Raw genomic sequence first — 72,089 nt, 5'->3', positions numbered from 1 at the left:
AGTAGCTGTGCTTCACAGAGCAAGAAACACATGAAAATCATTTTTTTTTTGCTGGGTTAGCTTTTGTCAGCTTGCATAATGATAAGTTTCAACTACATAGCTTAAGGAATCTTGTGGCACAGTGGTAATGTCCTTACCCCGGGCTAGAATATCCAGGTTCAGGCAGTGCTGAACAGGTTGATTAAAATGTTATTTTTAAATTAAATAACCTCAGTGCCCCTGGATTGGGAGGAGTGGGTGGAGATAGTATCTGCATATGTGTGAAAGTATACACAGTATCATGCAAACTTCTGCTCCAAACTGAACCACAATATCACAACCTCCATCTACTGCCTCCACCGGACAACCTCAATAGGTTGGCTGGCATACAATTGCCACTTGGGTGATATAGCAGAAGATTTCTATTTAAATGTTTTTACATTGTGCAAGAAGCTCCTTACTTCAGTTTTCCCTAAACACTTGTTTTAGGAGTCATGATTTATCACTGGACCACTTTCAGACCATTTACAAGAGCCTATGCTCAAGCTAGGCTGTTGATTTTAATAAGATCTGACAGTTTTACTTAGATTACAATGTCTAAGTTTACATTCAGAAACCCAGCAACATATACTATTTTGAATGTAATATCTGATTAACATTACTTTTGATAACCCACTGAATTCCCATGCCATTGCATTTTCTTACAGCCAAGTCTGATGACTGGTTTTAAGAAAAATATTTTTGCACAAGCCATATTTAATTTGGAAGTGAAATTCAGAAGTTATCTTAATCCACAGTCTGAAAGAGTGTAATGTTAGAAACTAAAATAGAAAATCTGAATGCATCACTTAAAGGGAATGTGTTATATCCCAACTTCACTTTGTTAGAAAAACTTTCAACTTAGTCTGCCAAATAGCTCTTGGAGTTGCCATCTGTCACTTACACTTCTAAAATGTGCTGTATATATTGAGCATTGGTTGAGATTTGGCCATAATATACCTCTCATAGGGTGAAACAGTTTACATACACCGATTTCACAACTCACAAATGAAGAATCACCATTTGCAACTTGTGCAGTTTACCTGCAGTTTGCCAGAATTTGTGGCCCAGCTGGTATCATCGCCATCATGAAAGGAAATGTGTACAAAGGAGAGCTGCTGGATTCAAACTCAATAAACATTCCTAATGGTGCAATGTCCCCTCCAACTAATGTATGGGAGTTAAAATTATCATTGGAGAAAATAAAATCTACAGGTGGCTCTTACATACACTCTGTCTTAATGTATGGGAAAGGCGTTAAAACTAATTAGTTTTTCTTGTGTCATGATCAAGTGGGCTCTGAATTTATATTAATTAAAATGTGGTTTTATTTTCTTGTTTTCTTAATTCTCTTGTGTCTAGTATTCAGTATTTAACCTGTTGTTGTTCTTTGATCCATGGCTGAACTATCACATCTGACACTCAACACTTCAACCATCACATTTTATATGATGTTGTTCAGCCCAGTTGTTTTGTCTATCCCTGATTATATGAAATGAGAAGCATTATATACAGTAATGCTTTCATAACTTCAGGACACTCCAAAGTTCTCATTGGGAAGTCAATGCCTTTTGACAGTTCCTCAGTACTGCACTGAAGCATCAGTCCAGGATTTGTGCTGATGTCTGGGAGAATAAGTAATTTACACAACGTTCTCTATTATGCATTATATTGAGAAAATATAGCAGTTTATTCTTGATTGCTATATGTCTGAAATAACTGGAAGCCACCTACTCCAGAGAGGTGCTTCCAGAGACTCCATTATAGCTGAACAAGTGGTATGTCAGAAATTTCATGGTTGAATTGTGTCACTTTTAGGAGGAGTTTCATTAGTGAGTTGGCTCTTCTGCAATCACTACACTGACTACAGTGGGGTTGAATCTGAATATCTTGCAATGCCATTATAAGACAGATGTGGATAGAAAAACTGATAAAACTAATTCTTGTCAACATTACAAAAACAGAGGCTAGGAGTACTGTGGTGAGTAACTCATCTCCTGACTTTCCAAAGCCTGACCAAAAGTCAGGAGCTTGATGGAATACTCCACACTTCGCTTGATAAATGCAGTTCCAACAATACTCTATAAGCTTGATACCATCCAGGACTAAGCAGGCCACTTGACTGGCACCACATCTACAAGCATCCACTCCCTCCATCACTGACACTCAGTTAGTAGCAGTGTGTACTACCTACAAGATGCACTGCAGAAATTCACCAAAGATCCTCAGACAGTACCTTCAAAAACCACAATCACTTGCATCTATAAGGACAAGGGCAGCAAATTTATAGGATCATCACCTCCTACAATTTCCCCTCCAAGCCATTCATCATCCTGACTTGGAAATATATTGCTGTTCCTTCACTGCCGCTGGATCAAAATCATGGAATTCCCTCCCTAAGGGCATTGTGGGTCAGGTGGACTGCAGCAGTTCACCACCACTTTCTCAAGGCAATGAGGGATGGGCAATAAATGCTGGCCTAGGCAGTGATGCCCACATCCCATAAATGAATTTTAAAAAGTGTCATTTGTGAAAACCAGATCATCTGCTCCCATCCTCCGTTCCTCTTCCTCTTTAACATATATGATAGGAGGCTGGGGAGACAAGGAAAAAAACCTGGAAAATCTCATAAAGAGGGAGAGATCAAGATGAGGGGTGTGGGGTATAGGGAAAGAGCTTGGGCATAAAGTTGAGAGGCATTTCTTCACATAGGAGATGGTGATGGTCCCCCCACTTCCCCACCATAACCCCTTCCCAAACATACATACATACAGACACACACACGCACGCGTGTAATCTTGATTAATAAAAAGCAGGTAATGTTGTAGTTCTACCATATAACTTGCATTTATACAAGGACTTTAACATAGTAAAATATCTTATGATATTCCAAAGGAGCATCATCAGACAAAATTTGACATTTTGACACATGAGACATACTAGGCCAGGTGCCAAACGTGTGGTCAAAGAGGAAGGTTTTTAAATATTTAATCCAACATTTCCACCAGGATTTATAGTGTGCAAAACATAACACCTTTTGTGTTACTTCACACAGCATTACTTGCCTGTTCAAACATCAAACTCCACAGTGGGAGAAAAATCAAGAGAACTTAGAGTGAGAAATTTCCTTTTCAATAAAAATTTACTGACACGTTTCTATTGTGCGTTGCATCAGATTACTGTACATCAATCTAAGATAGTAATTTCGACTTGAGTGTTTAGGGAGACAAAAAGCAATTTAAACTTCATTACAGTTTATCTCATCTGCATGCCTATACATTAGTGAGTGTTTTTAACAGTCATTATCAGAATCTCACTCACCCTGCTGTCACAGTAGCAAAATTGACATTTTTCTGCATCAAGTTCAGGAAAACCTGCATAATTAATTCAGTGAAGAGTCAAACTTATGCAAGATTTGTCAGCACATTCGGGACTAATCCAGAGTATGAAAATTCAGGTTGAAATTGTGAAATTCTTCCAAATTTGATGCAGTGCAGAAGAGAAGAATTTGCCAAAAGCAGTTGCAAGGATGAGATTACGAAAAATCATGCATTTTATACATTGACCAAATGACCTGTAGCAATTAAAGCAAAATATTGCAACTGCTTGAAATCTGAAATAAAAACAGAATGCATTGCAGAAAAACAGCAGGCCACGTAAAACCTGTCAAGAGAGAAACAGAGTTAACATTTCAAGTCCAGTCCAAAATTCATACTGTACCGAAAGCATTAACTTTGTATCTCAGAGAGAGATCTGCTGAGTTTCTCTAGAACTTTCCATTCAGATCTGTAGGGATGTTGTGCAAATAGAAAATATGAGATCTGGAACAAACTCTTCTTCTGACCAAATTTCTATTGTTTTTCACAGAAGAAATATAGGTTCTGTTTGAGATTTTTATTTAAGTACAGTTCGCAAGCAATTGCTTTGTTTCTCTTGATTCTCCCTTCACATTATGACTGAAGGCAGGCAGAGAATTTGTTCACACATTCCTATTGATCATGCTTTAAATCTAGCCAATACTACATGCTTCGAAGTATCTTGTATTGACTTCCATGTCCTCTGTGGAGAAACAAGTTTCATTTGCTTTTCTTCTCATTGACACTATATCTACCAAGTCACTAGCCTATTATTAACATGCTTACACTTTACACAAGATGCACATTTCCTATTATGATAATTTTAGAACACTTGTCCATGATTACCATTGTGAATTGATATGTCAATGTTTTCCATTTGATTTTGCAACATCAGCGGTCATGCTGTAATTGCTAGTATGCTGAAGAAGGTTTTAAGTCTGTCTTCTGACATTGGCAGTATCTTAGCTCACCTATAACCCCTCACACATAGACTCATAGAGTTGTAGAGTCATATAGTACAGAAACAGACCCTTCGGTCCAACCAGTCCATGCTGACCAAATCCCCAAACTAAACTAGCCCCACCAAACTAAACTAGTTGAATATGGCTATTTGCCCCATTGATTCTATCCACCATTCAATTAGACCATGGCTGATCTGATTAAACTGCCGTTTCCCCATTACCTTGCTAATTAAAAATCTATCTGTCTCAGCCTTGAATATACTTGATGACCCAGCCTCGAAAGCCCTCTGCAGTAAAGAATTCCAAGCATTCATGACTTCTAAGAAGAAATTTCCTCTCATTTCTGTCTTCAATGGTAACCTTTATTTTAAGTTTATGCCCTTTGGTCCCAAACTCTCATACGAGGGGAAACAACTTTTCTACATCTGGTCAAGCTCTTTAGGAATCACATCTGTTTCAACAAAGTAACTTTTCATTTACTGTATTTAAATCCGATGTGTACACGCCCAACCTACTCAATCTCTCCTCATAAGGGCATCCTCTCCTTTGCGCAGGAGCAACCAAGTGAACATTTTCTGGACTACATCCAATGCCAGTACATGTTTTCTCAGATGACCAGCCCAAAACCGATCATAGAATTTTAATTATGGTCTAGCTACTGCCTTGTATAGTTTTAGCAAAGTTCTCCTATTTTTATACCCTGTTCCATTTGAAATAAAGGCCAAATTTCCATTTGCCTTGCCTATAATCCACTAAACATGTATGTAGGCCAGCATTTATTGCTTATCCCTAGTTGCCTTCTTGAACTGCTGCAGTCCACATGATATCGGTGGACCCACAATACAGTTAAGAAGGGAGTTCCAGGATTTTGACTCAGCGACTGTTAAAGGAAGGATATTAATAAACTAGAGAAGATTCAGAAGAGATATAAGAGTATATTGCTGGGTTTTGAGGGTTTGAGTTATAAAGAAAGGCTGGAGAGGCTGGAACTTCCTTCACTAGAGTGTAGGAGGTTGAAAGGTGACCTTATATAGATTGGGCTGATGGTAGGTGTCTTTTCCCTAGGGCGGGGGATTTCAAGACAAAGGGGGATATTTTTAAGGTGAGAGGAAAGAGATTTTAAAAAGATATAATGGGTGAATCTTTTACACAGAGGGTGGTCTACTTGTGGAATGAACTTCCTGAGAAAGCAATGGATGTGGGTACAAATACATCATTTAAAAGACATTTAGATAAGTGCATGAATAGGAAAGGTTAGGAGGGATATGGGCCAGGAACAGGTAGGTGGGAGTAGTTTAGTTTGGGGTTATGTTCAGCATGGACTGGTTGGACCAAAGAGTCTGTTCCCCTGCTGTTTGACTCTATCACTGTGTCAGTGAAAGAATGGCAATAACTGTTTTTGCCATTGTTGTTTCTGGTCCCTCCATCGATGCCAGGTGATCTGTCCAGTTTCATTTCTTTGTTGAGCCTTCATTTTAATTGATAAAACTGAGTAGCTTTCTAGCCTATTAGAGGGCAGTTGAAAGTCAACCACACCTGAAGTTACACGTAGGCCAGACCAGGTGGGGAAGGCAGATTTCCTTCCCTGAAGACCATTAGTGAACCTGTTGGGTTTTTGCAACAATCAACAATGGTTTCCTGGTCATTAGTAGATTCTTGATTCAATTCAATGAATTAAAATTCCTCCATCTGCCGTAGCGGGATTTGAACCCAGATCCCCAGAGCATTAGCTTAGTTTCTGCATTAACAACCTAGCGATGTAGTCTTTTGGCCATTGCCTCCCCACAGACAGAGAGTCCTTTATGTTAACCTCAGCTGGTGTGGGAATTGAACCCATTCTGTTGGCGTTACTTTGTATGACAAATCAGCTGTCCAGTCAACTAAACTAACTGAGCCCCCGTTGTGACTCATGCACAAGGATACTTAAATCCCTCTCTGCTGCAGTTTTCTGTTATTTTTACCATTTAATTAATATTTACTTCTTTCTTCCTTCCAAAGTGTATAACCACTTTGGAAGGAAAGTTTGTGCCAAGTTTGTGCCCACTCACATTACCTGTCCACAAGCTCCTTATATCATCTTCACCATTCACTTTCTCACTAACTTTTGTATATTGCACAAACATCGTGATAATGCATTCACTTCCCTCATCCAAATCAATAATATATATTGTAAATAATTCTGGCCCAGCACTGAGCTCATGGCACTCCACCAGTCGTAAATTGCTATCCTGAAAATATCCCCTTTATCCCAATTCTGTCTTCTATTAGTTAGTCAATCCTCTGTCTATGCTAATCTCTGTCTTTCATCACCAGGGGGTTTTAACAAGTACATTGTTAAACACCTTTTACAAATTCAAATATATTACATCTATTGGTTCCTCGTTATCATGCTTGTTACTGCTGAAAGAATTTTAAAACATTTGTTAGGTACAAAAGGCTGTATTAGTGAGTACACTGGGTTCTTTCTTGATTATATGTTTTTGGAGATAAGTCTCTTGATTAAACTTAAAATATAAGCCATAACTATTAATTTAACCTGGGGCAGTGTTTTGTAGAGGAATAAGACGGTGTTATTTTCTGGGTCTGTAGATTGTGAAGGAGCAAAAATGGCCTTTGCAGTGATGTGTATTTCTTGTCAGATGTGGTAGTTTAAAGAGAGTTTAAGGCTTGCTGCAGATTATATCTGCCATAAATGCTGTTGGATGCGAATCTTATCAGATCGAGTGGATTGGTTGGAGAGACAGATAGAACCGATGAGGAATTTGCAACAGCAACAGTATGTGATGGATGGCAATTATAGGAAGAGGGGAAAGTCTCAGATACAGTTACATAGATGGGTTAACTCCAGGAAGAGTAAGAGAGGTAGGCACCTAGGACAGGAGTCTTTTGTGGATATACCCATTTCAAACAGATATGCTGTTTTGGAAAATGTAGGGGGTGATGGATTCTTAGGGGAACGTAGCACGAACAGCCAAGTTCCTGGTATAGAGATTGGCTCTAATGCAATAAGGGTTAAATTGGCTTCCAAGAGATCAGTTGTGTTAGGGGATTCTGTAGTTTGAGGTACAGACAGACGTTTCTGTGGCCAGCAGAGAAAAAGCAGAATGGTGTGTTGTTTCCCTGGTGCCAGGATCAAGGATGTCTCAGAGAGGGTGCAGAATGTTCTCACGGGGGAGAGGGGCCAGTAAGAGGTCATTGTCCACATTGGAACCAACAATATAGGAAGAGAAAAGGTTGAGATTCTGAAGGGAGATTACAGAGAGTTAGGCAGAAATTTAAAAAGGAGGTCCTCAAGGGCAGTAATATCTGGATTACTCCCAGTGCTATGAGCAGGAATGAGGGCAGGAATAGGAGGATAGAGCAGATGAATGCATGGTTGATGCTGGTGTATGGGAAAAGGATTCACATTTTTGGATCATTGGAATCTCTTTTGGGGTAGAAGAGTGACCTGTACAAGAAGGACAGATTGCACCTAAATTGGAAGGGGACTAATATATTGGCAGGGAAATTTGCTAGAACTGCTTGGTGGGGGGGGAGGAGGGGGAGGTGGGTGGGACCCAGGGAGATAGTGAGGAAAGCGATCGATCTGAGACTGGTACAGTTGAGAACAGAGGTGAATCAAACAGTCAGGGAAGGCAGGGAAAAGGTAGGACTAATATATTAAACTGCATTTATTTCAATGCAAGGGCCTAACAGGGAAGGCATGGTTAGGAACATGGGACTGGGATATCATAGCAATTACAGAAACATGGCTCAGGGATGGGCAGGACTGGCAGCTTAATGTTCCAGGATACAAATGCTCCAGGAAGGATTGAAAGGGAGGCAAGAGAGGAGGGGGAGTGGCATTTTTGATAAGGGATAGCATTACAGCTGTGCTGAGGGAGGATATTCCTGGAAATACATCCAGGGAAGTTATTTGGGTGGAACTGAGAAATAAGAAAGGGATGATCACCTTATTGGGATTTTATTATAGACCCCCTAATAGTCAGAGGGAAATTGAGAAACAAACTTGTAAGGAGATCTCAGCTATCTGTAAGAATAATAGGGTAGTTATGGTAGGGGATCTTAACTTTCCAAACATCAACTGGGACTGCCATAGTGTTAAAGATTTAGACGGAGAGGAATTTCTTAAGTGCGTACAAGACAATTTTCTGATTCAGTATGTGGATGTACCTACTAGAGAAAGTGCAAAACTTGACCTACTCTTAGGAAATAAGGCAGGGCAGGTGACTGTGGGGGCACTTTGGGGCAAGCGACCATAATTCTATTCGTTTTAAAATCGTGATGGAAAAGGATAGACCAGATCTAAAAGTTGAAGTTCTAAATTGGAGTAAGACCAATTTTGACGGTATTAGGCAAGAACTTTCGAAAGCTGATTGGAGGCAGATGTTCGCAGGTAAAGGGACGGCTAGAAAATGGGAAGCCTTCAGAAATGAGATAACAAGAATCCAGAGAAAGTATATTCCTGTCAGGGTGAAAGGGAAGGCTGGTAGATATAGGGAATGCTGGATGACTAAAGAAATTGAGGGTTTGGTTAAGAAAAAGAAGGAAGCATATGTCAGGTATAGACAGGATAGATCAAATGAATCCTTAGAAGAGTATAAAGGAAGTAGGAGTACACTTAAGAGGTAAATCAGGAGGGCAAAAAGGGGACATGAGATAGCATTGGCAAATAGAATTAAGGAGAATCCAAAGGGTTTTTACAAATATATTAAGGACAAAAGGGTAACTAGGGACAGAATAGGGCCCCTCAAAGATCAGCAAGGTGGCCTTTGTGTGGAGCCACAGAAAATGGGGGAGATACTAAATGAATATTTTGCATCAGCATTTACTGTGGAGAAGGTTATGGAAGATATAGGGAAATAGCTGGTGACATCTTGCAAAATGTTCAGATTACAAAGGAGGAAGTGCTGGATGTCTTGAAATGGTTAAAGGTGGATAAATCCCCAGGATCTGATCAGGTGTACCCGAGAACTCTGTGGGAAGCTAGAGAAGTGATTGCTGGGCCTCTTGCTGAGATATTTGTATCATCGATAGTCACAGGTGAGGTGCCGGAAGACTGGAGGTTGGCAAACATGGTGCCACTGTTTAAGAAGGGCGGTAAAGACAAGCCAGGGAATTATAGACCGGTGAGCCTGACCTCAGTGGTGGGCAAGTTGTTGGAAGGAATCCTAAGGGACAGGATGTACATGTATTTGGAAAGGCAAGGACTGATTAAGGATAGTCAACATGGCTTTGTGAGTGGGAAATCATGTCTCACAAACTTGATTGAGTTTTTTGAAGAAGTAACAAAGAAGATCGATGAGGGCAGAGCAGTAGATGTGATCTATGTGGACTTCCGTAAAGCGTTCAACAAGGTTCCCCATGGGAGACTGATTAGCAAGGTTAGATCTCATGGAATACAGGGAGAACTAGCCATTTGGATACAGAACTGGCTCAAAGGTAAAAGACAGAGGGTGGTGGTGGAGGGTTGTTTTTCAGACTGGAGGCCTGTGACCAGTGGAGTGCCACAAGGATCGGTGCTGGGTCCTCTACTTTTTGTCATTTACATAAATGATTTGGATGCAAGCATAAGAGGTACAGTCAGTAAGTTTGCAGATGACACCAAAATTGGAGGTGTAGTGGACAGTGAAGAGGGTTACCTCAGATTACAACAGGATCTGGACCAGATGGGCCAATGGGCTGAAAGGTGGCAGATGGAATTTAATTCAGATAAATGCGAGTGCTGCATTTAGGGAAAGCAAATCTTAGCAGGACTTATACACTTAATGGTAAGGTCCTGGGGCATGTTGCTGAACAAAGACCTTAGAGTACAGGTTCATAGCTCCTTGAAAGTGGAGTCACAGGTAAATAGGATAGTGAAGAAGGCATTTGGCATACTTTCCTTTATTGGTCAGAGTATTGAGTACAGGAGTTGGGAGGTCATGTTGCGGCTGTACAGGACATTGGTTAGGCCACTGTTGGAATATTGCATGCAATTCTGGTCTCCCTGCTATGGGAATGGATGTTGTGAAACTTGAAAGGGTTCAGAAAAGATTTACAAAGATGTTGCCAGGGTTGGAGGATTTGAGCTATAAGGAGAGGCTGAACAGGCTGGGGCTATTTTCCCTGGAGCATCGGAGGCTAAGGGGTGACCGTATAGAGGTTTACAAAATTATGAGGGGCATGGATATGATAAACAAAGTCTTTTCCCTGGGATTGGGAAGTCCAGAACTAGAGGGCATAGGTTTAGTGTGAGAGGGGAAAGATATAAAAGAGACCTAAGGGGCAACTGTGACACACAGAGGGTAGTACGTGTATGGAATGAGCTGCCAGGGGATGTGGTGGAGGCTGGTACAATTACAACATTTAAGAGGCATTTAGATGGGTATATGGATAGGAAGGGTTTGGAGGGATATGGGCCGGGTGCTGGCAGGTGGGTCTAGATTGGGTTGGGATATCTGGTCGGCATGGACGGGTTGGACCGAAGGGTCTGTTTCCATGCTGTACATCTCTATGACTCTATGACTCTATGAGGTATAGTTTGCCCTTCATGAAGCCATGTTGATTCTGTTTGAGCATATGTATTTCTAAGCTCATTCCTGGTGTTGTGTGATTTTTAACTTTGTACACCCCAGTCCAACACCGGCATCTCCAAATCATATCAGGTTCAGGGTTACTTATCAGCATTTAGCTCCATTAGATTACAGCCATGAAATCATACAGCATGGAAACAAACCTTTGGGTTCAACTCATCCAGATATCCCAATCTGACCTAGCTCCATTTGTCCATTTGGCCCATATCCCTCTAAATCCTTTCTATTCATATACCCATCCAGATGCCTTTTAAAAGTAGTAGTTGTACCAGCCTCCACTACTTTGTCTGGTAGCTCATTCCATACACACACCACCCTCTGTGTGAAAAAGTTATCCCTCATGTCCATTTTGAATCTTTCCCCTCTCATCTTCAACCCATGCCCTCTTGTTTTGGATCCCCGAGGAAAATACCTTGCCTATTCATCTTATCTATGCCCCTGGTGATTGTTTGTTTGAGTTGAGTTTGAGTTTATTTATTCTTGTCACAAAACCAAGATACAGTGATAAGTATTGTTTTATGTGCTGTATGGGCAGATTGTACCATACACAGTGCATCAGGGTAGCAGAACAAAGTGCAGAATACATAAACCGATATAAGGTTACCCCTCAGCCTCCAAAGATAGCCCCAGCCTATTCAGCTTCTCCCTATAACTCAAACCCTCCAGTCCCTGCAACATCCTTGCATATCTTTTCTTAGATGAGGGGCCCAAAACTGTTCATAGTATTTTAATTGTGGTCTGACTACTGTCTTGTATAGTTTTTGCAATGTTTTCCTATTTTATAGTCCATTCCATTTGAAATAAAGGCCAAATTTCTACTTGCCTTGCATATAATCCACTGAACTTGTATGTAGGCCAGCATTTATTGCCTGTCCCTAGTTGCCTTCTTGAACAACTGCAGTCCATGTCTACAGGTCGACCCACAATACAGTTAGGAAGGGAGTTCCAGGATTTTGACCCAGGATTTCTGCACTCTCTCATGTTTAACAGTAGCCTTCCTATTACAGGGAGATCAGAATTGTACACAGCACTCTAAAAGTGACCTTACCAATGTCCTGTACATCTGCAACATGATATCCTAACTCCTATACTCAATTTTCTGACCAATGAAGGAAAGCATGCCAAAAGCCTTCTTCACCATCCTGTCTGCCTGCGACTCCACTTTCAAGGAACTATGCACCTGCATCCCTAGGACTCTTTGTTTGGCATTCTGTATTCCTGATGAAGGGCTTTTGCCCGAAACATCAATTTTACTGCTCCTCGGATGCTGCCCGAACTGCTGTGCTTTTCCAGCACCACTCTACTCCAACACTCCCCAGGACCCTACCATTAACTGTGTAAATCCTGCCCTGATTTGCCTAATCAAAATGTTACACCTCACATTTATCTAAATTAAACTTCTTCTGCCACTACTTTGCCCTTTGGCCCATCTGATCAAGGTCCCATTGTACTCAAGGATAATCTTCTTCATTGTCTACAATATCACCAATTTTGTCATCTCTACACTTACTAACCATACCTCCTATGTTCACATCCAAATCATTTCTACAAATGACGAAAATCATTGAACCCAGCACCAATCCTTGTGACAAACTGCTAGAAACAAGCTTTCAGTCCAAAAAGCAACTCACTACTACCACCCTCTGTCTCCTACCTTCAAACCAATTTTGTATCCAATTGGTTAGCTCCCCCGGATCCCATGTAATCTAACCTGACTAACCAATCTACCATGCGGAACCTTGTCAAATGCTTTGCTGAAGTCCATACAGACAACGTTCACTGCTCTGCCATCATCAGTCTTCTACGTCACTTCTTCAAAAACTCAATTAAGTTAGGAGACACAATTTCTCACACACAAAGTCCATGCTAACTAGCCCTAATCAGTCCTTGCCTTTCCAAATGCAGGTAAATCCTGTCCATCAGGATCCCCTCCAACAGCTTATCCATCACTGATATAATGCTCACTGTTGAAACATTCCCTGGCTTTTCCTTATATAACTTTCTTAAATAATGCCACCTCATTAACCAATTTCCAATCTTCCGACACCTCACCCTCGGCTGTCAATGATAGAAATATCCAGAAAGGGGCCCAGCAATCTCTTCCCTAGCTTCCCACAAAGTTCTAGGAAAGACCTGATCAGATTCCAAGGATTTATCTACCTATCTGTGTGTTAAGATCTCCAGCAGCTCATCGTATTATGAACTATTTTCAAAGCATCACTATTTATTTTGCCAAGTTCCCTAGTTTCCATGTCCTTCTCCATGGGAAATGCTGATGCACAATGTTAGTTTAGTATCTCACCCATCTGTTGTGATTCCACACCTAGCCACACTGATAAAATGTACTTATAAAGTCTCTTTGAGTTCTCGTTAACTTTATTTGCCAAAACTATCTCATGTCTCTTTTTTGCCTTCCTATTTCTCCCTTAAGTACACTCCTATTGCCCTTATACTCTTCTAGGGCTTCACTTGATCCCAGCTGTCTGTGTCTGACATATGCCTTCTTTTTCTTGATCAGAGCATCAATTTCTCTGGTCATCCAGCATTCCCTCCAACCTACACACTAACAGGAAATACAATCTCTGAAGTCTCGGTATTTCATTTTTAAAGGCCTCCCACTTCCAAATTGTCCCTTTACCTGCAAATAGCCTCCCCTAATCAACTTTTGAAATTTCCTGTCTAATATCGCCAAAATTGGCCTTTCTCCAAAGTAGAACTTTAATTTTTAGATCAGGTCTATCCTTTTGCACAACTATTTCAAAACTAATAGAATTATGATCACTGGCCCCAAAGTGCTCTCTCACTGACATCTCAGTCATTACCCTGTCTTATTTCCTGAGAGAAGGTCATGTTTTGCTCCTTCTCTCGTATGTATATTCACATACGGAATAAGAAAATATACTTATATAGACTTAACAAAATCCTCCCCATCTAAGCCCTTAATACGATGACAGTCCCAGTCTATGTTTGGAAAGTTAAAATCCCCAACCATTGCAACCCTATTAGGTTGATGTATGGTGCATCAACGGTTGGCACTGCTGCCTCACAGTGCTATTGACCCAGGTTCAATTCCGCCCTCGGGTGACTGTAGAGTTTGCATGTTCTTGTCGTGTCTGCGTGGTTTACCACTGGGTGCTCCAGTTTCCTTCCACAGTCCAACAGGTGCCGATTAAGCAAATTAGCTATGATAAACATAGGGATAGGGTAGAGCAGTGGGTCTGGGTGGGATGTTCTTCAGATGGTCAATGTGGATTTGATGGGCCTCATAGTCTGCTTCCATACTGTAGGAATTCTATTATTTTGAAGGAAGTAGCTGAAAGGATAGTGGAGGCATTAATGGTAATCTTTCTGGTATCACTGTAGTCAGGGAAGGTCGCAGAGGACTGGAAAATTGCTAATGTAACTGCCCCTACCCCCCCCCCCCCCCCACCAGTTTAAGAAGGGAGTAAGGCAAAAGATGGGAAGTTCTAGGCTGATTTGAGGAGGTAATGAGCAGGTTAGACCAAGGAGAGCCAATTGATGTTATCTCTTTGGACTTCCAGAAGCATTTTGATAAGGTGCTTCACAGGAGGCTGCTGAGTAAGATAAGGCCCCTGGTGTTAGAGGCAAGGAGAGAAAGCAGAGAGTGGGGATAAAAGGTCCTTCTCAGGATGGAAGCCAGTGACTAGTGGTGTTCCGCAAGGTTCAGTGTTCAGACCACAACTTTTCACTTTATGCATTAATGATCTGAATAAAGGAACTGAGGGCATTCTGGCTAAGTTTGCAGATGACACAAAGAGAGGTGAGGGGGCAGGTAGTATGGAGGAGGTAGGGAGATTGCAGAAAGATTTAGGCAAATGAGGAGATTAGGCAAAGAAATGGCAGATCAAATACTATGTGGGAAAGTATTCTTCCACTTTGGTAGGAAGAATAGAGGCATGGACTGTTTTCTAAATGGCAGAAAATTCAGAAATCTGGGGTACAAAGGGACTTGGGAGTCCTAGTCCAGGATTCTCTTAAGGTAAACTTGCAGGTTGAGTCAGTACTTAGGAAAACAAATACAATGTTATCATTCATCTCAAGAGGACTAGAATATAAAAGCAGGGATGTACTTCTGAGGCTTTAGAAGGCTCTGGTCAGACCACATTTAGAGTATTGTGAGCAATTTTAAGCCCATACCTCAAGAAGGATGGGATGTTGCCTGAACTACTGTGCTCTTCTAGCACCACTAATCCAGAATCTGGTTTCCAGCATCTGCAGTCATTGTTTTTACCTCAAGAAGGATGTATTGGCCCTGGAGCAGGTCCAGAGAAGGTTTATGAGAACAATCCCAGGAATGAAAGGCTTAACATATGAGTAACATTTGAGGGCTCTGGGACTATACCCGATGGAGTTTAGAAGGAAGAGGAGGGAGATCTGATTGAAATTTACAGAATACTGAACAGCATGGAGAGACTGGACATTGGGAAGTTGTTTCCATTGGCAAGAGAGACGAGGACCTGAGGGCACAGACTTAGAATAAAGTGAAGATCCTTTAGAACGGAGGTAAGGAGAAACATCTTCAGCCAGAGAGTAGTGAATCTGTGGAATTCACTGCCACAGAAGGCTATGGAGGCCATGTCACTGAGTATATTTAAGGCAGAGATAGATAAGTTCTTGATTGCCAAGGGGATCAAACGTTATGGGGAGAAAGTGGAAAAACGGGATCGAACAAACTATCAGCCATGACTGAATGGTGGAGTAGATTCGATGGGCCGAATGGCATAATTTCTGTTGCTATGGTCTTATTCTTACAGATATCCAAAATCACCTTACATATTTGTTTCTTGATTCCTGCTGATTATTGAGGGGCCTGTTGTACAATTCCAACAAGGTGATCATCCCTTTCTTATTTCTCAGTTCCACCTAAATAATTTCACTGGACAATAACCCAGGAAAAGCCTCCCTAAGTACGGCCAAAATGTTATCCCTAACCAAAACACTGCTCCCCCTCCTCTCTTGCCTCCCTTGCTATCCTTCCTGTAGTATCTATACCCTGGAATATCAAGCTGCCAGTCCTGTCCATCCCTGAACTGCACTTCTGTAATAGCTATGATAACCCAGAATCATGTTCCCAACCATGCCCTGAGTTCATATGCCTTAACTGTTAGGCCTCTTGCAATGAAGTAAATATAGTTTTATTTGGCTATTTGACTCTCACCCCTTATCTACTGTACCAGCCTCAGCCTGATCTCTTTTCTTACTATCACTTTGGTTTCCACATCACTTCCCACCCCCCACCCCTTATTAGTTTAAAGACTTCTGAGTAGCACTAGCAAATGTCCTGCAAGAAAATTGTTCTGCTTCCACTTCAGGTGGAACCTGTTCCTCTAATATCAGTCATTTCTACCCCAAAGAGATCCCAATGGTCCAAAAATGTGAATCTTTGCCCACTGCACCAGCTCTTTGGCCCTGTATTCATATGCTCTATCCTCCTATTCTTACTGTCACACGCAGGTAGTACTGGCAGTAGTCCAGATATTACTACCCTTAAGGACCTACATTTTAACCTACTGCTTAGTTTCCTATATTCTATCTTTTCTGAAATGATAGTTATTGTATGTATTTCGTGGGCGGCACGGTGGTAGTGGGCGGCACGGTGGCACAGTGGTTAGCACTGCTGCCTCGCAGCGCCAGAGATCCGGGTTCAATTCCCGACTCAGACGACTGACTGTGTGGAGTTTGCACGTTCTCCCCGTGTCTGCGTGGGTTTCCTCCGGGGGCTCCGGTTTCCTCCCACAGTCCAAAGATGTGCAAGTCAGGTGAATTGGCCATGCTAAACTGCCCGTAGTGTTAGGTAAAGGGGTAAATGTAGGGGTATGGGTGGGTTACGCTTCGGCGGGTCGGTGTGGACTTGTTGGGCCGAAGGGCCTGTTTCCACACTGTAAGTAATCTAATCTAATCTAATCTAATCTAATTTCCTCCACCCATTTTGCCCTTGATTATTTTGAATTTTTGGAATAATATTAGTGTCTTCAATCATGAAGATTTAATGCAGACAATGCATTGAACTCCTCTGCCATTTCTTGGCTCCCCAGTATTAACCCAGCCTCATCCTTGAGGGAACTATGTTCACTTTGACACATCTCTTTTCTATATATTTAAAATAGCCGTTACTGTTCTTTTTACATTATTGCTAGATTGCCCTCAAATTTTATCTTCTCCCTCTGTGTTATATTTTGGCCAACTTTTGTTGGTTTTTAAGACTTTCCAATCCTCTGTCTTTACCAGTAATCTTTGCCACATGGCAGGTTTCTTTTCCCAATTCGATACTAATTGTGTCAGTAGTCAGTAAATTGTCTTCAAAACTGTATGCTTTCTTCATTGACTTATTGACTTTAGTCAAGCAAATTAATGTACATAACTGCATCGAATGTGCAGCTTCCTCTCAAATCAATGAAGTTCAGAAGGCTTCTTTTATGCTTTCTTACAATGCAGGAGAAAAGTGATTCAGTTTAAACCATGTCTCTAAAGACCTATTTATTGTACGGCATGACAAAACTACAAGTTCAGATGACCAAAGCTGAATACATTTCCCTCAAGGCTGATATATAAGTAGACTGTCCCAACTCAGTACACATGCTTGAAAATCTCAGGATAATGAGTTAGCTATTTAGGAATGAGATAAAGAGAAATATCTTTACTCAAAGGGCTGTGAATTTTTGGAATGCTCTACCCTAGAGAGCTGTAGATACTCAGGCGTTGAGTAGTCATTGAGTCAAGAGAAGTCAATAGGTTTTTGGGTACTAAGGGATTTAAATAAAGAAACAAGCTCAAGGGTTCAAACTGTCTCTTCCTGTTCCTTATTTTCTTATAAAGTATTAAATTAGTGAACTCTGTGGATTTTCTATATTGATTGTTAAAATCCACAGGCGCATATTAATTACACTAACTACCGTGATTCCAATCTCCTATATCACAGCCTCAGAGAACATGGGGAAACTGCAAACAAGGGGAAAATGCCTTTTGCTCTGTGTCAGGATCATACAGTTTTCACATAAGTGTTTTTAGATCAGAACCTGCCCTGCAGTCATTGCAAATTCACATCTGTAATTTTATTAACAATGGGGTAAAGCATTGCTCCAGTTAAAACGGAGAGAACTAGACAGATTTTGTAATTTCCGCTGCCATAGACACAAAGCCAACTTTGTCACTCATTACAAAACAGATTTGAGAGAATCAATTTCCACTTTCTTTTACTAAGGAAAAAAATACATTCAAGGATAAAACATTCTTGAGTCCCTCCCCACCCCCTCACAAAGTGCCCAGAGCTCACTGCTGCATTAAATTGTTCTGATTTAATCCACTTCTCCCTCTGCACAGATTTATTTCAGTCCTCGCACAACAGGTTATGGAAAAACAAATGCATCCTGAGTTAAAGCTGTCAACCTTGCTAACTTAAATGTCTGGGATCACTAATTTTATTCCAAGTGATTTCAGCAGAGACCGAAGAACGAGCTTGGGACTCCACTCCATTTCACAGCAGATCAACCAGGCAGATGTATCAACAAATCCATTACAAGTCTGTTACAGGATCCCATGCAAAAAATGCTTGTGTTGGACACTTCCAATAAACACCTGCATACATAGAAAAGACAGTGAGTTTATTTTTTATTTCATATACATATATTTAATTTCAAGATACTTGTATGCCCATTTCATCAGCTGCTGTCCCTGCAATAATTTTAAACATTTTGCAAGATGACTGGAACAAGATTTACACTACTTCATATATTTATAACCACTTTTGATGTTTGAAAGGATTTTACAGTCAAATAAGTATCTTCTGATGTATAATCACAACTATATTGTAGGAAATGCAGCAAATGGCACTTCATAAACTCTTGCAAGCAGCAATGTAAAAATGACCAAACAATCTGTTGATGAAAAGACAATTATCAGTCAGGTTATGGGATAACATCCCTGGCTCTTCCAGAAAATGATGTCATAGGATCTTTTACAGTAGACAAGCAGGAGGCTAGAAGAACACAGCAAGGGAGGCAGCATCAGGGGGGTGGAGAAGTCAAAGTTTCTGGTGTAACCTTTATAGTTACCTGAATAGGCTTTTGGTTTAACCTCTCATTTGAAAGACCGCATCTTCATTAGAATGTCAGTCTGGAATTTTGTGCTCAAGCACTGGAGTTGGAATAAACCCAGAGGTGCACCAAAAAAAAAGTTACTGAAGTAACTCACAGAGGGCAGTATCCAGAAACATGTGCACAGGACTGGACACTGGTCCGGCTTCCTTAGAGTCAGCTCAGAGAGTGAACAGAACCTCTGACACTCCTGTTTATATCTGTCAGCCAGAGCTCCCTGATAGGGGCCACTAACCTGGTCCAATCAGGGAACTCATGTTCTATGAGATCTACTTGGCTTACTTTGTTACAATCACCCAATCCCTCCCCTTCTACGTATTGGGACATAGGCCTGTCCTTTTTAATGTAACTTCTCCTGGGGTGTTTTCGCAGAATCCACTTTAGTTCCACCTACTTAACCTTAGATATGGAGAGGGAGGGGATAATCAGACTGTAGCCTGCCTCTTGTGCCTGGAGCATCTCTGAAGAAATGCATCCTCATCATCAGGCAGTAAAGGTATCAAGGATGTGACATCCACCATGTCCATCTCAGACTCTGAGGTTCCTTCAACATTACATGGACAGATAAGAATCCACGGATTCCAACAGCCTTTCTGGGCATTCTGAGGAGCCGGAGATGTTTTGCTACTGCTCTGTTTGTGAGTTTGCAGCTTTCATGTGGTCCATGTGCTTGTTCAGGACCACCTCAGTGACCCAAACTTTGTATGTCACAAGACTTGACCTCACGTTGAACATGCCTTTTATCCATGCAGGGCCATTCCCATGGCTTCAGCACAGAACTTCATCCCCTGAAGTAAACACTCTCTCAAGTAGTCTTATGTCCAACATTGCTGTTCCTGATGCCATTTCATCACCTTCCTCCAGGGTCCAGATTTAACCTGGTGCTCTCCCCATTAGCAACTCTGTTGGACCTGTCCCTGTAGTTAAGTGAGGAGTGGTCCCATAATCAAAAAGGAACCAGGACAGTTTGGCATTAAGTGAAGCTATAGGCTGTTTCATTAAGCCTGTCAAAGTTTGTACTGCTCTTTTCCCCAGACCACTGGACAACAGACATTATGGAGCTGTCCTTATATGTTGAATGAAAATACTCAGCTTTAGGAAATACTTGAATTCCTTGCTGGTAAATAGAGTCATAGAGATGTACAGCACGGAAACAGACCCTTCAGTCCAAACTGTCCATGCCAACCAGATATCCCTACCCAATCTAGTCCCACCTGCCAACACCTGCCCCATATCCCTCCAGATCCTTCCTATTCATATATCCATCTTAAATGTAATGCAATTGTACCAGCCTCCACCACTTCCTCTGGCAGCTCATTCCAACGATTGCCTGTTGTCTGTGACCAACACTTTTGGGTGCCTGTGTATTGAAAAGCTCCAAGCATCGTTTGCTATTGTCCGCCCAGTGTTTGATGAGTGAACTCATTGCACATCCAACCATTTTGAGTGGACATCCACACTAACTAAAAACATAGAGCCCATGAAAGGGTCAGCATAGTCAATGTATAACCAAATCCAGGGTTATCCGGCCATTCCCACAAATGTGGGGAAGCTGCTGGCAGTAACACTTGTCCTTGTTGGCACTACCCCACCAATGCAGCTATGTCAGCATTCAGTCCTGGCCACCAGACAAAGCTTCTTGCCAACATCTTCATTTTGGTTACTCCTGGATGACCCCGGTGGAGTTCAGCCAGTACCTGATGGTGACCTTTGCTTGGGACAATCTCTCTTGCTCCCCATTATAAAATGCCACCATCTGTGGTGATCTCGTGTCACTGGGTCCAGGAAGATTTCAATTTTGGTTGTGATAGCCCTTTTGCTCCCCCATTACCATTGACTGTTCTAGTTTTGTGTCCACAGTGTAATATTGTCAGCAGTAACCTGAAGGATGTCCTGAAAGTTTAAAACCAGAGCAGACTCTCCCAGGCAGCACCACCCATGGTGTATCTGCCAGCAGGAAGCAGCTCAAGGCATCTGCATTTGCTACTTGGCCTCTTGGACGGTGTCCCAACTTGTAACTGCACACATTTGGAATAAGTGACCACCTTGGAATTCAACCTGAAGCTATGGGCGGCATGGCCTTGTCCTCTTTTACTAACCCTAGTAGGGGTTTGTAGTCTCTTACTATTACAAATCTATGTCTAGAAAGATATTGGTGGAAGCTTCTCACACCAAAGAAGATGGCCAAACCTTCCTTTTCTATCTGGGCATATCGTGCTCTGTATCAGAGTCGAGAATGTGATGCTGGAAAAGCACAGCAGGTCAGGCAGCATCTGAGGACCGTTTCCAGCACCACACTCACAGCTCTGATCTCCAGCATCTGCAGTCCTCACATTCTCCTCTGCTCTGTATCAGCCAAAGTCCAGGAAGCATATATTTTTGGACCATTTGTAAGCCAACACTACACCAATATCATAGGTGGAGGAATCACATGTCAACACCAGATCTCGCTTGGGATCATGGCGTGCCAACATCTTTGACAACAACAGCTGCTTCTTCACTTCTCTAAAGACTATGTCTTGGCTATGAAACCATTTCCAAGGTTAACTCTTTTTCAATAGCAGGTGTAAGGGTGCAAGGATGGAGACCAGGTTATGCATGAACTTTCCATAATAATTCACCAATCCAAGGAAAGACCTAAGCCCTAGTACAGACATGGGAGCTGAGGCACCTTTGATTGTCCTCACTATCTTCAAACAGGTGTAAACAGATCTTGTCGACTCTGTAGCCCAAGCAGGTCACTTGGGGTGTCTGGAACACACATATTTCCTTTCTGAACTGTAAGCCCACTTGGGAGAAACTTCTAAAGTTTATGTCCAAGTTCTCTAAATGCTCTTTACGGATCTTCCTTGTTATTAGCATGGCATCCAGATTAATGGCAATCTGGGGTATACCTTGCAAAATGTTCTCCATCATCTGCTGAAAAATGGCACAGATTGATGATACCCCAAAAGCCAGTCTCATATATTGTACAAACCCTTATGGGTATTAATTTTAGCACACCTCTGGGAATCTTCATCAAACCATAACTGCAATTTTGCATGGCTCTCATTCAGCTTTGTGAAGGACAGACACACCCCTGCCAGTTTTGTGTATAACTCCTCTATGTGAGGGATTGGGTATTTATTCAGTCACAAGAAACTGACCCTTCGGCCTTCACAGTGGTAAGACTGGTACTGCCCATTCCGTGAACTGGACTGTTATGATGATTCCTTCGCTTTCCAACCTCCTGATTTCTGCCTCTACTTTTGCCCTTAAGGCAAATGACACTGGGTGAGCCTTGCAGAATTTCCTCCTGGTCAATATGCAAGGTGGTCTTGGATCCTTTGATAGCCCCTAGACCTTTCTGAAAAGTTTCCAGGTATTCAATTAGGACACGCAGGCAGCCATTTTCTAATCGAGAAATGTTGAGCCAATTAAGGTGAATCTTTCTCAACCAATTTCACCCCATCAAGCTTGAGCCCAAGTCTTTTACTACAATCAGTGGTAACTGAACCAACTGCTTCTCATACGAGGCCAAAACCAGTGAAAAGTTATCCTTCAAATTCCCATTGATTCCAGTTTTGCTCAGGCTCCTTGACACCACACTCGATGAAATGTGACCTTGATGTCAAGGGCAGCCACACTCACCTCACCTCCTAAGTTTAACCCCTTTGTGCTGAACCAGGGCTGTATTCAGGTCAGGAGCTGAGTGGTCCTGCCAGTCCCCAAGCTGTTCAGGTTATTGCTAAGCAAGTTTTGACTGATAGCACAGCAAATGACATTTTCTGTGACTTTGGCAGTGATTAAGAATAGATTGATAGACTGCAATTGGCCAAGCTAGCTTGTCCTGCTTTTTGTGTTTTGCTGGTTAGATGCCAGTATTGCAGAAATACTGGAACAGCTTGGCCAAGGGTGCAGCCAGTTTTGTAGTGCAAGTCTTCAGTTTGTTACCAGATTGAAATCAGGACCCAAAGCCTTTTGTCGTATCCAGTGCCATCAGCCATTTCTTAATGTGACGTGGTGCGAATCAAATTGCTTGATGATCAGTGATGCTAAGGACCTCTGGAGGAGGTGGAAATGTGGAGGTGGAGATGCAGTCAGCACTTCTGGCAGAAGGTCACTGCAAATGCTTCAGTCTTATCTTTTGCACTAATGTGTCAGTCTTCCCCATCACTGATAATAGGGATTTTTTGGAGCTGTCTCCTCCAATGAATTGTTTTTAGATGTTTGTTCCAGGTACAGAAATGCCTCAATTTTAAAATACTCATCCTTCTTTTTAAATCCCTCACTCTCTTGGAAGCTGCTCTGAGTCTACAACCCTTCAATGTTCCTTCAATGCTGCTCTCTTGGGCATCCCTGATGTTAATTTACCCCATCTTTAGTAGCTGTGGGCACAGCCATCAAGGTCTCAACCTCTGAAATGTCCTTCCAAACCTTATCAATTTGTCATTTTTTAAAAAAACACACAAGATGCTCCTTAAAACCCACCTCTTACCAACCTTTTTGTTTTCTGACCTAATAATTCCTGTGGGTTGGTTCCAAATCTTGTTTGCAGATCATTCTGATGAAATGCCTTGGCTCTTTTCACTATGAAAAAGGTGTTGTATAGATCCCAAGATGTAGGAGTAAAATTAAGCCATTCAGCCCATCGAGTCTGTTCCACTATTCAATCATGGCTGATGTTTCTCAACCCCATTCTTCTGCCTTCTCCCCATACCCCTTGATCCACTTACAATCTATCCGACCTACCCCTGTCTTAAATGCCCTCAATGATTTGGCCTTCACAGCCTTCTGTGGCAATAGGTTCCACAGATTAACCACTCTCTGGCCAAAGAAATTTTTCCTCATCTCAGTTCTAAATGATTGTCCCTGAGGTCACATCGTAGTGTCTTCTACTGGTGGAAACATCTCCACGTCCATTTCCAGGTCCCTCTGCGTATTCTGTAAGTTTCAATGAGATTCCCCTCATTCTAAACTCTATCAAGTACAACCCAGAGTCCTCAGTTGACATCCCTTCATCCTCTGGATTATTCCTGCAAGTCTTTCGTTAAATTGTCCCAAACACCTTGAATTTACCAGGTATAATGGACAAGATAGCTCAAACACTAAGAGAACATAAAATGCCAGATTCTCAACTGATCATATCTGTTCAGCTGAATATTTTGGCATGTTGCAGCACCCAGTAATGCAGTAAACATTCTGCTAATATTGTCACTAAATAGTATAACTGCCAATACTGGGAGAGCTGCAGAATGAAAAAAAAGAAAGTGGGATAAATATTCTGCAAGTAGTACAGGCTGTGTAAATATTGTTCTGGTCACCAAATTATGAATTATGAATTCTTACTTTGAAGTATAGCAGTGCGAAAGAATACTCAAAAACCTGTTTAATTCGATTACCTTTCAAATCACTGAGGTTTTCCTGTTAAAATTCCACAGTACTTTCTTACAAGTTCATTTGAATCCCCTCTCCAGGGGATGCGCTGCCATTGGAAATCAGGTGGTTCTCATCAAATAACTAGGTGTGTGCACAAGCGAAGATATCCCTGTATTTATAGATATGTTCTTTTGATCCGGATCACAAAGGCTTATAAAGATGTCTCAGGTGTATAGGATTTTGAAATAAACTCCGCAGTATTGCTTTCAATGCACATTGGGACATCTGCCAAACCCACCACACTCCATTATCACAAAGTTTATAGAAAATACATTCATCACATTCCACAGAAGCCAAGCAAAAGAACTATGCATTATCACCACCTACTTCGAGTTACAACTGGAAAATATCAGAAGTGAGACTAATTGCTTATTCATTTTTCCTGCACCGTGACTTTTATGTTAGTATTCAGTTGCCCAGGGAAACTCATTTAATTGCTACTGTACCTAGATAAATTTCACTTAAATACACTTCTGACGAAGTCAAATATTTGACAGCTTGTTCTGCGATATATAGTTAATTCTGGAAAAGGATGAATTACCTGCATCAGGTAATTAGGAAGACCCAGTACACAGCATTATACCAATCAACAAAATTATGTAAAGAATAAAAATATTTCAATTTAACACATTGGAGATTTTCCAACATTTCAGACAGTGAATTGTTTTTGAAGTATTCCATGACTCACTGAATTCTGAGGAGGTCATTTCAGCCCATTGCATCTATACTGTTCTTTCCAAATGTGCATTTTGCTTACTGTAATAATCCTGCTTTCTCCCCTGCACATTGTTACTTTTTAAAATAATTGTCTAACTCCCTTTGGAATGCATCAACTGAATTTTCCTCCATTACATTTCCAAGCAGTACATTCCATACCCTAACTATTCACTGCATGAAAAAGCATTTTCTCACATCACTTTCACATTCTTTTAATCAACACATTCTTATAGCCAAACCTTGAAGACTGGGAACAGTGTCTCCCTATTGATTCTGCCCAAATCCGTCATGATTTTAAATGTCTATCAAATCTCCCGTAATCCTTCTCTTATCCAAGGGAATACAGTCCTAACTAAGAACATAACAGCGCAGTACAGGCTCTTCAGCCCTTGATGTTGCACCGACCTGTGGAACCAATCTGAACCCCATCTATCCTATACTATTCCATTTTCATCCATATGTTTATCCAATGGCCATTTAAATGTCCTTAAATGTGGCGAGTCTTCTACTATTGCAGGCAGTGCGTTCCATGCCCCTGCTACTCTCCCAGTAAAGAAACTACCTCTGAGTGGTGATCGATATGGGACCGATATCAATTTAAAGCTGTGTCCCCTCGTGCTAGCCATCACCATCTGAGGAAAAAGGCTCTCACTGTCCACCCTATCTAACCCTCTTATTATCTTGCATGTCTCAATTAAGTTACCTCTCAACCTTCTTCTCTCTTTAACAAAAACAGCCTCAAGTCCCTCAGTCTTTCCTAATAAGACTTTCCCTCCATACCAGACAACATCCTAGTAAATCTCCTCTGTACACTTTCCAAAGCTTACACATCCTTCCTAAATTGCGACGTCCTGACAGTATATAATACTCCAAGTGTGCCCACACCAGAATTTTGTACAGCTGCAGCATGACCTCGAGGCTCTGAAACCCAATCCCTCTACCAATTAAATCTAACACACTGTATGCCTTCTTAACAACCCTATCAACCTGGTGGCGACTTTCAGGTATCTATGTACATGGACACCAAGATCTCTCTGCTTATCTACACTACCAAGAATTTTACCATTTGCCCAGTACTCTGCATTCCTATTACTTCTTCCAAAGTGAATCATCTCACATTTTTCCGCATTAAATTCCATTTGCCACCTTTCAGCCCAGCTCTGCAGCTTATCCATGTCCCTCTGTAACCTGCAACATTCTTCAGTACTATCCACAACTCCACTGACCTTCATGTCATCCGCACATTTACAAACTCATCTTTCTATGCCCTCATCTAGGTTATTTATAAAAATAACAAACAGCAGTGGCCCCAAAATAGATCCTTGCAATACATCACTAATAACTGAACTCCAGGATGAACATTTCCCATTAACCATCACCCTCTGTCTTCTTTCAGCTAGCTGGTTTCTAATCCAAACCGCTAAATCACCCTCAATCCCATGCCTCTGTATTTTCTGCAATAGCCTATAGTGGGGAACCTTATCAAATGCCTTAGCGAAATCCATATACATCACTTCAACCGCTTTACCCTCATCCACCTGTTTGGTCACCTTCTCAAAGAACTCAATAAGGTTTATGAGGCACGACCTAACCTTCACAAAACCATGTTGACTATCCCTAATCAACTTATTCCTCTCTACATGATTATCAATCCTATTTCTTATAACTTTTTCCAATACTTTACCCACAACCGAAATAAGGCTATATATACCAAGGTTGTCTCTACTCCCCTTTTTGAACAAGAGGACAATATTTGCTATCCTCCAGTCTTCTGCATTATTCCTGTCGACAACGATGACATAAGTATCAAAGCCAAAGGCTCTGCAATATTCTCCATGGCTTCCCAGAGAATAAATCCCTAGGATAAATTCCATCCTGCCCAAGGGACTTATCTATTTCCAGAATTGCTAACACCACCTTCTTGAGAACTTCATCCTGTCTAGTCTAGTAGCCTGTATCTCAGTATTCTCTTCTGCAACACTGTCTTTTTCCAGTGTGAATACTAACGAAAAATATTCATTTAGTGCCTACCCATCTCCTTGGACTCGAGACACAACTTTCCACTACTATCCTTGATTGGCCCTAATCTTACTCTAGTCATTCTTTTATTTCTGATATACCTATAGAAAGCTTTAGGGTTTTCCTTGATCCTATCTGCCAAGACTTCTCATGTTCCCTCCTGGCTCTTCTTAGCTGTCTCTTTAGGTCTTTCCTGGCTAACTTATAACTCTCGAGCACCCTAAATGAGCTTTAATGTCCCATCCTAAAATAAACCTCCTTCTTCCTCTTGACAAGAGATTCAACTTCTTTAGGCAATCACAGCTCCTTTGCTCGACCACTTTCTGCCTGCCTGACAGGTACATACTTATCAAGGACATGCAGTCGCTATTCCTTGAATAAGCTCCACATTTCAATTGTGCTCACCCCTTGCAGTTTCCTTCCCCATCCTATGCATCCTAAGTCTTGCCTAATCGCATCATAATTGCTTTCTCCCCCAGCAATAACTCTTACTCTGTGGTATATGTCTATCCCTTTCCATCACTAAAGTAAACATAACCGAATTGTGGTCACTATCACCAAAGTGCTCATCCATCTCCAAATCTAACACCTGGCCAGGTTCATTACCCAGTACCAAATCCAATGTGGCCTCGCCCCTTTTTGGCTTGTCTACATATTGTGTCAGGAAAACATCCTGCACACATCGGACCAAAATTGACCCATCTAAAGTACTCGATCTATAGTATTTCCAATCAATATTTGGAAAGTTAACGTCCCCATAGCAATTATCCTGTTACTCTCGCTCCTATTCAGATATATCTTAGCTATCCTTTCCTCTACATCTCTGGAACTATTCGGAGGCTTATAGAAAACTCCCAACAGGGTGACCTGTCCTTTCCTGTTTCTAATCTCAGCCCATATTACTTCAGTAGATGAGGAGAAAGTGAGGTCTGCAGATGCTGGAGATCAGAGCTGGAAATGTGTTGCTGGAAAAGCACAGCAGGTCAGGCAGCATCCAGGAAACAGGAGAATCGACGTTTCGGGCATCAGCCCTTCCTGAAGAAGGGCTTATGCCCGAAACGTCGATTCTTCAGTAGATGAGTCCTCATCAATTGTCCTGTCTGCCACTGTAACACGGTCCTTAACTAACAATGCCACACCTCTCTCTCTATTACCATCTTCTCTGTTCTTACTGAAATATCTAAATCCCAGAACCTGCAACAACCATTCCTGTCCCTGCTCTACCCATGCTTCTCCAATCTAACCCTATAATTGAAGCCCTTCATCCCTGGAATGAGTCTCGAAAATCTCTTCTGCACCCTTCAAACACCTTCACATTTTTCCCAAAGTATGACATCCAGAACTGGGTGCAATATTCTAGCTAATGTCCGATATGGGTCCGTGAATCTCCTTGCTCCTATACGCTATGCCTGTATTTATAAAGCCTACTTTATTAACTATGCTCTTAACCTATGCTGCATCTTTAATAAATCATGCACATATACATCCAGGGCCTTCTGTTCCTGCACTGCCTTCAGAGTTGTACCCTTTATTTTGTATTGTCATTCCAGGTTATTCTTAACAAAATGATTCACCTCATATTTCCCGACATTGAACTTCATCTAACAATTGTCTGCATCTTTTCAAAGTTCTACACTACCCTCACACAATTTACATTGGTTTCACGTTCTGTATCATCCACAAAATTTGAAATTGTGCCCTAAACACCCAGGTCTAGGTGATCAATATATATAAGGAAGTCTAAAGGTCTCACTCTCCTTCCTGTAAAACACTGCTAAACCCTTTCCTTCAAATTACTTTTGAATGCTTTTCACTTGTTCCTCCATTCAAGTAGATCATGACAAATCTCTATAACATCAACTACCTACCTTCGTGTTGTACACTTAACATTCTCGGCTCCAATGTTCCATGGATTTCAGGTTTGAAACATCCAGTTGTCTTCCAACCTCAACATGGAAAGGGGTGTTCCAGATCTTCACTACCCTTTGTGTGAAGAAATAACTGAATAATTTTTATTTTACAATTCTCCCTTTTCTGGGAAAACAAGGAGAAAATGAAAGGCAATAGATCAATAACACTTCATTTTGATGGAACAGTCTGAAATCTCAAACATCAATAATTTTCCCTTCAAGTTTCTAACATTGTGGATTAGACTAGTTTGGTACTGGAGGAGAATATTACTTTCAGAGGGTTCACTTTTTGGGTGAGATGTTAAATTGAACCACGTCAGGTTCAAGTAAAAATAACGTCACAGTCTTGCCACACTGAGCAGGAGGGATCACCTTAAGTGTTCTGGCTAATATTTTATATCTTGACTAACACTGAAAAGCAGATCATTTTGTCATTATCCCTTTTCTTTTTTGTAGGAGCTTACTGTGCACAAATTGAAGGTTGCCTTTCTTACATATAACAGTGAAGGGACAGCACGGTAGCTCAGTGCTTAGCATGGCTGTTTCACAGCATTGGGGATCAGTTCGATTTCACCCTTGGGCGACTGTCTGAGTTTGCACATTCTCCCGTTCTGCGTGGGTTTCCTCCAGGTGCTCTTGTTTCCTCCCATAGTCCAAGGATGTGCAAGTTAGGTGGCCATTATGTGGTGTCCAGGGATGTGTCGGTTAGGTGGATTAGCCATGGGAAATGCAGGGGTACAGGGATAGGGTAAGGGGGCGAGTCTGGGTAGGATGCTCTTCGGTCGGTCGGTGTGGACTTGTTGGGCTGAATGGTCTGTTACCACACTGTAGGGATTCTAGGTTACTTTGAAAATAGTTAATTGGCTCTCAAGCCCTGTGAGTTGTCCAAACATCATGAAAGGTACAACATAAATGCAGTTCTTTCTTTCATTTACATATTCCTTTTTTTAAAAAAAGAATATTCCTTAATTGAAGTGTTTTAGATGGTGACTTTGCCAGATTTGTATGCAAAGCATGTGGAATAATAGGGTTCATGATGCATCATTGACTACATCTGCCTCAAGGATGTGTGCTGCAGTGCAAAGCTTAAGAAAGCCATTGGAAAGTGGAAAGAAGTTTCTTTTTGTAGAAAAGACTTAACCCAGCACTTACTGTTTGGGTTTGCCCAGCAGATTATAGCTTGTCACTTGTCTGAACACTCCCTAAAGAAATGTATTGATTACCTTTCATAACCTCAGAATGTCCATAGGTACTTTATAGTTAAGTACTTTTAAAGCATAGTCATTGTTGCTATATAAAAAAATATGGCAATTAGGTTATACACAGCATTATCCCAGAAACAGCCATGTCCAGTTTTTGAGATATTTGTTGCAGAATGAATCCCTGTTCTTTTCTTAATATTGACATAGAATGTTTGTGTTAATTGGGAGGGAGAGGGTGGAAGTGGGGGCAAATGGGCTTCATCCCAAAGATGCTTCTGACAGACCAAAACTCCACCCTTATAGAAGTGAAGATTGATCTTGGAAAGTTTGCTGAAGTCCCTGGAAAGGGAATCAGACACACAACCTTCTGTTTCAGTCATGATGTGACCACTGAGTCAAGAACTAAATAGAAATGGATGACATTAAATTTGAATGCAATGAATTACATTGGGGACTTATAATCAATTACATAACAATACACAGGTTCTTCTATAACATGATGGTTTCGTTTTATGCAACCTCACTTCAATAAAAAATTGTGCTTTAAAATATTGGCGATGTAATCACATTACAGCCAACACATGTTTTAAAAGGTCGCACTGCTGAAACAGTGTCCCCAAATTGTCAATCGTGTTGCAGCGAATTTGCGTTGACGCAACATGTGTTACAATGGAACGACTGGTTGATCAAAATATGCATTTTGCTGATGGTAGAATCTCAAATTTCAATTGCTTTCTTCTATTTCCCTCAAGAAAGTATAAAAGAATATACTTTCCAAGATGTTACCTTTGCACTTCCACACTCTGGTCTCTTGTTAAATTCAAGAGGACTTGTGTGGAGGTAACAGCCGTGCCATATTACATCAATCATGCCGTGAGATCCATTAACTAATTCCGTAAACATAACACAAATACTCCGTTTAATCGTAGGAAAGTATTTGAAAGCATAGTTTATTGTATCATCCAACAGCTTCTGTGTAAATTGGATTGACTGTCAAAGGAAAGAGAAAAGGGTGAAATTAAGTTTATCTATGGTTGGAATGAAATCTTCAGAGATTTCTATTTGCATTTAAATTGTATAAAAGCATACTGCACAATGGACTTTCCACATTTTAAGTAAAGAGCTTGCATGTTATACATTTTGTTATTGTAATGCTTGTGAAAATGCCATGTTTTCCTGCACTTCAGCTATTCACCTTATTCTATGACTAAAATCCAGTGTGTAATTCAATCAGTTCAACATTAACATCTTACTCTAGCAGCTGGATACAAGCAAGGAAAATACATTTCATACAAGCACTTTTAGAAATACCTAGTCATGGGACTCAATTACAGAAGGCAAACTCACAGTTCAGTTGGCTACGATTAACTCAGGCCCATACACACCTCTCATAATTACTCCCTCCCGACCATACATGATCTTCACAGATCAGGTCAGAATAGCTGTTGTTAGATTCAGTCTGGTGCAGACAAAAATATGCTAAGGAGTGCAAAATTGAGAGGAGGGGAGTGAACATTAATTATTCTGTATGCTTAGTGAACTCAGTCAAATTCCAAGTCTGACCTTTACATGTTTAAAACTGCAGAGTTACAATAGATCTGGGAATTGAATTTGGTTGATAACTGCAGCAGTCTGCTCTTTTCGAAAGGTAGTCTTCCTTTTAGAATTAGTCTTGGAAATTTTAAAAAAGGCAACCATACTCCTCGAGGTCTGCAGAACAATTGTGAACTGACAACACTTGACAATTTCCGGATGATTTTGACACTTATTAGGCATCAGGAAAATGTAAAATTTGATGCCTATAATGTTTTTTTTTGGCCCCCTTTGTGTTTATGGGTTTAATATACTTGTCACTAGTTCCTTTCGATTGCATTTCTGAAGTGCCTCGAGCTGTCTCTCTACATTAATGACACTAAAAGAAATAATTTGCATTTAGATAAAGCCTATCATGTCCTCAAGACATCCAAAAGCTCTTTACATCGAACAACGTATTTTGAAATAGTATCATTGTTGTGATTTTAGAAACATTGCTGCAAATTTGCACTCAGTAAGATCCCACTGGTAGCAATATCAAAATAAATAAATTCACTGTTGTAATCTTGCTTGAGGGATAAAATTGACCAGGACATTGGAGACAAGTCCCCTGCTCTTCCTCCACATGGGTCTATTGGACTTTCTAAGGCCACCTGAAAGATCGAAACTCTGACAGTGAAGCTTTCGCTCAACGCGATGTAGAGAAGACAAACTTTGGCCCAAACATTTGACCACCAGATTGTGCAATAGTGGCTGATGCTGGAAGATATGCATCAGGACCCTGTATGAGACCCTGATGTGTGACTTATTTAGCAACTGTTGGAAAGTTTAAACATCAGATAGGCAATTCCTTTGCTCCCAGGGATATTCCACAAATGTTTCCAAATCTGAGTTAGAATTGGAAACTTCAGACAAACCCACAATAATTACTTGCGAGTTACCAAGGAACTATGAGACAGACTAAAACCTAATCAATAACTTGGGTGACTCAACAACTGATCCCAAAGAACTCCCTCCCACCCACCCAGCCCAAGTACACTGCAACAATTCACTCACTCACCCAAGCTACACTTATTCATTAAAAGACTATATTGAAATAGCAGAACACAGGAGCTGGTGGCACCAAAACGGGGGAATTGTCTTCTACCCTGAACTGATTCACAGCTGTCTATATGGTCATCTGTGCTCAGGGAGATCTTTTACATCTTAGACAGGAATCCTGAACTTTTCAACCACAAATAGGCAAGTACACATTTTCTGATGAAGGGCTCCTGTCCGAAACGTCAGTTTTCCTGCTCCTCGATGCTGCCGGACCTGCTGTGCATTTCTAGTACCACTCTAATCTTGACTCTAATCTCCAACTTCTGCAGTCCTCACTTTTGCCAAGTGTACATTTTCTGTCTGATCAGCACTGATACTGTGGTCCGAACACTGATCAGAAGATTCAGGCTTGTATTTTGTATTCTGTCATCTGTAGTGGGACTTGAACCCACAACTTTCTGACTCAGTAAAGTACTACCCACTGAGCAATGACTGACACAGTGTATCTTATCCAAAGGGTTGTTCTTTGTGTCAGTGCTGATCAGCTACTGAATACTTAATTCAGTGGTGAGCCAGTAAAACCATTATCATGGAGACTAAGCTTGGCCCCACCCAATAACCTCAAACATCACACATGGTCACATAGCAGCACATGAGGACATTGAGACAAGCTGCAGTACATCCACCCACTGGCCCAGTCAAAACTTGTGCATTCAGCATATACTGTAGAATGGACCCATCCCATTCCAGCATTTATTGCCCGTCCCTAGTTGCCCTTCAGAAGGTGATCTGCTTTCTTGAATCGCTGCAGTCCATGTTCTGTAGGTTTACCCACAATGCCCTTAAGGAGGGAATTCTAGGATTTTGACCCAGCAACACTGAAGAAATGGTGATATATTTCGAAGTCAGGATAGTGAGTGGCTTGGAGGGGAACTTGCAGGGGGTGGTGTTCTCAAGTATCTGCTGCCCTTATCCTTCTGGAGGGAAGTGGGTTTGGAAGGTGCTCTCTGAGGATCTTTGGCAAATTTCTGCAGTGCATCTTGTAGATGGTACACACTGCTGCTAGTTAGCATCAGCGGTGGAGGGAGTGGATGTTTGTGGATGTGGTGCCAATCAAATCAGCTGCTTTGTCCTGGACAGTCTCAAGCTTCTTGAGTGTTGTTGGAGCTGCATCCATCCAGGCAAACGGGGAATATTCCATCACACTCCTGACTTGTGCCGTGTAGATGGTGGACAGGCTTTGAGGAGGCAAGAGATGAGTTACTTATCTAGTGCCACTCTTGTGTCTTAATTTCAGACTTCATTTTGTTCTTTTAAAATTTCGGCTCCCTAAGTAATTCCGAAACATGTCAACCAATCGCTTACATTTTCATGCCATGGTTTTTCCATCTTTCCAGAAGGCGTAGGCACCTCTTTGAGAGAAAAAAAAACAGGGGTCAAGCAGCTTGTTATTCACAGTCAAACGGCAACAGAAATTGTCAGGGCTATTTGAGCCGTAGCAGTAGAATATAAAAGTGCAAATTCTGTCTGAGAACTTTCATTGTTATGGGATCCTGGAACTCTTTTCCCAGCAGCACTGGGAGAGTATTTGCACCAAATGATCTGCACAGTTGAAGAAACCAGTGCAGCACAATTTTCTCAAGGGCTATTAGAGATGTATAATAAATTCTGGACTTGCCAGCAACACCCAGAATAAAAATAAAGTGTCCTCTAGTGCATAGTTGAGACATCCTCTACTTGCACTCATCTCCAAGGGGAGCACGTTTCTACCACACTGTGGATATCCCTGGTGGCCTAGTACAGTGTGAAAATCCTCTGTTCTACAATGATGTGGCAAAACAGATGTCTTGTACCACCTAACCAACAGGATGATTCTTCATTCACAACAGTGTGGTGAAACTTGAAAGGGTTCAGAAAAGATTTACAAGGATGTTGCCAGGGTTGGAGGATTTGAGCTGTAGGGAGAGGCTGAATAGGCTGGGGCTGTTTTCACTAGAACGTTGGAGCCTGAGGGGTAACAAAATTATGAGGGGCATGGATAGGATAAATAGACAAAGTCTTTTTCCCAGGGTGGGGGAGTCCAGAACGAGAGGGCGTAGGTTTAGGGTGAGGGGGGAAAGATATAAAAGAGACCTGATGAAGGAGCAGTGTTCCAAAAGCTAGTACTTTGAAATAGACTAAAACCTGTGTTGTGTGATTTTTAACTTAAAAAAATCTGACAGAGCCACTTAAGGACAGGAATGGTGAATAACCAATTTGTAGGAAAGGTAGTTGCCATGATGTTGGACTGGGGTGGACAAAGTTAAAAATTGCACAATACTGGTTAATAGTCCAACAGGTTTATTTGAAAATCACAACCACCTGATGAGGGAGCAGCACTCTGAAAGCTAGTGCTTCCAATTAAACCTGTTGGACTATAACCTGATGTTGTGTGATTTTTAACTTTGTACAGCCCAGTCCAACACCGGCATCTCCAAATCAGGTTTATTTGAAACCGCAAATTTTTAGAGCCCCCTCTCCATCTGCCTGAGGAAGGAGCATTGCTCTGAAAGCTTGGAGTTTCTGTTGGACTATAACCCTGTGTCATGAAGTTTTTGACTAGGAAAGAGAGAGCAAGAGAGACAGAGCAGTTGGAGGAACTGCTAAGACCATGGACACTAAGGGCTGAGCAATGAAAATTAAGGTTGTGCAGGAGGCCAGAACTGGCCAGAAAGAGATGTAAAATTCATGTTAGTTTTTCCTGGTCTTAACCAGGCTGACCCAGGGACAGGAACATTTGGTTTTGATCACCTTGGGTGGCCACTCCTTGTGGATAATCCCCACTCCTATCCACAAAGAAATGGAACATGTGGACAGTGATCAAGGGAGGTTTGGCCATTGGTGTGATGGTCCACTTGAACAAATAGCATGCTGACATTATCATTGGCATGAACAATGACTCAGGTAGGTAGGGTGCTGGAGGAAAATGTTGTCTGCGGAATGGTATTCTGTGAGCAGTGGCTGTTCTACAGAAAAGGAGCAAACATTGGGAAAAATGCCGGAAGAAAACCATTGCATGTGTCACATTGGGATACTGTTCAGCAATCAGGAGGTACTGTTTACAGATTGGTTCTTGGACAGGCTGTCATCCATTTACTGGCTCCCTGCAATGGCAGTGTTAAATGTGGCTTCCTTAATCTATCAGGAGAATCACAGACTGACACAAAGCTGCCTAACTAATTCTTCTGCCAGGCTATTTAGCAGTGGAGATGCAAACAGCTGACATCACGCTGAAATGGGCACCACACTAAAAGCTACTTAGAATTCTCTTTATAGAGACAAAAAAACTGCAGATTCTGGAATCCAAAGTAGGCAGGCAGGAGGCTGAGCAAGCCAGGCAGCATCAGGAGGTGGAGAACTCGACTTTTCAGGTGTATCCTGAAGAAAGGTTACATGTGAAATATCAACTTCTCCACCTCCTGATGCTGCCTAACTTGCTATGTTCTTCCAACCTCCTGCCTGTCTACTTTGGATTCTCTTTACATTCCAGACTAATAAAAAATAACTATAACTAGTAAAATACCAAAATCAATGAGTAGTTCTGAGTGAATGGTAGTGAAAAGCTGGAAGATTAATTGGTTTCGGTTTCCATCCATGGTGAAAAGCATCACAGGGTGGCATGGTGGCTCAGTGGTTAGCACTGCTGCCTCACAGTATCAGGGTCCCAGGTTCGATTCCATCCTCGGGCAACTGTCTGTGTGGAGTTTGCACATTCTCCACGTGTCTGCGTGGGTTCCCTCCGGGTGCTCTGATTTCGTCCCACATTCTAAAGATGTGCAGGTCAGGTGAATTGGCCATGCAAAATTGCCCGTGGTGTTAGGTGCATTAGTCAGAGGGAAATGGGTCTGGGTGGGTTATTCTTTGGAGGGTCGGTGTGGACTGGTTGGGCCGAAGGGCCTGTTTCCACACTGTAGGGAATCTAATAAAAATCTAATATAAAAAAAAGTGTGGAAACCACAGAATGTGCAACAACAGCTTGAATGGAAACTGATAGAATATTACCTTACGCATATGTTATGAAGGCTATATATACCTCAAAAAGAGAAATTTGATTGTTAATAGTTGCAAAGACAACAATGTATATTTTGCTTTGTAAAACATGGTAGGTAGAACTTCAATTACACATTCAACATGTTGATGCTTTATTATTTTGTATGGAGCAAGTTCTGTTATTGCTGGGTCAAGGGCTATTGCTGGCAACACCAAAGCAAACTGATACAATAGATGTTGATTAAATAAATAGGTTACATTCGGAAAACTAAATAAGTTTACTTTGGGACAAAAGTGAAATACTTCAGCTGTTGGAAATCTGAATGGAGAGTAGAAAACCTCAGCAGGTCAGAAAGTAGCTGCGGACAAAGAAACTTGGAGTTAAAAGATTAAATCCCACTAGGGCCAAGAACAATAGGTCTGTAGCTAAACCTAGTGACTGCCAGAAGCCTGCCAGTTCTCCAGTTCCATCACTCCTTCAGGCGATTTTCCGTATGTTGGGAATGGCAGCAGGGTTACCTGCATGTGCATGCCGAGCTTATATTTTACAAGCAATTCATTCAGAGCGGTTATGACACACCTCTGGAGGAGGTTGGACTTGAATCCAGGCCTCTAGCTCAAGCCCGATGCCTTTTAAATGTTGCAATTGTACTAGCTTCCTCTGGCAGTTCATTCCATACACACACCACCCTCTGCATGAAAAGTTGCCACTTAGGTCTCTTTTATGTCATGCCCCCTCTTACCCTTAAACCTATGTCCTCTAGTTCTGAACTCCCCTACTCCAGGGAAAAGACTTTGTCTATTTACCCTGTCCATGCCCCTCATGATTTTATAAACCTCTATAAGGTCAACCCTCAGCCTCTGACGCTCCAGGAAAAACAGCCCTAGCCTATTCAACCGCTCCCTATAGCTCAAATCCTCCAATCCTGGCAACATCCTTGTAAATCTTTTCTGAATCTTTTCAAGTTCCACAACATCCTTCTAATAGGAAGGAGACCAGAACTGCATGCATATTTCAAAAGTGGCTTAACCAATTTCTGGTACAGTCGCAACATAACCTGCATCTGGATGGGTATATGAATAGGAAAGGTATGGAGGGATATGGCCAGGTGCTGGCAAGTGGGACTAGATTGGGTTTGGATATCTGTTCAGTATGGATGAGTTGGACCGAAGGATCTGTTTCCGTGCTGTACACCTCTATGACTAAGTAAGGACATTACCACTGCACCATGACATTCCTATGGCAAATAGCCAATTCTAGTCATAAATTGGCCTTAAGTGGCTGTTGAAGAAGGCCTACTGCAATTTTCCAAATCAGAGCCTAAACCTCCAGGCAGTATTAGAGGTCCTGCCTAAAAAAAGATCAAGCAGAAATTGCTGGGAAAACATAGTGGGTCTGAGCATCTGTGGAGAGAAAGCAGTGTTAATATTTCAGGTGCAGTGACCCCTCAGAATTGGAGACTCCACTCTGCCTGATTGGGGACCAGTCTACCCTGTTGATGGCCACCCTCCCTAGTGACCTAGCAGGGAGAATTACTTTTTAATTTAAGCTTTGAAAATGTTTGAGAGACAGCAGCTCCACTTTGTAGCCTCTCTCTTACTTACCGACCATGATACCCTACTGCTGCTGACCTTCCAGCTTCGACAGTCTTACCACTGACCTTAACCACAATGCCAGCTCACCCTCTGGCCATTATAATTGGCTGCTCCAAGGAAAGTCAGAGTGAAAGTCAGAGTCCTACAGGAGAATCCCAGAGGTAAATTCTGGTCCCCACTGTAGCCTAATGGACAGGGAAATCTCAGCCTTAAGCAGTTCTGTGACCTTTCATCTGAACTCAGTTCTTACAAAAAGTTTATTCTGGGATCGCCACCAGCTCCACGTGTTCAAGGTCCATCGGAATTTGCATAACTTTCCCAAAACTTGCACAGCCAACAGGCGGAAATCCAATGCACAGCATGCAGAGAAGAGGTTCCATTCATTCCCATAGCATCACAGACACCAGGAAACACAAGTCTGCTGGCCAGCAGGCCCACTTTAGTCTTGCAGATGCAACAGACCTAGTTTGTCTGGAAGACAGCAATGAACAGACACTTCTTCTGAAATGAGGGCAATATTGTCACAAAGTTGAAAGATTTGCATTTCATAACCTCGGGACATCCAAAACACTTTACGGCCGTGAATAAACCTTTGAAGTGTAGGCACTGTCACTGTGCAGTCAATTTATGTCAGATCCCCTAAACAGCAATCTCTTCATGTGAAGGCACAGAATTGACTCAACTAGTTTTCCCCATACAGGGCTATGCAAACTTTAACTTCTACCTGAGAGGATCTACCATAACAGAGAAGGATAAAAGAAAGAGGTGTGAGAGAAATTCAGCAGGTCTGGCATAATTTATGAAGAGAGAAAAACACAGCTATTGTTTCAAACTCACTATGACTCTTTGATTCCAAAACGATATATGGCAGATAGGCAGTTTATTGCCTTTAGTGAAAGATGTATCTTCGATGGTGTAGCAGTCCATTAGTGTTGTCCTACAGGAGAATCCCAGAGGTGGAATCTCTGGAATGGATCCCATGACCTTACGAATCAGCAGCTCAAGTGTACATGTGAAGGTGCACCTGGGCCCGCTCCTCAGTGTAAACTATTCATTTACCATTCCCAACTGGCAGCAATTCTTTTCTTCAAAAAGTACAGACTTCAACAACAACTTGCATTAAGTAGCATTTTTGACATAATAAAATGTCCCAAGTTGCAGGAGAATAATCAAACAAACTTTGACACAGGAGTCAGAGGAGATTAGTCATAGATGATCGAAAGCTTAGTCATAGAAGTTCATGGGGGCATTTTAAATGATGTTGATAATGAAGATTGTATTAAGCGATCCAGAGAAGGCTTATCCTCAGGTGCCGAGGGAGCAGGTCCCAGGGAGATATGTACAACAATTACAGAATAATTTCAAGGAGTATCAGCCAAGGATGAGGAGCACTGTGGGGGAAAGTAAGAGTTTCCAAGTCAAAGTTGGGTTGTATCAAGATTATCTGTGAGCCCTTTCCTCCTCCTGATTGCCATGGATCTTTGCAATCAATGAGACAGGAATTGCCATGGGTGATGATGTTTGCTGCTGATATTGAGCTTTGTGCTGGGAAGGATGAGAATGTGGCCAGCAACTGGAGAAAAGGCATTTCTAGTTTGTCCTTTTCCTGATGTAAGGCGCTTCCACGCTCATCAATAATGTAACATTTTTTGTTTACGTTTATACATTGCAGGTGACTGAATACAGCTCTTTGTTGCAGTGTCAGAGCCCTCTCTATGCTTTTCTGTTCCGTTCTGCTCCTTCGAGTGTGAGAGTAACATCATCAGTTATGTCATCACCATCATCATTTGCCCTTTCCGTGAAACCAGACAAGTTGGGACTGCTAGGGAGGAGAGGAAAGCCTACGGTCAGTTAGAAAGATGTGGTGGAAACAGACTTAAACACAGTGGGACTGGAAGATGAATGGGTACAGGAGGTAGAGAAGGCTGGATAGCCCCCAGGTAAAATGGGAGAAGTTAGAAGACGAAAAGGAGGGGCAAAAATACAGATTGGTTTAAAAGAAATTTAAACTTAGGACCCATGCAGCTGAGGAAACATTAGTACTGGTGGAGCAATGAAAACTAGGGATGGTGCAAGAGGCAACCAGTGGAGAAGCACAGAAACCTGAAACGCTGGATTGGTTCACAGAAATAAACTACAGAGCAGGGGGAAATTCATGGAGGTATTTCAAAACAACAATGAGAAATTTAAGTTTATTCCAATAATATCCCAGTTCAGCCCATTAAAAATAATAAGCCAAAGAAAGAACTTGCAGTTGTTCAAAAAGGAAAACAGAAGAAAGCTGGAAACACTCAGCAGTCCGGAAGCATCTGTGGAAAAAAAACAGCAGTCAGTGTTTCAAGCTGTTGGCCCTCTCTCAAGACCAGGAGATGTTATAGATGAGTGACACTTTTAAAAGGAACAGGGCGGGGGTAGGAAGGGGGCTAAAACATACAGGAAGAGAAACAAAATGAGCCATGAAATGTTTGGGTGCAAGATAAATGATTAAATGGCAGATTAGATGTTAGCAGGAGACAAGAGGGAAGCTTAATGAGAAAATGGAAAAAAAAGGAGACATGAGAGAGACAAGGAATTGATGAAGAGGGAGAAAGGGAAGCTGAAAAAACCAGCAGCTTGGAGCAGGCTCTAATATCCCAGGAGCCTCATGAAAGAAGAAAACAGAAAAGAAATTGCAGACACATCCAGCCATCTGCTATTGAAGTGGAAAAATGGAGTTGAAGTGGAAGGACAAGGAGCTGAATGGCCTCCTTCTGTTTCTATGCTGCTCTTTATTAGATTCTAAACTGCCTCAAGGTTACAGTTTCTCTCTGGCCGTTTTTTATTATAACAGGATCGGCCTTTCACCCCCTTTTCTTTCTTCCTTTGAAACCACAAACCATTCCCTGGAGCAGGAAATGGCAGTCAATTTTCAGGTCTCAGCAACCACTACTCTCAAGATTGGAATTGGAAGGAGCAGGAACGCAGTCTTCAGCGGCTGACAAATCAATATAAAATTATTGGAGTGAGTTTTCTGAGCCTTAGTCATGTGTGTTTTTTCAAACTGGGTCTTCCAAACAGCCACCAGTAAACATGCTGCCATGATACAGCTGCTGGGTTTGCTGTGACCCAGCAGCACATTCTGAGAACATTGTCTTGCAGGACAACGTGCTCAGTCAGTTGACATTATGGTAAAACCAGGCTTGCATTTCTAAAGCATCTTTCAGGGCCACATCAGATCCTAAAGCTGTTTACAACCAATGAAGTACTTTTGAAGTGTCACTATTACAATGAAAGGAACACAGTAACTAACTTGTGTACACATAAACAGCAATGCGATGACGTGTCTCTGGGATGACATTTAAAGGATATTTGCCAGATCAACAGGAAGAGATCTACTGCTCTTCTCTTGCATCATCTTACATCCACTGAGAGGTCAACCAGGACTTTGATGTGAGGGATCATGTGAAAGGAACCATCTCTGAAACAGCAGTACTCTCAGTATTGCCATGGCAACAACAGCTTTCATTCCTGGAGTGAGACGTGAACCAAGAACCTTGGAATTCTGGAGCATCACCCATCAAGCTATAGCTGATGCCTGAAGGGCAATGTAGTTACAACATGTATTGATGTAGCTCCTTTTACAAAGACAATTGGCTTCACAGGAATGTGAATTACCAGGCAGAATTCGACACAGGCAAGATTTACCAGGCAAGCCTGTATCTCCCTGTCGGTCTGGCAGCATCAGTGGAGACAGGAACAGAGTTAACCCTTTCAAATCCAATATGACTCTTCTTCAGAATGGAAATGTTCTTCAATTCTAAAGAAGAATCACAAAAAACTCAAAATGTAAACTTCGATTCTCTCTCCACTGCTGCCGCCAGACCAGCAGAGCTTCTCCCGTATTTTCTCTATTTATTTCAGATTTCCAGCATTTGCAGTATTTTGTATCACCCTGTATCAGCTTTGGTTCACTGGGTAGCATTCTCACCTGAGTTAAAAGAGTCTCGCCTGAATGGGTATGGGTCCCACTCGAGGATTTAAGCACAAAAGTCAAGGCTGACACTCCAGGGTAAGACTAAGCGAGTGCTACTGTTATAGGTACAAAATTTTAGATAAGACATTTTGGATGTAGTAGATGTACAGTAAATCATCGATGACACAACTTAGAAGCAGAGCTATGGTGTTAGCCCTGATCACCCAATATCCTAAACAGTCCTTATCCCTCAGTCAGGATAAATTGAGTACTGTAGATGCTGGAGATCAGAGTCGAGAGTGTGATGCTGAAAAAATACAGCAGGTTAGGCAGCATCTGAGGAGTAGGAGAATCGACGTTTTGGTCATAAGCCCTTCATCAGGACCCGAATCATCAATTCTCCTACTCCTCAGATGCTGCCTGACTTGCTGAGCTTCTCCCGTACTTTCTCTGTTTATTTCAGATTTCCAACATCTGCAGCTTTTCCAGCACCACACTCTCGATTTATCCCTCAGTCAGGGACATAAATAACACCAGATCTGAATGTGATCACACTGCTGCTTGTGGGACAAATTGACTGCCTCCATTCTTACATTATAGCAGGGACACGACATTCCCTCCTCATCAAAAGAAAATCATTCAATTAATGATAAGTGCTTTGAAATGTCCAGTGGTCATGTAAAGCACCAAAGAATTGCAAACCTATATTTCCCAAATTAAGGATCACAATCACCAGAATGTCAGTAATACCAGAATATCCTTAAATGGTTAAAGGTCATATTTAATTATAACAAAACAAACACGTGGTAAATGATTGACTATGCCATTACTGAGCGAGACGTTTACCCAGTCGAAAGGAAGTGTTGGGAACATAACTTCTACAGAAATTTTATACACTCAGAACAACTACATCATTCTGGCATCATGCTTCATTGAGTGTCTTTTGCCTCTGTTTTTAAAATTGATGATTTCACTGAAACTGCTAACAATAGGTAAGATTATACAAAAAGTCATTTCACATAGAAGTGTGCACATGAGCACTGCATGCAATCCATATCATCTTTGATTGTTTTTAAAAATTTACTTAATCAGTCTAGGTTCATGACTCTGAATTTGAACTGTCTTTATTCTTGCAAAATCTGAACTCTGGAAAGAAAGCTGCCTGTAAAATTTAACTGCACACAGATACACATTCTAAACTGCAACTTCAGGCCATCACATCTGAAAGCAGTTCCAGTTACTTTTGGAATTATGAAATACTAATAACATTTATCATCAAAAATCAAACCTGTAATATCCCACCCAATGGACCCATTAGGATACAGAACTGGCTCGAAGGTAGAAGACAGAGGGTGGTGGAGGGTTGCTTTTCAGACTGGAGGCCTGTGACCAGTGGTGCACCACAAGGATCGGTGCTGGGTCCACTAATTTTTGTCATTTATATAAATCATTTGGATGTGAACATAGAAGGAAAGACAGATGACACCAAAATTGAAGGTGTAGTGGACAGCAAAGAAGGTTACCTCAGATTACAACAGGATCTTGATCAGATGGGCCAATGGGCTGAGGAGTAGCAGATGGAATTTCATTTAGGTAAATGCAAGGTGCTGCATTCTGGAAAAGCATATTAGAGCAGGACTCATACACTTAATGGTAAGGTTCTGGAGTGTATTGCTGAACAAAGAGACCTTGGAGTGCAGGTTCATAGTTTCTTTGAAAGTAGAGATGCAGGCAGATAGGATAGTGAAGAAGGCATTTGGTATGCTTTCCTTTATTGGTCAGAGCATTGAATATTGGAGTTGGAGGTCATTTTGCAGCTGTACAGGACATTGGTTAGGCCACTTCTGGAATACTGCATGCAATTTTGGTCTCCCTGTGAGAGGAAGGATGTTGTGAAACTTGAAAGGGTTCAGAAAAGGTTTACAAGGACATTGCCAGGGCTGGAGGATTTCAGCTATAGGGAGAGGCTGAATAAGCTGGGGCTGTTTTCCATTTGGCGACGGAGGCTGAGGGGGTGACCTTATAGAGGTTTATAAAATCATGAGGGGCATGGATTGGATAAATAGACAAAGTATTTTCCCCGGGGTGGGAGGGTTCAGAACTAGAGGGCATAGGTTTAGGGTGAGAAGGGAAAGATATAAAAGGGACCTAAGAGTTAACGTTTTCATATGGAGTGTTTCGCATGTATGGAATGAGCTGCCAGAGGAAGTGGTGGAGGCTGGTACAATTACAACATTTAAGAGGCATCTGATGGATATATGAATAGAAAGGTTTAGAGGCATATGGTCCAAGTACTGGCAAATGGGACTAGATTAGGTTAGGATATCTGATAGGCATGGACGAGTTGGACCAAGGGGTCCATTTCCGTGCTATACTTCTCTATGACTCTATGACCTCTTCTATGGAAAGGGGGAAGGGGAGAATTAGATACAGTGTCTGTAGTTTTCCTTTGTTTTCATCAGTAATCATTAAGCACTTGCTTTACAATATAATTATCTAAAAGAACTTCACTGCACACTAATATAAAACAAAGAACTGAGGGTGCCAGAGATCCTGAAATACAAAAATCAGAAGTGAATAAAAGGCACGAAACGTTAACTCCGCTTTCTCTCCATACAAGTTGCTAGACCTGCCGAGTTTCTCCAGCAATTTTGTGTTTCACTACACAAGACTTCAGTATAAATAACCTCCTTTGCACGTGAAGGTGTTTTAGCAACAAACAAATTGGAAACTTCTTTAAAAATTGCAATATTAAATGGCTACATTGCGCGATTGATGGTGCAACAAGGCAACTTTGAAAAACAACATACCTGTCTAAAGAACACCCACGGTCAGCTGCAAGCGCCACCGAATATTCCCAGTGACAGACCCAGCAAAGGAGGTGATTTCTCATCGATATTGAATCCATTCAGGATTCTCCTGAAAAGTAGTCCCAGTGCATGAATTGCTCAATCCTTTCTGTTACCGTCCGCCTCGACACATAACACCTTCCGCGGACTACACTGCTGAGAGACATAAGGAGCATTCTCCCTCAGTCAATATGTAACATGCCCTCCGGTATATACTGTACTGTGCATGCTTAAAGTTGCAATTCTAATGAATCTGGCGAGGGTAAGAAGGTTAGATTTTACTTTCTCATCTTGAATCTGTTAATTCAGTGTAATGTTTTTTGAAATGTTATGTGTGTGTTTTCCACTGAAAGTTGCAGGTATCAAATCAATCTGTCTGCATATTAAATCAACTTTGTACAACATTGTTGTATTTGAGATCATTTGTAACATCAATCTTACTCACTAACATTTCAGTGTTGGGATGGATTGGGACTGCAGTTTTGATACTAAAAGCATTCACCGGCGTGTGGTCGTAGATCTTTTTGTTTTATTTTAATAATAGAGATTGTGACGGGATGGAACCAGCCTGATAGATATCAACTCAACTGGCCGCTGTTTCAGAGTCTGTCAGAAGCTCAGGACAAGTTTGGCGTTTAAAGGCTCCTTGGGGGAGGGGGGGAAGTGAGCGAGGCATGACATGGTTCATGTTCATGACATGGTTCGATATCACGGGGGATGGCAGTGAGGAGATAATGACAGTGGAATGAGGAAATGACAGGAAACAAGAGATTAGGAGCCGAGTTCGGAGTTCAGAAAGCGATTTGAGAATTTATAAGGGTAGAAGGAAATGGAAAATGTGGAAACGTGCATCGCTAAGTTAAAGATTGTGTTGTGGGTCTAATGGTTTTTTTTAAAATACAAAGATATTAAAATATATAGAGCTATTTCTCTTCCCCCCGTCCCCCTCAGACTTTGATATCTGTGCTATAACTGGGATGGGCACAGATGAGCTTTTTATTTTAAAAAACCTACAGCCGCACATTGGGGAGAGTGAGTGAACACCAGCCCTCATGATACAGGAGGTTGAAGAGGGACCTTAGCTCTGGTACAGAATTTCTGTGCGCGTTGTACACCCATTTTAGTTTTAGAACTCAAAAGGTTTATTTTAACCTACAATCATTCACCAGAAATCTACCAGGAAAAGAAACTTCAAATTTATTTGAATATTCAGAAGTGTTAGATAATAACTGCCCCTGTTTTAAAAACAAAAATGTCGGGTGAGAGAAGTTAAGTAATAAAAGCCCCGCAATTTCCACCCAATGAAAGTTTCATTTCTCAGCAGAGCTCATATTTCTCAGAAAACAATGCGCAGATAGCACAGGGAGCTGTAACTACAGTTACTGGTTGTCTTGTTTCTTTCGCTCAGTAGCTCTGTTTCTGGCCGTTTGCTGATTATAATGTTTCACCTCATTGCTTTTACAAACTGCATCCCCGTCCCTGAGTAGGATCCTGAACATTTTGTGTAGTTTTCTGTTTGCCCTCCTCCAGCCCACGGTCAAGCTGTTCTTCCTCTGGATTTGTTCTTCTAGCTGCTCTCCCATCAGGACATCATTCCATCAACTTGGCCCCTTGGAATGGCACAAATTGCATTGGAAAACATGGAGTGTCTGGCACTGGTAGACAAGCAGGAGGCTGGAAAACACAGCAAGGCAGGCAGCATCAGGAGGCAGGGGGAACACAGCAAGGCAGGCAGCATCAGGAGGCAGAGGGACACAGCAAGGCAGGCAGTATCAGGAGGGAGAGGAACACAGCAAGGCAGGCAGCATCAGGAGGGAGAGGAACACAGCAAGGCAGGCAGCATCAGGAGGCAGGGGGAACACAGCAAGGCAGGCAGCATCAGGAGGGAGAGGAACACAGCAAGGCAGGCAGCATCAGGAGGCAGGGGGAACACAGCAAGGCAGGCACTATCAGGAGGGAGGGGAACACAGCAAGGAAGGCAGCATCTGGACGGAGAGGAACATAGCAAGGCAGGCAGCATCAGGAGGCTGGGGGAACACAGCAAGGCAGGCAGCATCAGGAGGGAGAGGGACACAGCAAGGCAGGCAGCATCAGGAGGGAGAGGAACACAGCAAGGCAGGCGGCATCAGGAGGGAGAGGAACACAGCAAGGCAGGCAGCATCAGGAGGGAGAGGGAACACAGCAAGGCAGGCAGTATCAGGAGGGAGAGGAACACAGCAAGGCAGGCAGCACCAGGAGGTGTAGAAGTTAACACTTCAGCTGTAACCCTTCTTCAGGACTGGGGGTTGGGTGTAGGAGGAGCTGCAGATCAAGGGGCAGGCGGGTGCAGGATGGTGAGGTGGGGAGAAGTGAAGACAGGTAGAGGGTATGACCTGGTTGGTCAATGAGAGGGATGAATCCAGTTGATGGCTGGGAGGGGGAGGGTTGGGAAGAGAGTCAGGAGATGGGAAGGGAGGTTATTTGAAATTGGAGAACTCAATGTTGAGTCCTCCAGGCTGTAGGCTGCCAGGTGGAAGATGAGGTGTTGTTCCTGTAATTTGCGGTTTGGTTTGTTGTGACAATGGAAGAGGCCAAGGGTGGTCATGTCATAGAGTCATAGAGATGTACAGCATGGAAACAGACCCTTCAGTCCAACCCGTCCATGCTGACCAGATATCCCAACCCAATCTAGTCCCACCTGCCAGCACCTTTTAAATGTTGCAATTGTACCTGCCTCCACCACTTCCTCTGGCACGCAAGCCTCCAGTCTGAAAAAAAACCCTCCACCACCACTCTCTGTCTTCTACCTTTGAGCCAGTTCTGTATCCAAATGGCTAGTTCTCCCTGTATTCTATACACGCACCACCCTCTGTGTGTCACAGTTGCCCCTTAGGTCTCTTTTATATCTTTCCCCTCTCACCTTTAAACCTATGCCCTCTAGTTCGGGACTCCCCCACCCCAGGGAAAAGACTTTTGTCTATTTATCCTATCTATGCCCTTCATAATTTTGAAAACCTCTATAAGGTCACCCCTCAGCCTCCGACGCCCCAGGAAAAACAGCCCCAGCCTGTTCAGCATCTCCCTATAGCTCAAATCCTCCAACCCTGGCAACATCCTTGTAAATCGTTTCTGAACCCTTTCAAGTTTCACAACATCTTTCTGATAGGAAGGAGAACAGAATTGCAAGCAATTTTCCAATAGTGGCCTAACCAATGTCCTGTACAGCCGCAACATGACCTCCCAACTCCTGGACTCAATATTCTGACCAATAAAGGAAAGCATACCAAACGCCTTCTTCACTATCCTATCTACCTGCGACTCCACTTTTAAGGAGCTATGAACCTGCACTCCAAGGTCTCTTTGTTCTGCAACACTCTCTAAGACCTTACCATTAAGTGCATAAGTCCTGCTAAGATTTGCTTTCCCAAAATGCAGCACCTCGCATTTATCTGAATTAAACTCCACCTGCCACTTCTCAGCCCATTGGCCCATCTGGTCCAGATTCTGTTGTAATCTGAGGTAACCCTCTTCGCTGTCCAGCACACCTCCAATATTGGTGTCATCTGCAAACTTACTAACTGTACCTCTTATGCTCGCATCCAAATCATTTATGTAAATGACAAAAAGTAGAGGACCCAGCAATGATCTTTGTGGCACTCCACTGGTCACAAGCCTCCAGTCTGAAAAACAACCCTTCACCACCACCCTCTGTCTTCTACCTTTGAGCCAGTTCTGTATCCAAATGGCTAGTTCTCCCTGTATTTCGTGAGATCTAACCTTGCTAACCAGTCTCCCATGGGGAACCTTGTCGAACACCTTACTGAAGTACATATAGATCACGTTCACTACTCTGACCTCATCAATCCTCTTTGTTACTTCTTCAAAAAACCTCAGTCAAGTTTGTGAGACATGATTTCCCGCACACAAAGCCATGTTGACTATCCCTAATCAGTCCTTGCCTTTCCAAATACATGCACATCCTGTCCCTCAGGATTTCCTCCAACAACTTGCCCACCACCGAGGTCAGGCTCACTGGTCTATAGTTCCCTGGCTGGTCCTTACCACCCTTCTTAAACAGTGGCACCACTGGGAATGGGAATTAAAATGGGCGGTGACTGGGAGGTGTTGTCAGCCCCTACTGGCCTGGCTGGGATGCTCGGCGAACTGTTCCCTGATGTAGAGAAGATCATTGCAGCAGGTGATTTGGCCCAGCTCATCCATGCAGGTATTCATGACCCAGAGCAGTCCTCCTCCCATTAGACTTCATCTCTCCCTATCACCAATACACTGCTGCTGTTTTCACCCGAAGGAGCTTGTTCATCTTTCTCAGTCTGGAAACCTAAAAAAAAAAATCACCATCTTGGTAAATGGTAAGGATGTGTTGAATTGGAACATCAGCCATAATCTTATTAAATTACAGAGATCCTAGGAACCCCTCTGGCATTGCTATTGTTCCTGTTCTTCAGTGTACCTCTTTTAAGTCTCAATTAAGTCACTTCTCAACCTTCTTCTCTTTAACGAAAACAGCCTCAAGTCCTTCAACCTTTCCTCATAAGACGTTCCCTCCATACCAAGCAACATCCTAGTAAATCTCCTTTTAACTCTTTCCAAAGCTTCCACATCCTTCCTATAATGCAGTGACCAGAACTGTACACAATACTCCAAGTGCGGCCACACCAGAGTTTTGTACAGCTGCAGCATGACCTCGTGGCTCCGAATCTCAATCCCTCTACCAATAAAAGCTAACACACCATATGCCTTCTTAACAACCTGGGTGGCAACTTTCAGGGATCTATGCATATGGACATAGAAATCTCTCTGTTCATCTACGCTACCAAGAATCTTACCATTAGCCCAGTACTCTGTATTCCTGTTACTCCTTCCAAAGTGGATTACCTCACACTTTTCCACATTAAACTCCATTTGCCACCTCTCAGCCCAGCTCTGCAGCCTATCTATATCCCTCTGTAACCTGCAACATCCTTCAGCACTATCCACAACTCTACCGACCTTCGTGTCATCCGCAAATTTACTAACCCATCCTTCTGTACCTTTATCCAGGTCATTTATTAAAATGACAAACCATAAAAACTATTTGTCATCCGCAGCCATGACAGATCTGGGCTGTACTGAGTTGGCTGATCCTGCTGTGGAGTCATGATTATTCATCTTCCTTAGTTGGGAACATATCACCCTGGGTGGGGTGTGCCTCCTGATTATCACTCACAGAACAATGTGATTTATATCAGAGTCACTCTGCTTGTTCTGGAATGAAACCATGAAGTGAAACTGACTCAACAGTCCCCAAAGAGGAGTATTGACTTGATAGCATGGAAACAGACCCTTTGGTCCAACTCGTCTACACTGACCGACATCCTAACCTAATCTAGTCCCACCTGCCAGCACTTGGCCCATATTCCTCTCAACCCTTCCTATTCATATACCCATCCAGATGCCTTTTAAATGCTGTAATTGTACCAGCCTCCACCACTTCCTCTGGCAGCTCATTCCATACACGTATCACCCTCTGGGTGAAACCGTTGTTCCTTATGTCCTTTTTTAAATTTTTCCTCTCTCACCCTAAACCTGTGCTCTCTAGTTTTGGCTTCCCCTATCCTGGGAAAAAAGACTTTGGCTATTTACCCTATCCATGCCCCTCATGATTTTATAAACTTCTGTAAGGTCATCCCTCAGCCTCTGACACTCCAGGGAAAATAGCCCCAGCCTATTCAGCGCCTCCCCACAGCTCAACCCACCCCCTGCTGCCCCCAGATCCTGGCAACCTCCTGTAAATCTTGTCTGTATCCTCTCAAGTTTAACATAGCAGAATGTATGAATATAAGACTATAACATATACAAACAGAATTAGACCATTTGGCCCATCAAGTATGCTCCGCCATTTGATCATGGCTGATATGTTTCTCAAACCTATTCTCCCTTAACTCTTGATCCCCTTACCAATCAAGAACCTATTTATCTCTGTCTTAACTACACTCAATGACTTGGCCTCCATAGCCCCCTCTGTGCCAAAGAATTTCACAGATTCACCACTTTCTGGCTGAAGAAATTCCTCCTCATCTCAGTTCTAATGGGTTGTCCCTTCACTCTGACGCTGTGCCCTCAGGTCCTACTTGTAGAAACATCTTCTCCATGTCCACTCTATCCAAGCCTCTCAGTTTTGTTTTTAAGTTTCAATGATATTCTGCTCTAATCCTTTTAAACTCCATTGAGTGCAGATCCAGAGTCCTCAATTGATCCTAACCTTGTAAGCCTTCATCCCTTGTAAATCTCCTCTGGACCCCCTCCAACTTAAGCACATCTTTCCTTAGATATGGATCCAAAATTGCTCACTATTTCAAATGCAGTCCGACCAGAGCCTTGCACAGCCTCAGCAGTACATCTCTGCTCTTTATTTCTAGCCCTCTTGAAATGAATGCCATCATTGCATTGGCCTTTCTAACTGCCAGCTGAACATGCATATTAATCTTGAAAGAATCCAGAACTAGGACTTCTAAGTCCGTTTTGAGCTTCAGATTTCTGGAGTCTTTCCCCATTTGGAAAATAGCCTGCACTGCTATTCTTCTTACCAAAATGTATAACCTCACACTTTCCCACATTTTACTCTATCTGCCACCTCTTTGCCCACTATCCAAGCCTGTCCAAGTCATTCTGCAGCTTGCCTGCTTCCTCAACATGACCTGACCCTCCACCAACCTTTGTGTCATCTGCAAATTTAGCAACATTTCCGTCAGTTCCTTTGTCCAGATTGCGCATGTATTATGCAAATAGTTGTTCTCCCAACACTGGCCCCTGTGGAAATCCACCAGTCACTATCTGCCATCCTGAAAAAGACATCCTTATCCCCACTCTCTGCCTTCTATGAGTCAGTCACTCCTCTATCCATGCCTGTACATTATCCTAACATCATGAGCTCCTATTTAGCAACCTCTGTGTGGCACCTTGTCAAATGCCTTCTGGAAATATGAATTTTGCAAGTGCAGAATTAGAATCAGTTGCCATGTGTTAGCTATTAAAGACCGCATGTGCATTTACTGGCTAATCTCAGGTATTGGCCATCTGTGTGACTCACTGGGGTGTTCCATAGAAATAGGAACAGGAGTAGGCCATTCAGCCCATCCAGCCTGTGCAGTGTTCAAACAGATCATGCCCATTATTACATTTATTTTCCCATTATCTCCAAATTTCTTGAAGTCAACAGTACACAGAGGTCTATCCATTACTGTTTTGGACTGATTATTGCAAATGCCAAAAGGGCATCAGCCCTTTTGGAGATTGGGCTGGTGATGCCAGATGGTCACTGTACTAAGATTCATCTGTGTGTGCTGCTAACATCCCTGTTTCACATGCAATGTGTCTGCATTAACACATATACAGATGACCTCATCTGCATTTCATGTTGATGTTCTCTTCTGGCTCCTCAAGCCCATTTGGTCCAAGGCATGGATGCAGGTGGACGTGCTGGATGGACCCTCACACTGTCTATTTTGTTCACTTCTGGTGCTCGTTTGTTCCTTAATATTGTCTTAGTTAAGTTGAAAAACTTCTGTTGATACTGAGTGTTGGCTTCCTCTTTCAGCATGCATGCTCTTTGCAACTGAACCATTTGCAGCATTTCTGTTTCTGGATCAGTAACTCAATATCAGAGCGACTGAGTCCAAGGGAGAAAGTGAATTGAATCTGGGAGGAAGTTTAAAATACTTTGTGTTTTTATTTTAAAAAGCTGTGTGTAGTGGAACTAATTTGTCTAGCATTTTCAAAGAGTTGGTACAGACCTGATCAATCTCCTTATGTGCTGATTCAGTCTCTGATTGTGTTTCAGAAATGAATACACCATATGTATTTATCTATTTGAGGGAGGTTGCAGGTGAGAGGGAGAGTTGGGTAAGTATGATTGGGCATTGTGATTCAGTGTAAAATTAAATCATACAATTACTAATTATACAATTATCCTGAAACATGTACAAAAATCCATCATTGCCTTTTTAATTGCAAAATGATAGTTACCTTAAACCTGGCTTTTTTTTGCAGACTTAACGATCAGCTGTACACTTGCCATAATTAAGACAGCTTTTTCCTCTGAGACTAATTTCTAGTATTGAACAGCTCTGCAGTTACACAGTAATGTAAACTCTCCACTGACTGTCAGAGCATCCTGTGATAGCACGTCAATGGCAATGAATCTCCCGTTGGTTTTAGCATTAGAAGGGAAAAAGAATTTAATTTTCTATCAACCCCTAAATGCCTCAGAAAACAGAAGCAGTCTCTTGACAGTATCTTGCACTAATACAGTGCTATGCGTGTAACAAAATGTCCGAAGGTGCTTCACAGCAGGTGATCAGACACAATCGGGCTCTCAGTTGTGTAAGGAGATATTCAAGGCAGAAGAGCAAAGGCATAGTCAAAGGTACAAACTTTAGGAGAGGAGAAAGACCAAGTGTTTCTGGGAAAATCCCAGTGTTTGGAAACTGAAGGCATGGCCATTAATGTAGGAGTGACAAAGATCTGCCTAGAAATAGGGAAAAAGAAAACTCTGTGACTCAGTGGTTAGCACTGTTGCCTCACAGCACAGGGACCCAGGTTTGATTCCAGCCTCTGGCAACTGTCTGTGTGGAGTTTGCACGTTCTCCCCGTGTCTGTTTGGGTTTCCTCTGGGTGCTCCGGTTTCCTCCCACAATTTAAAGATGTGCAGGTCAGGTGAATTGGCCATGCTAAATTGCCTATTAGGTGCATTAGTCAGAGGGAAATGGATCTGGGTAAGTTACTCTTTGGAGGGTTTGTGTGGACTTGTTGGGCCGAAGGGCCTGTTTCCACGCTTTAGCGAGTCTATCTATCTATCTTAGCTCATATCAAGTCTCATTCACCCTTCATCTGTTTCTGGCTCACTTAACGGCAATGTCTCCCTAATCCAACAATACCATTGATTGTAATATCTTCATCCTTGCTTTAAAATCCCTTCGTGGCCTCAACCCTCCTTAACACCCTGTGATCTTCTGCAATTCAAATAACTTGCTTTGCAGGATTTAGCAAAGGATTTCAAAAAAATCTCATATTAAGATTATAGATAAGGCACCATCATTTCCTGTATGAACGGTCTTCAGTATTACTATGATGCCATAAGCTCTGGAAATCACACCCTCAACTTCTCCACCTCTCTTTTTCCCTTTATTAAGACCCATTTTCAAACCGACTTTTTGGTAATTTGTCCTTTTTATTTAACTCATCATTAAATTCTGTCTGATAATGCCTCTGTGAAATGGCTGCGGACATTTTTTTGCTATGCTTTAAGTGTGATAAAAGATTATTTATATTATAATTGGGATTTAGTTCTGTGAACCTGTGTTTTTAGAAGGCCAGAAAGTAATTTGAAACAGTGACCTAAATACATGCTTTCATGTGACCTCAGTCAAGTGCCTGCCAGGGCAACTGTGATGTTAGTGCGTGAAATGTTTATGCTGCTGAGTTTACAAGCAGCCCAGTGGCCATTAGGTTAGCTTTAGTTCCGTTCAGAAGAATCAGGAGTTCAGTTCAGAAGGAAGGACTGTTTTCACTTGGCAGGAGAGCAAAGTATTTCAGTTTAGTTCAGGGGAACCAATCACTCTTGTCGAGGTGATTTTAGTTTGTCAGGCTTGCAAACCAGGCATGTGTGTATAGAAATCTTCAAATTGTTCAAACTAAAAGAGTTTTAGACCATGAAACTTGTGAAAGGTTAATGCCTGAGGACTTAGAAAGAAATTGTGAACTTGCCTCATCAGTCCAAGGAAAAGAAGCAGGAAAGATTTGATTAATTACGATGTTAAACATTTGATAGGAGTGATATTTCTCAGGATTGAATATCTGTAAAAGGATAGTCTTGGGAAACAGATTGCCATTAGTGTTAAGATTTTTTGTTTCCATTTCTCTTTTGTGTCATTAACATATGTTCTGTTATAAAATTATCTGCAACCTCATGTGAATATGTTTCACTGACTAATCGCCACATGAACTAACTGCAAAATTTAAACATTGATTTATCAAGCCATCTCAAGTTGGGCTTATGCCCGAAACCTCAATTCTCCTGCTCCTTGGATGCTGCCTGACCTGCTGCGCTTTTCCAGCAACACATTTTTCATCTCAAGTTTCATGCTTGTATCTGACTTGTACCATCAGCTGCAATTATAACAAAAAAACTGCAGAAATGCATATTTTTTTTGTTGTTAACTGATCCAATTAGTGCTCCAATTGTGTGCAATATTAAGTACAATAAGATCCAAATTGTCAGGAATGTTGCTGACTAATAAATGAATAAGTGTTACAGACACACAGTAATGTTTGGCATCATTCTGATCCTTCCTAAGAGTACAGCGACAGCTACTATTCCCCAGCTGTCACTTGGTCCTTCTATCCTTTAACAGGTCCATTCTGTGCATAGTGTATGTCTATTTCTCTTATACTTCACAAAGTGCCCAGATCAGAGATCTATTCTTGGATTTTCTGCTTGTCCAGGAATGGAAACAAGTTGAATTGACCATAAGACATAGGAGCCAAAAGTAGGCCATTCAGCCCATTAAGTCCACTCCACCATTCAATGAGATCATGGCTGATCTGACAAACAGTAACTCCAATTTTCTGCTTGTAGTGATTGTAATCAGGTCAGCCAGGTGGGCATCATGGAATGAGTTCCCTGATTGGACCAGATGAACAGCCCCAATCTGGGAACCCTAGCTGACAGATAAGAACAGCAGTGTCAGACATCCTGTTCACACTGAGAGCTGGATCAGTGTCATTGACTCTCCACGTATAAATAAAGGGTGACTTTGGTGATGGGATATTGGCCTCTGGAGTTATTTCACTGCCTTTTCCTATAACCCTGGATTACCTTACTGAGTAAAAATCTGTCTCTCTCACTCTTGAATATATTTAATTACCCAGTCTATACAGCCTTCTGAGATAAATAATTCCACAGATTGACTACCCTCGAAGTGTTTAGTGTGCAGTACACCTTGGGAAGGATGTATCGGCTTTGGAGGAAGTACAACATAGATTTACAAGAATGATACCTGGACTCAGGGGTTAAGTTATGAGGATACATTATACAAATTAAGTAAGTTTTCTGTAAAATTTAGAAGGTTAAAGGGTGATCAAAATTTTTAAGATTTTAACAGGAAAAGACATGGTCAGATAAAAATAAAGCATTTCCACTGGTTGGGGATTCTAGAACTAGGGGCACAGTCTGGGAATGAGGGCCAGAGCGTTCAGGAGAGATGTTAGGAAGCACTTCGACACACAAAGGGTGGGAGAGGTTTGGAACTCTCTTCCACAAACAGACGTGGGTGCTGGATCAGTTGTTAGGTTAAAATTTGAGATGGGTAAGTACTTTTAGTTGGGCAAAGGGATTGTGGGATATGGGTCAACAGCAGTTATATGGAGTTAGGCCACAGACCAGCCAAGATATCATTGGTAGAGCAAGCTTGATGGGCTGAACGGCCTCCTTCTGTTTGTGTGCTCCTAGGAAAAATTCCTCCTTATCTCTGTCTTAAATGGATAACTTCTCATTCTAATGTTATACCCTTTGGTTCTGCAACGGGAAACAGCCCCTCTGCATCTTATAGGCAACTAGACTTTCTGTGCTATGTCTCTGCCGCATGCTATGTGGCACAGTGCCTCGGTGGTTAGCACTGCTGTCTCACAGCAACAGAGACCCAGGTTCAATTGGACCCTCGGGTGAGTGTCTGTATTAAGTTTGCACATTCTCCTCGTGTCTGCGTGGGGTTCCTCCCAGAATCCAAAGATTCAATTACAATATTTTAAAAGGCACCTAAATGGACACATGAAAAAGAAAGGTTTAATGGGATAGGGAGCAAATGGAGAAAGTGAGGGCTGCAGATGCTGGAGATCAAAGCTGAAAATGTGTTGCTGGAAAAGCGCAGCAAGTCAGGCAGCATCCAAGGAACAGGAGAATTGACGTTTCGGGCATAAGCCCTTCTTCCTGAAGAAGGGCTTATGCCCGAATCGTCGATTCTCCTGTTCCTTGGATGCTGCCTGACCTGCTGCGCTTTTCCAGCAACACATTTTCAGCTAGGGAGCAAATCGGAGTAGATCAGTTTAGGATGTCTAGTCGGCATGGATACGTTGGGCTGAAGGGTCTGTTTCAGTGCTGTATAACTCTGTGATTCTGTACAGACTAGGTAGATTAGCCATGGAAAATACAGGGTGGGTCTGGGTGGGATGCTGTTTGGAGGCTCGGTGTTGACTTTATGGGCCAAATGGCCTGCCCCCATACATAAGGATTCTATTCTATGTCTGGGCCATTTTTGTTTGAATGGGATCAGAGGCAGGGAGAACTACATGGCTATACAGAGGGTAACTGACCAAATGCCTGTGTAGGAGTAACTGCCTATATGCCTGTGTAGTGGGTGACTGCCTATATGCCTGTGTAGTGGGTGACTGACTATATGCCTGTGTAGAGGGTAACTGATCAGCTTATTTGAGGGCAATGAATGTCCAGGATTTTCCTGTCAGTGTCCAGGTTTCTGGAATAAGACCCTGCTGCCTGGAGCCATGTTGCTCCTTTGAGAGAGGTTCCACATCTTCCCAACTCACTTGGCTGAGAAACGCATAACTTTAATTCAAAACTTTAACAAGTTGGAGACGGATGACCCCATTTTGATTTAGCATCTCTCTTGTTTTATTACAGCCTACGCCTGTTCTCTGACAAACTGTCCAGCTTTCCGAACTCACCCTGGGCCCTTCCGTTAGGCATTAAGCTGGTCTCCAAGTGAATGGTGTGAGTGCAATGACTCCCTGCCCGAGGTGAAAACCCCAATAAGTGACCGTCCCCCACCTGCCCCCAGGGGGAGTAAATGCCAGCCCCTGGTAATGTGCCAAACACCTACCCATTTCTCTTCTGGTGAGATCATGGCACCAACGCAAGGATACCCGAGGGCTGGGAAATTAAATCTCGAGAAAACAATTCAGTTTTATCTCACGACATTGGATCCTCAAATTGTTGAATGTTTGCTTATGTAAATATTGTGGGAGTAGCTTATTGATTTTGGAAGAATTGTTTGAATGTTCTGCCAGCTGTTGTAGCCCATGTGTGGAGAGACAAAATCACTGCAATGTGAAAGTGCCTGTGCGGAGAAAAGGAAGCCGTTAGTGTTTGGCATCAAGATTTGTTCATAAAGAGTCATTCTGCTTCATTTACTCTGGACTCAGTTGCAAAGCCTGGCAACCATCGGGAAGACTTCCTCATGAAGCAGAAATGAGACATGGGGAAATGCCGAGAATTTCTCTTCCTCCACACTTAAACCTTGCTCCATTCAATGCTCAGGCTTATTCATCTCCTTCTCCGACATCATTCCTGTCTTAATTTGCTTTTTATTGTACACAGTACCTATTCAGTTTTCTTTCTCAAGACTTTTCCTTTTCACTCCAGAGACATTGAAAACTCATTATGTACCAGATCCTTCCCCACCCCCCGAATCATGCCTAATTAATGGTTGCTCAGTAAAAACTGAAAGAACTGTGGATGCTGTAAATCAGAAACAAAAACAGAAAATTGCTGGAAAAGCTAATCAGGCCTGGCAGCATCTGTGGAGAGAAATCAGAGATAACGTTTCAGGTCCAGTGACCCTTCCTCAGAAGTCCATTTCTCAGAACATTCTGAGGAAGGGTCACTCGACCTGAAACATTAACTCTGATTTCTCTACGCGGATGCTGCCAGACCTGCTGAGCTTTTCCAGCAATTTTATGTTTTGTTTCTAATGGTAGCTAAGCTGAGACAGTGTGTGTCTGTGTCTGTATGGTTGTGTGTTCAATGGGTATGGATAGTTGGCTTCACTATTAAAAACAATTCTGCCTTTACTCACTGGCTATACTTTTGATGGGTGACTGTACGATGACTGGGAATAAGAATCCCAGCTAATTTTTTTATCCCCCCGCTTCTTCACTCACAGTCCAATAACAGCTGTCTGTTACCACTTTGGCTACGATTGACTGCCTTAGCAAAGACTAGGGATTCAAGTGGCATGTTCTTAACTTGATTGGTTCAGCTAAAAGCAAGCTGCTGGAGAAGCTCAGCAGATCTGGTAGCATTTGTGGGGAGAGAGAAACAGAATTAACATTTTGAGTGCATTGACTCACTTAACAAAACTATGGCATCTATAGAGAGAGAACCAGAGTTAAGGTTTTATTAAGTGAATAATTGGAGTCAAAAGTTTCCCCAAACTCTTTCTGATTTCATTTTAGCTGTCAACTCAAGTATTTCAGCTCACAAAGGAGAAAACCTTAATGTCTATTTCTGATGAGGAAGGTTGTACAGAATCTGTAGCTTTAATGGGAAAGTATTAATTCATTTGAAGCCATTTCACTTAAAGATGCAATTATCAGGAATACAACCACAATTATGTGTTGACTAACTATATTAGAGCAGTTGACTAAAAACTTTGTCAAAGACTTAAGCTCTAACTTCCAAGGAATGGCCTAAAGTGAAGAAGGAGACAGTGAGATTTAAGGAAGAAATCCTGGAGTTTAAGACTTGGGTAAGTGAAAACACTTTACTCCAGTGGTTTACTGATTTAAAATGCAGGATTCACCAAGGTAAGGAGGAATGCAGAAATCTCAAAGGCTTGTGAGGCTGGATGACATTATAGAGATAGGGAGGGGTGTGCCTGTTGTTACAATCCTGGATGTTACTATCAAATTATTATGATCCCAGTTATGAGATAACTAGACAAGCCAGATCTTTATTACAATCTGGATTGTTAGGTCATAATCTTTCAAGTAACAGAAGGTGTGGAAAAACCAGAATAAGAAAATATTGACAGGATTCCAATGTTGAACTGAAATGCCAGAAAAGACTATTGTAGAAACATGAATAAATTTAGCGAAAGCGATGTTGGCTAAATTGGATTATTGCACACGTAAGATGATTCTATACCTTGTATAATACATATGCAACTTAAACTCTAATTTCATGATTAACAAGTGGTAAATCTGAGTTACTGGACAAACCTAATCAAATCAATAGGCTGGGACTGTTCTCCCTGGAGTGTCGAAGGCTGAGAGATGACGTTATTGGGTGACTTATAAAATCATGAGGGGTACGGATAGGGTGAATGGACAAGGTCTTTTCCCGAAGGTAGAGGAGTCCAAAACTAGTGAGCATAGGTTTAAGATGAGAGGGAAAAGATTTAAAAGGGACCTGATCGACAACTTTTTCATGCAGAGGATGGTACATGTATGGAATGAGCTGCCAGAGGAAATGGTGGAGGCTGGTACAATTACAATATTTCAAAGGCATCTGGTTAGGTACATGAATAGGAAGGGTTTAGAGGGACATGGGCCAAATGCTGGCAAATGGGACTAGATTTATTTTGGTTATCTGGTCAGTATGGACGAGTTGGACCAAAGGGTTTGTTTCCATGCTGTACAGCTCTATGATTCTAAATCCTCCACTGCACTTAAATTGTCTATGCAATCATGACAAATGTCACGCAGATGTTAGTTAACTGTAGGTGACCACATCTTGTTAAAAGTCAGTCTTCTTCACAAGACATTCCAATTTTTAAACTTTGAAGATCTAGTCTTGGATTACCTTCGGAACCTCTCCATCTTAGTTCAATCTCTGAAGCAATCTATCAATACGAGACCAAGTTTTCTAAGACTCCAGGGATTACATTCAAATGTCTAATTACTGGCATAATTTCAGCTTTTATTGAACAACCATAAACATCCAATTTCTACTGAATTTCTCCAAGCTCCAATCTTCCTAAGGTGCATCAAGCATATTGCTTTGGTCTTTTGACATCCCACTGTCATCTATAACTGTACTGAACGACCACTGTACTGAACGATCACTGTACTGAACGACCACTGTACTGAACGACCACTGTACTGTACGATCACTGTACTGAACGATCACTGTACTGAACGACCACTGTACTGAACGATCACTGTACTGAACGACCACTGTACTGAATGACCACTGTTCTGTACGACCACTGTACTGAACGATCACTGTACTGAACGACCACTGTACTGAACGACCACTGTACTGTACGACCACTGTACTGAATGACCACTGTACTGAATGACCACTGTACTGTGCGATCACTGTACTGAACGATCACTGTACTGAACGACCACTGTACTGAACGACCACTGTACTGAACGATCACTGTACTGAACGATCACTGTACTGAGCGATCACTGTACTGAGCGATCACTGTACTGAATGACCACTGTACTGAACGATCACTGTACTGTATGACCACTGTACTGAACGATCACTACTGTATGATCACTGTACTGTACGACCACTGTACTGAACGATCACTACTGTACGATCACTGTACTGTACGACCACTGTACTGAACGATCACTGTACTGAACGATCACTGTACTGTACGATCACTGTACTGAACGATCACTGTACTGTACGATCACTGTACTGAACAATCACTGGATTCCTGTGCTTATGTTTTTGTCCCAACGTTTTTTTCACAGTGTAGAACCACTGCTCCTTCAGACTCCTAACTGCTAGGATTCTGCTCAGAGTCACTGCTGCTGCTGCCTGGAGTCACGTCTGCTCAGCACACCAGTCACTTGATGGTTTTATGACTCTCCCAGCTCCACAATACAACTAACTCCTCTCAAAACAAACAATCCTATAAATTGAAACCAGAAAACCTTCTCAAGATCCATCTGATGATGATGTAGCCTGCTCTGAGCTATCCTAACCCAGACTTTTAAGTCAATATCCCTCATTCACAATTTATTCTTTGATCCAATGAAGCAAATTTATTTTACAAACTTGGTGCTCAGTGAATGCTTTTAACTACTTTAAATCCCAAAACATGTAATCTGTGTCTCAACTGTCATTACTCCAAGTGTAGACACCATGTCTCCAGTAAACATGCCATTTAGGGTCATAGAAATGTACTGCACAGAAACAGACCCTTCAGTCCAACCAGATATCCTAACCTAATCTAGTCCCATTTGCCAGCACTTTGCCCATAACCCTCCAAACCCTTCCTATTCATATACCCATCCAGATGCCTTTTAAATGTTGTAATTGTACCAGCCTCAACCACTTCCTCTGGCAGCTCATTCTAAACATGTACCACGCTCTGCGTGAAAAAGTTGCCCATTAGGTCTGTTTTAACTCTTTCCCCTCTGACCCTAAGCCTATGCCATCTAATTCTGGAATCCCCCACTCTAGGGAAAAGACCTTGTCTATTTATCCTATCCATGCCCCTCATAATTTTGTAAACCTCTATAAGGTCACCACTCAGCCTTCAATGCTCCAAGGAAAACAGCCCCAGCCTGTTCAGACTCTCCTTATAGCTCAAACCCTCCAACCTTGGCAACATCCTTGTAAATCTTTTCTGAACCCTTTCAAGTTTCACAACACCCTTCTGAAAAGAAGGAGATACAGAATTGCATGCAGTATTCTAAAAGTGGCCTAACCAATATCCTGTACAACCGCAGCATGACCTCCCAACTCCTGTACTCAATGCTCTATTCTGTAGAGAAGAGCTGCTCCTTTTTTGAGGTATTTAGATGTAGGAGGTGATTTCCTCAAATTCTGGGAGCAGCAATTACTGTTTTATATGCTGTTGCCCACTTGCTGTTTCTGATTCTACCTTTCTAGTTGTTTAACCTAGTTTTAAAAACGTATTCTTTCATGGGATTTAGGCATCACTGGTAACACCAGTGTTAGTCACCCATCCCTAACTGCCTTTTTACAATGTCTTGCTAGACCATTTCAGAACACGGTTAAGAGTCAATCACCTTGTTGTTGGTTTGGTGTCTTAAAACAACGTGATGTTTGGATTTCAGAGGAAGGGTCACTGGATCTGAAATGTTGGCGCTGATTTCTCTCCATAGGTGATACAAGACCTGTTGAACTTTTCCAGCGATTTCTGATTTTGTTTCTGATTTACAGCATTTGCAGTGCTTTTGTTTTTTTATGACATCATCTGTTTAAGACTTCCATGCACTTCAGTTGCATTTATCCCATTTTTGATAATTAAACGTTAATTCCTCAAATGATCATTTATACTAAAATATTAGCCATGAACAGAATATGTGCAATGCAATGGAGGGATGTAAAAGCAAATAACTTTACTGCATCCACCCCCAACAGAAACATGTACACAGAAGGTATTTGTGTGACTAGGCCAACATTGTCTATCTCATACACTGCAGTCATGGATGCCCCAAGGCATGGTACATTGGTGAGACCAAGCAGATGCTTTGACAACTGATGAATGGACACGGTGCAACAATCACCAGGCAGGAGTGTTCCCTTCCAGTCGGGGATCACTTCAGTGGTCAGGGGCGTTCGGCCTCAGATCTTCAGGTGATCATCCTCTAAGGCGGACTTCGGGACAGGCAACAATGCAAAGTGGCCGAGCAGAGGCTGATAGCCAAGTTCAACACCCATGAGGATGGCCTCAACCGGGACCTTGGGTTCATGTCACACCACAGGTGACCCACTGCATTACGCACACACACTCTCTCTCACACACTCACATTCAAGCACACATATACACACACTAACCCAGACCCTCTCTCATACACATGTTCTCTCTTAGACACAAACACACATACACACCCACGAGAGGTGCAGACACGCAATCACATGCACACACTTTCTCTCTCTCTCTCTCTCTCTCTCTCTCTCTCTCTCTTTCTCTCTCTCCCTCACATGAACGCACACACCCATATAAGTCTATGGGATGAATTTGGATTTGCAGAATTGTATTTGCAGCAACATTCTATGTTGTTCAAAAAGCACACAATCTGCAAGCAGTCAATCCATTTGGCATTTTATAAATTCCACTTTGAAAATTGATTGGGATACAGATTGGGATACAGACAAACTCTAACCTCACACCTTTAATGCATTGTCTAAGCTGAGATGTCACCTTATTTATAAAACTTTAAGGTATCTCAAGAAGGTGACTTGAAAGAAGTTCTTGGATTTACATATTAATGAACCAAAACCAACAACCCATTCTAAAAGATGAAATACTAACAGCAATCTAGGCTTGTTCAACATATCATTTCAGCTGCTTGATGCTGTCATCTTTTGCTATAAATTCTGTCTCTCATGATCCTGCACCACAGCTACCTGATGAAGGAGCAGCATTCCGAAAGCTAGTGCTTCCAAATAAACCTATCGGACTATAACCTGGTGTTGTGTGATATTTAACTTTGTCCACCCCAGTCCAACACCAGCACCTCCATATCATAACAGAAATATTATCAGTCTCCATTTTGACAGTCTTCAGTTAACAAATATCATCAAGAGCTGCTATCAGAGGAAGCTTTCTCGATTCCCACTGCCCTCCCTTCATCACTCCATGGCCCAGCACTTGATAATGCACTCTGTTTTCCTCCATTATTTCTTGTGACTCAAGTGAGATTAGCAGCTGCAAAATAAAATCTTTATCAAAGGAAAATGTACGAGCACATAAGAGACAATAATTAAAGTAGATAATAACAGATGATATTCAGTTCAGATCAGGATGAGTCAGACGATTCTAACTGACTAGGATCTCGCCAGTTGCCTGCTCACTCATTCAGTTATCCTGCAGCTGAGTAGAGAAGGCTGTGAGTGTCAGCCTGATGCACACATTTGCATTGGACATTGTGGTGAATGAGAGATTTGCAGTCAGTGTCAGATATGGCGCTGAAAGAACAGGAGGTGAGTGACAGTGAACTGTCGCTGGGATAAATAATGATCCCAGAGTGTGGTGAGAATGTTAAACTCAGTACCACATGGCGAGGTTGAAGTGTATACCATAGATTCTCTTTCTGAGAGAAAAGAACCCCACTTGGCTATGCCTTCCCCCTGACAGCAATACCCTATCAGCTCTGCTACTGTTCTGGTAAATCAAGTTGCACTTTCACCAATGCCTCTACATTCTTTTTTAAAATATGCAGTGGAGTACATAAAATAACCGCATCCATTTTGTCACTGGTAATTTAGTAATATTTCATTATTTGCTCTTGTATCTTAAAACCTCAGTGTAGATTGTCCAAGTAGTTTTCTTTTGGAATGTAATGTGTAATTCACAAGACTACAAAGTGAGAACAGTGAGAAAAGGCAGTCAGCTGACTTCGTTGTTCATCCAAACAAAAAAACCTTCAGTGCTTCCATCACAGCTTTTGGCTGGCTCATTGCCTGTTTATTTAAAGTACTGAGGTAACATCTTTGTCATTCTGGCTGTTGATGGCTGCTTTGTAATGGATAGGACATTCTCGTACAATAATCCAGATAATCCACATATCACAGTTTGTCAAATCTTACATAACATTATCATTACAGGTCAAACTGTGTGATAGACCATGTAAGAACTTGACAGGATTACTACCGAGTTACTGAATAACAGAAATCAGTCAAGACATTTGAGAATAACAAACTCTGGACTGTGTTCGAAGGCAACTCCTATCAGAGATTTGAGGTCATGTTAATAAATCATTCTTATAGTTCATCTTGTGATCTCATGAAACCTTTGAATCGACTAACAAACTACTGCAGAAATAATGGACTGGCAGATTGTAAATGTCCATTGTTCTAAGTTGCTTCTGACGTTGTTTGAAATTTGGAGAGCTGAATGAGATTGGTTTTCAGAAAACCCAGAAAACCTAGGCTTACGTTTCTATCAAGGTGGATATTATTGCAGCATGACATATGCATACAGATATCAGACAATAACTTGCATTTATATAGCATTTTTCATGTAATAAAATATACTGAGGTGCTTTGCAGGAATGTTATCAAATAGGATTTGACAATGAACCATAATAAAGAGAAAATATAAGGTAGCAGACTAAAAGCTTGACCAAAGTGGCAAATTTTCCAAGTGTGTCTTAAAGAAGGAAAGAGATGGAGGTTTGAGTGGCAATTCCAGAGATTTGAGTTTTAGTGGTTAAAAGTATAACCATCAATAATGGAGCAATGAAAGCTGGGGGTGCTGAGGGACCAGTATTGGAGGAACACAGATATCTCGAAGTGTTGTGGGGATAGTGTGGGATTTGTAAACATGTTTGGAAATTTTATGTTTGAGGCATTATGGCCCAGGAGCTATTGCAGTCAGCAGTCACACTAGAATGGTTCAAAGGGATTTGATGTAGGCTTTAGATGACTTTAAGTTTGTGGAGAGAGCTAATATGGGTGGCTGGTTAAAGAAACATTGGAACAGTCAACTGTAGAGTTAACAGACATCTTGCTGAGTATTCTAGCTGTATATAACTGATGTTAACCAACTTCAATAGATTCTGCAGGGCTATTTCCACAGTCCCATGTCTCAAAGAGGAAACGCATGATTTGGACAAGCTAGGTCTGTAGGGGTAAAACCATCCTCTCACAACTAGCATTATTGGGATCTGAAATCTAAATGTGATTCTGTGAAAATTGAGCCAGTAACCCAAAGGGAATTTAGCTGAGGAGCCATAATCTTAGGAACATGGCTATGTTTGGAATAAGAAAGATCTTTGGCCCTCTAAACCTCTGCTGTCAACCAGTTATATGAAGATGAATATGTACCTCAACTCTAATTCCCCACTTTGGTTCCATATACCTTGTTATCTTTGATTAATAAATGATGGGATCATAAGACTTAGGAGCAGAAGTAGCCCATTCAGTCAATCCCGCCTGCTCCACCATATAATGAGATCATGGCTGATCTGATAATCTCCAAATCCTCTCTCCTGCCTTTTCTCCATAACCCTTGATTCCCTTCCTCATTAAAAATCTATCTACTTAATAATCCAGGCTTGACAGTGCTCTGTGGTCTATTCCGCAGACTCAGAGAAGAAATTTCTCCTCATCCATGACTTAAATGTGTGACCTCTTACTCCTGTCCCAGAGTCTCCCATAAGGAGAAACAATTTTTCCATATCTGCTCTGGCAAGTCCCCAAGAATCCTGAATGTTTCATTCTTCTAAATTCCAATGAGTATATGCCAAACCTACTGTGTGTCTCCTCATCAGACAATCCCATCATACCTGGTATCAGCCGGGTGAAGCTTCTCTGAAGTGCCTCCAATGCCAGGACATCTTTCCCCAGATAAGGGGCCCAAAACTGTTCATAGTTTCCCAGTTATGGGCTGACTAATGCCTTGGATAGTTTTATCAAAGCTTCCCTACTTTTGTGCCCCATTCCCTTGGAAATAAAGGCTAATGTTTTGTTTGATTTTTCCCTATTACCCACTGAATTTGGAGGCTAGGTTTTGGTGACTCATGGACAAGGATTCACAAATCTCTCTGTTCTGTAGCTTTCTGCAGTCTTGCTCCAAATCTTTGTTTTTAGAATTTCAATTGACCTCCAATATCAATAGTTTCCTGGGAGACCTCCAGGATTCCGTCGTCCTTTGTGTGAAGAAGTGCGCCCTGACGTGTTTCAGCAGCCTTGAGGCTAAGGTTAAGATACCTTGTCCTGGATTTGTTCGTTAGAGGAAATGGTTTCTCCCTATCTAGCCTAACAATATGTTTAATGTTAGTACATCTTATTTTTTAATGATGTAGTTCAACATGTGCACAAGTAATTAGCACTGCATTTCTGCAAAGAAAAGCAATTTCCAAGCGATGGCCTTCGAAATTAGAACAGCAGTAGAATACAGGAATGAAGCACAGTCTGCAAATTGCTACTTCTGAGGCCCTTTGATTGTACAACAATGCTGCGTCTGCTTCAAATGCACTCATTGTTCATGAAGTGCTCTGGAATGTTTCCAGGAAGTGTGATGAAGCACTCTATCAATACAAGTTATTTCTTTCATCCCATTGACTGTGGTGACCAGTACATCCTTTTTTATCATGTTGCTCCTGAGCATCACTGCAAAAAAAGGCTATTCTCCATCTATTCTCCTTTACCACCCATGCTCCCAGCACTTCATTACCATTGCTTTGTAAACTAGCTGCATACTATATTTCTGCTTGCTTTTTCCTTTTAATTCTCCCCATACACAGGTACAAATGGAGCTTTCCCAGTGCTGTCGCAAGGATTGCAACGGGATCACCATTTTGAGGTTTCATTATCTGCATGCTGTGTAGTCCATTGCAAACAATGAAGGATTGAGACAAGATCCTAAATCATAAAGTAATTCCCCCAAGTAATAACTAATAGGTAACAAGATGCACCTGAGTCAGAAGGTTTGGGGGTTCAAGTCATAGTCTGGAGGTGTGGACACTTAATCCTGTCTAACACTTTAGTACAGTACTGAGACAGGTCTGCACTGTCAGCAGCAAAGTCTTTCGGTTGAGCTGTTAAACTGAGTGCCCAGCTGTTCCCAGATTGGCAAGAAAGACTCCAATACACTCTTTTGAAGATGAGCATGGAAGTTCTCCCCAATGTCTTGGCTGATATTTATTCTTCCATCGTTATCAGTAAAATAAACAGAATCTGGTGATCACCATGCCACTATTTTTGGTGCTTGCTACATACAAATTAACCCATTAAGCTTCCTACATTACAGCAGGGATTCCCAAAAGCTGCCAGTCAGTGTGAATACAGGCAGGAGCCTGGCATCCACTCCAAGGGAGCAATGCTTCTCCAACATTAAGTTCCTGCTGCCTCATTCTTCTTGTCCTAGTTTTGGAGGGGGGTGGGGCTTAGTGGTTCATGGAGGAATAAAATGGGATCGTATGAATAAATAATTTCACAATTTTATTATGTCTGGTGATTATTTACCCATCAGGCCCAATCCATCTGGGACATCGGCAGGGGTCTGAAATGTTACTGGATGAACAATGTTAGGAGCACTAAATCAAACAGCACATAGGAATTTGAATTCAGTTTCAAAAGATCTGAATCACTGTGAGGCCATCAATGCTTATAAGAAACAACACAACTGGTTCGGTAATGTTAAAACCAAATTGTTTTAGCCATCCCTGATGAAGGGCTTTTGCTCGAAACATCGATTTTCCTGCTCCTCGGATGCTGCCTGATTTGCTGTGCTTTTCCAGCACCACTCTAATCTAGACTCTTATCTCCAGCATCTGCAGTCCTCACTTTCGCCTGTTTTAGCCCAAACCTTTGGTCACTTCTCCTGGTGCCTCCTTATATAGCTCAGTGTCAAATTTAATTTGATAATCACGTTTGTAAAGTGAAATTGGACATTGTGAGGCATTAAAGGTGCTGTTTAAACGTTTTGCTGTTCTTCCGGAAGGCAAAAGTGTTTTCACTTTTCAAAGTAAAAGTTCAAATATCCGTCCCCTTCTCATCTGAAGATGCTGCCTTGTGCAGTAATACACTCCACAGTTATCACTGGCAAGTCTCTGCTATTCACTCTATTATTTGTTCTTTAGCTAAGAATCAATTTGCTGGACTGTAAAGGGCATCAGTCCCTATCCTGTGCACTGTTCAGCAGAGGTTATCTGATTGTGATAAGGAGCACAGACTATGGTTGACTTTTTATCACAGTGTGGTAATGACCAGAATATCTGTTTCTTTTTGATGTTGGTTGAAGGATAAATATTAGCCAGTTCACAAGGCAGGGTTCCTCTGCTCTTTTTCAGAAAACCTCTCTCAGATTTTACATGTCCATCTAAGAGATCACATGGGACTTAACATCTCATCTGAAAGACTCTGATGGTTCGGCACATCTTCAGGACTGCACTGGGTCTGTTGAGATAGACTTCATGCTCTATGATGTCGATAATGTGCAGAGATTTGTTGACAGATAAATGGGACTGAGCTGCAAAATTTCTTGAACGCTGCAATCCCAGCCAAGGAGTGAAAATCCAGGCTTTAGAATTTACATTTTGTTCTCTCCAGATTCAACTATTGCAAGGTTTCCCCTGACCAATCTCCTTCCCCCATCCCTAAACCTGAGCTTAGTCAAAGCTCCTGTTACATATATCCGAATTCATATCGAGCATTGGTCACCCATCACCTCTCTGCTCATGGACCTTCACTGGCTTCCTTAGATTTAAAAGGCTTATCCTAATTTTCAAACCTTTCCATGCCCTTGCCCCTCTATATCTCTCACCTCCTACAACTCTCAGTGCTCCTCCAATTCTAGCCTCTTCCCGGTTTTCCATGATTGGTGACCATTCATTCACTGTCAAAATTTAAACTCTGGAATTTTCTCCCTAAATCCCTCTGCCCCTCTCTCTCTCTCATCTGTTAAGAATCTCTTTAAAACTTATGTTTTTGACTAGGTTTTACCTGTGTTAATGCCAGATTTTGTCTGATAATTTTACCATAGAGTGCCTTGTCAGTGACTCTGTATAAGTACATGTTGTTCGGGTATGCAGGGTGTACATTGAGAAGTACTGTCAACATTGTTTGAGACAGATTCTCTGCATCGGCTGGGAGGAATGGCATACTAACATGCAAGTCCTGGGCCTCCTTCATTGCCAAATCCTTACCACCTGTCACCTGGAGAAAGAAAACCTCATCTTCCTCCTTGGGACTCTCCAATCACACGGGATCAATGTGGATTTCACCAGCTTCCTCATTTTCCCTCCCCCCACAATATCCCAGACCCAACCTTCTAACTTGGAACTACTCTTATGACCTGTCCTGCCTGTCCATCATCCTTCCCACCTACCTGCTCCGCCCTCCTCTCTGACTATCACCATTAACCCCATCTTCAGCTACTTACCACCAGCCCCACACCCCCTCCCATTTATTTCTCAGCTCCCATGGGCCACCCCCTCATTCCTGATGAAGCGCTTATGCTTGAAACATCAATTCTTCCGCTGCTCCGATGCTGCCTGACCTGATGTGCTTTTCCAGCACCACACACTTTGATACAAACGTCAGCATCCTTGAAGATGCTAACAGCATCGAGGCTGTGATCAGTTAAACCCAGCCAGGCAGGTTGGCTAATTGTCATGTAATCCCATTTGATTTTATATCTGCACTGGCTAATAACTGTGGATTTTCAGATTTGACATTTGGGTGCAATTTCACACAATTATTTACAAATCTGGTTGGGCAAGCCACATGCTTGGAATGCCTGAGTTCTGACTGACAAGGCAAATCTTCTTCGCCTAGCTCAATGAGGGGAGGACAAAGGACCCATTTCAGTGACTCTTGAAGATGGTCCCTCAAGAAATGCAACATAGGTGTCAATGCTTCGGAGACCCTCTACCCGAAGAAACTGACCTGGAGGAGCCTCCTGTTCAAAGGGACACAATTCTTTGAGAACAGCCATCAGCAAGAGGACGTTATGGAGAAGGAACAGAAGAAAGGAATGGGCCAATGATCTCAAGGCTAAGAAACACTTCCACCTCTGGGAAACACCTGCTAAATATATGGTCAGAGCTGTGGCTGTAGGATGTGGCTCATTAACCACATAAGGACCCATGACCAGTGACATGGAATTTCCTAGGAGGACAATCATCCTCATTAGTGAGTGATTGCCCCTCATGCCAACATTGTTTGGGTTGGACTGTGGATTGATGCAAATTTTTTTTCTCAAAAATGGTCACACTGATGAAGACATGGATGGTTCAATTGATCTCTGGTGTAAAACCGTTGATAGCAAATCGGAATTCTACTGGTCACTTCATCATTGCAGCCAATGAAAATGACATAATTTGGATAGTGATGGGATATATTTTAGAGGGTGTACAATGGGCAGTTATCAGCAGTTTTCCATCAGCACACACATTCAAGATGTAGCCCTTGTAAATAATTGTGTGAAATTGTACAGAAATGTCATATCTGAAACTCCACAGTTATTATCGGATGGGGATATAAAGTAAAATGGGATTACACTGGCAATAAACCAGTGTCCCATCACAATAATGGTGATGGTACATGCTGTTTGATGTCTCTCAGGTTTTACATTATAAAG

At 42.0% G+C, this 72,089-nt stretch overlaps 2 long non-coding RNA genes across 4 annotated transcripts; one reads left to right on the top strand and one right to left on the bottom strand.

Annotated features, from left to right (window-relative positions):
• Window positions 1-17,404: 17,404 nt before the first annotated feature.
• Window positions 17,405-45,455, bottom strand: LOC122562540 (uncharacterized). 2 transcript variants are annotated; one of them, XR_015761295.1, is made up of 4 exons: window positions 45,253-45,296; window positions 34,231-34,277; window positions 29,048-29,162; window positions 17,405-18,507 (listed from the first exon to the last, which is right to left on the bottom strand). It is a non-coding gene; the product is annotated as an uncharacterized LOC122562540 (long non-coding RNA). The 2 variants fall into 2 exon arrangements; XR_006315352.2 differs by lacking the exon at window positions 34,231-34,277 and having other exon boundaries at window positions 45,253-45,455.
• A 6-nt stretch (window positions 45,456-45,461) lies between these two features.
• Window positions 45,462-58,845, top strand: LOC122562541 (uncharacterized). 2 transcript variants are annotated; one of them, XR_006315354.2, is made up of 3 exons: window positions 45,462-45,561; window positions 53,111-53,172; window positions 57,965-58,845. It is a non-coding gene; the product is annotated as an uncharacterized LOC122562541 (long non-coding RNA). The 2 variants fall into 2 exon arrangements; XR_006315353.2 differs by having other exon boundaries at window positions 45,466-45,553.
• Window positions 58,846-72,089: the final 13,244 nt, after the last annotated feature.

The sequence above is a fragment of the Chiloscyllium plagiosum genome, unplaced genomic scaffold (assembly GCF_037043375.1).
Source record: "Chiloscyllium plagiosum isolate Xiang-an unplaced genomic scaffold, Cpla_swu_hap1 HiC_scaffold_24, whole genome shotgun sequence".
NCBI lineage: Eukaryota > Metazoa > Chordata > Chondrichthyes > Orectolobiformes > Hemiscylliidae > Chiloscyllium > Chiloscyllium plagiosum.
The sequence above is the reverse complement of the archived record's forward strand: the minus strand, read 5'-3'. Positions and strand labels throughout refer to the sequence as shown.